We start from the raw sequence: 72,089 nt of genomic DNA on the forward strand, positions 1-72,089 counted from the left end.
TAATTTATAAATATTAAATTAAAATTTATATTTAGAATTTTTATTCTAAATTGGAAATTTTAATTAAATAAATATATATTTAAAATAAATTTCAGAAGAAAATACAACTTTCTTTAAATAATGAGCTTTATTATTATTAGGACATTCGATCTCCATTGTTGGTTTTACATAGCTTTTGTTTTAGTGAGTAATCCTCCCTAATGGAGGAACGTTCATTAGCAAGTTAGCACCGTTTAATCTCGAAAGATAAGTATATTTGTAAGTGTTTTATATGGTATTGATCACCCTAATGGTGGCGACTGTATTTGACTTACAAAATATGAAACAATGGTGGAAGCTCATAAGATAGAATAGCCTTGAGTCTCGCCTAAACGGGACAACGCTGGATTCCAATCTTGATCGAATAAAAGGTTGCTAGAATGTTTATCATTTTAGATGAGTTGACAACTCTATTCAATGGATGGTATCACTGACTCTCGCCTAAACGGGACACTGATATCAGTTTGTTGAAGACCTTTGAAATTATTTAGGATTGTATGTTTTAGTATTTTCACTTGTCATTCCTACTTGCTATATGTTTAATAATTTCTGAATTGTGTATGAATTTATATTGAACCATGTTATTTTCTGTTATTAAATTGTAGTTTAATTTCGAATCTTCATTGTTGGTCTAACTTGGTTTGTTTTTCTAATGAAATAAATCCCTAATGGATTTTCACCATTAGACAAACATAATAGTGTTAGATCTCGAAAGATAAATATTGTATATACAACATCTAGCTGTTCATAAATTGATGACACCTTAGACTAGTATTTTACAATATGAAACAAGAAGATTGTATAAATAAGATTACTTTGACTCTCGCTAATCGGAGCATCGTTGGATTCTTATTTAAAACGAAATTATCCTAATTCCTCTTAGCTTATTCATTTCGAATTAGCTCAATGACATATCATTGGATGAATGGTCTATAAATCATATAAAGTCATTCTATATTTTCTCTTAAGAAATTAAATGACGAATATGATTATATTCCCAAAATTCTATCCCGAAATGATATAAATTCTTGATCTTAAAATCTCCTACTTGTTTGGGCAAATCAACTTAGAGTTAAATTAGTAGTGGTGTTCCAAGAAAGAATTACTCATTATACAGTTACACTTTCACAATTGTTTCATAACCATTTTCTATCAATGGATTCAAACTGTATGAGTTTAGTATTCTGTGACTAGAATCCACTTGCACTATTCTAAGAACTCTTTGATGTAACTAAACTTAAGTCATCAAAAGATACAACCACATATTTTATAAATCTATGGCATTTGTATCTTGTTCATAGTGGTTTTAACAAGATCATTCTCTACAAAGAGTTAATATGCCTATATCCACTGAAATTAAGTTCATCTCATTCGCAGATGGATGTACATTGAGGGGTGGATATGAGTTTTCGTTGTATTCTTAAAACAATCACTCTAGATTTTACCTTATGCAAAAAGAAATTTGAAATGTTTGAAAAATTTCATGAATTTCTAGCAATGGTGATAAACCATTAAGGTATGTGGTTAAAGATCTAGCGAACTGATAGGGGTGGAGAAATAGTTAGTAGATATGCAGTTCAAAGATCATTAATTTGATTTTTGAATTATATCCAAACTTACCTCCCTAGAAATTCGAGTTGCATATTGATGATTAGTTACTAGTCGTTGCCTAAATCCTTCTATGGTAATATAATTTCAGAATGATGCACTGGTTGTATACTTAATGTAAATCATTACTAGATTCATGGATGACCTAATCAAAATCTTAAGAAAAGCTAGAACTACTAACCCTGGTTTGCATGTTTGTTAGCTATTCTAACTGATTAGGGGTGGAACATCCCATAGTCAATAGATAAGAAAGTGTTTGTTTAAACAAATACTACTTTTCTAAGAAAATGACTAAGTCTGAAAATAAAGTAGCAAATAAAGGAGATATTTTTTCTTGATTCCAAAAGTGTTCTATCATCTTATTATGATAATCCCACTACCTCTGTTGTCTTGTCACAACTGAAGAGGTCAATACCATTTAGTTTTCTTAGACACAATTCACGGTACCTTGTCGTAGTTGGAGAGTTTCTAGGAACTCGCCTTCTTATGACTTGGAAGACACTTTACTAAGATGTTGAAGCATTTTTTTGTAATGGCAATCTATAGAAGCCTCTCGACTTCTAAGCCTAGATTTTATTTATCTAAGGAAAAGTCTCAACTCTTCCAGAAAAGATAAAGTCATGAAAGAATTTCTTAAATCAACAGTGAGAGGTCTCAAATATGCTTTAGTATGCCTTAGACCAGACACCTGCTGTTGAGTGGGAGTAATGAGTAGGTATCAGATTAATCTAGGAGAAGAACATTGGAAGACAATCAAGTAAATCTTAAGATTAAGAAGAGGAACTATATGTTAGTCATAAGGGTGTGTTTAAAACTCTTAGACTACACCACATCAGATTTCGAGACTTGCCTTTGTGCTAGAAAGTGTAAAAACCTATCTGAAATCTCTTAGTCTACCAGAAAGAGACTGAATGTTAAAGTTGCAGGAAAGGTACTTATTCAGTCTAAGGAAAGTTCTATACATTTGTGGCACTGTTCCAACTTGCCTTAACTACTAGTGTTACTTCCTGAATAACCAAGAAGTAGTTGCCAAAAGTATAGAATCCAGTATCCCAAGAGAGTAGACATATAGAGAGGAATTTCAGATTATCAAGGATTTTGTGATTAAGGAAGAGTAATGGTGGAGAAGAGGTTGTGTTTAATTCAACCTGTCAGATCCTATTACGAGGAGTTTACTACTATTACACTTGATTTGTATAAGGTGTTGAGATTATTTGAAATGCACATTTTATGTTGCATGGTTCACATGATTTATTTCATGATTATATATATAATGTATGAATTCCATTTAAGTCCAGAACATATGAATTTGTTAATTATTATAGTGTTGTCAGCACAGTGGAATATAATCTTAATTATATGTTCGAAAGTTTAATCCCTGATTTGTCAGAACACTGGATTTAGACTGACATGGTATAATCAGCGATAGGTATTCTTACACCTTAGAAAAGTGTTATGTCCTTTCGAGGACATTGGCAAAGTTTACCAGTATCGGATGTATGGAGTATACATCGGACGGGACCGATATTGAACTTTGATTAGATATATTAGAATTTACCGTAATATCTATTCAATTCAATATCACCTGTTGATCCTAGATCAAATGATCTTAATCTTGATATGATTAGGTTTAATCTCAAGATTGTTATTCGTGTTCTTTGATTTGTTAGTTAAGCCTACTTTTGGGTCAGGGTGATACGTACATTTTGGGAACACAGTAGTGCAATTGAGTGGGAGCGCTAACATAAATATGGAATCTATAGCTTCTATCTAGCGAATAGAAAGTAAAGGATGATTTCCTTCGAGCTTAACCAAACGAAAATAAATGATGGAGTACTCATTTCACTTAGCTAAAATATTATTTATACAGGGTTAAGTGTTTTAAGGATAAAATACATTGTAGGGTGTTACGGTAATTTAATCCCTTTACAGTGTAAATCATCTATATAGAGGATCATTGATCAAATTAGGATTATAACGATGGATAACTAATGACATATACATATCGTGGAACATATAGAGCGCTCTATATGACTGAGAGTGCAATTCCAAGTTCTAAGAGTGGATTCAATAAGGAATTAATAAGTTAGGGAATTTACTTGGTGAATTCAGTTCGACTTATTGGAAGCTTGGTTATATAGACCCATGGTCCCCATACTAGTTGAGACCATACTGCTTGTAAGACTCAGTTAATTGATTTTAATTAATCAATTATAATTCTAAAGTTAAACTATGTCTACTTTATGAATTTTCACTAAGCAAGGGTGGGATTGTAAAGAAAAGAGATTCTAGGTTTATTTATTAATTAAGATACTTTATATGTCTAAATTAATAAATATATTAAATGACAATATTATTTAATAATTATTTTTAAGTTATTAAATAATTAGAATTTGCATTTAAAAGGTTAAATTGGAAAATTGGCATTTTTGAGAAAATGGGAATGAAAAATAACAAAATGAGAAAGTTGCAAAGTGAGGCCCAATTTCCTCATATGGGCCGCCCACTATGCAAGAGGTTTACCATTTTATTTTTTCCATTATTTTAATGCCACACAATTCTAACCTAAACCTAGAGGGCATTCTATAAATAGAAAGTAATGCCTTCAGGAAACAACACACAATTGCATCTCATTCTTTTCAGAGAGAATTCCTGAGCGCCACTTTCCTCTCTCTTTTCTTCTCTAAATTTCGAAATACCTTGAGTGAATGAGTAGTGCCCACACACATCAAGTGGTACCTCAATCATAGTATGTAAGACTATGGAAAATCAGCATCAAAGAAGGAGAGAAAGAGATCGAGGTTCAGATCTTGATAATGCTCTGCTACAGAAAGGAATCAAGGGCTAGAGATCTGAATGGAAGGAGTCATAATGTTCCGCTGCACCCAATGTAAGGTTTTCTTAAACTCTTTGTTGGGTTTTGTGCCCTAAATAAAACCCATTACAATCTGATTAGTTATCAATTTAGAATTTTGAAGTGATTTATGTTTACATGTATTTTACATGTTTATGGTTTAATATACATATTTAATATATGCACAAAATCAGTTAAATCCAGAACATATATTCATTCACAATTACAGGATTGTCAATACAGTGGAATGTGATTGTGATTATATGATTCAAAAGACTTAGTCCCTGTTCATCAGTGTTTTGGATTTACACAGATGTGATAATCAGCGATGAAGTATACTTACTCTTGGAGTAAGTGTTATGTTCTTTCCAGGACATTGGTAAAGTATACAAGTTTCGAATGTATGGAGTATACATTGGACTGGACCGATATTGAACTTGGTCAAAGATATTATAAACTTACCGTTGTATCTTTCCAAGTCAATATCAGAAGTTGATCTTAGATTAAAAGAATCTAAATCCCGATATTCTTAGGCTCAATCTCAGGAGTGCTATTCATGTTCATGTTCAGATCTTGATTATGCTCTGCTACAGAAAGGAATCAAGGGCTAGAGATCTGAATGGAAGGAGTCATAATATTCTGCTGCACCCAATGTAAGGTTTTCTTAAACTCATGTGTTTATTTCATTGTTTTAGAATTCATATTAGGATGTTAATCAAACATACTTCGTAGTAAATCTAGATCCTGGTAAATATTTCCAACAGGTGATACGTACATTTTGGGAACATGGTAGTGCAATTGAGTGGGAGCGCTAATCATAGATATGGAATCTATAGCTTCTATAGGTATTCAGAAGTGAAACGATGATTTCCTTCGAGCTTGCTGAATAGAGATAAATGATTGAGATATCATTTTAGTGATTATATTATTTCACTAAAATATCATTTATAGGTGGCAAGTGTTTTAAGGATAAAATACATTGAAAGGGTGTAACGGTAATTTTATCCCTATGCAATGTAGATCATCTATAGAGGATCATTGATTATTGGGATTATAACAATGGATAATTAATAGCGTATCTATATCGTGGAACATATAGAGTGTTCTATGTAGCTGAGAGTGCAATTCCAAGTTCTATGCGTGGATGCAACAAGGAATTAATAAGTTAGTGGATTTACTTTGTAAATTCTAGTTCGGCTTATTGGAAGCTCGGTTATATAGGCCCATGGTCCCCGTACTAGTTGAGACAAACTGCTTGTAAGACTTAGTTAATTGATTTTAGTTAATCAATTATAATTCTAAAATTAGACTATGTCTAGTTTATGAATTTTTCACTATGTTATGGCTTGATTGTGAAGAAATAGTGTTTTTGGGTTTACTTGTTAATTAAGAGACTTTATGGAGTCTAATTAATAAATATTATAAAGGACAATTTTATTTGATAATATTTTAATTATTAAATAAATAGTTTTGGCATTTATAGGTTTGAATTGAAAAATATGGTATTATTGAAAAGAAGAATAAGTGGTTGAAATAAAGTGGCAAAATTGTAACTAGAGATTGGTCCACTATCTTGTACGGCCAAGGTTGAATTTTTGTCCAATATTTTATTCTTTTTTAATCCATATAATTCAACCCTAACCCTATTTAAGAATAGTATAAAAGGAAGGCTATGGTCTCATTATCCAACTAATGCCTCCAAAGCTAAAAACCTAGATGAGACCTCTTCCTTCTTCTTTCTTCTTCAATTCGAAATACTAAGCCTTTCTTCACACTAAATAATTTCAGCCATTAGTGATAGAGTGAGTGCCCACACACATCAAGTGGTATCTCAATCATAGTGTGGAAGACTGTGAAGAATCCAATCAACAAGAAAGAGAATCGGGCTCAAGTAGGAAAGAAAGAGATCCAGGTTCAGATCTTGATAATGCTCTGCTACAAAAAGGAATCAAGGGCTAGAGATCTAAACGGAAGGAGTCATTATATTCCGCTGCACCCAATGTAAGGTTTTCTTAAACCCTTATGTGTTTATTTCATTGTTTTAGAAATTCATATTAGGATGTTAACGAAACATACTTGTTAGTAAATCTAGATCCTGGTAAAATATTTCCAACACCTTGACTATTAGGATTATAACAATGGCTAATCATAACGTATCTATATCGTGGTACATATAGAGCGTTCTATATAACTGAGAGTGTATTCAATTCCAAGTTCTATAGTGGTTCAATAAGGAATTAATAAGTTGAGAATTCACTTGGTGAATTCTAGATCCACTTATTGAAAGCTCGGTTATATAGGCCCATGGTCCCCTCACTAGTTGAGATAATACTGCTTGCAGACTCAGTTTATTGATTTTAATTAACCAATTATAATTCTAAAATTAGACTATGTCTTATTTATGAATTTTCACTAAGCAAGGGCTTAATTGTGAAGAAAAGAGATTTTGGGGTCAATTTGTTAATTAAGAGATTTTGTATGGTCTAATTAATAAATTACATAAATGAAAATTTTATTTAGTAATTAATTATAATTATTAAATAAATAGTTTTAGCATTTATAAGATTGAATTAGAAAATATAGTATTATTGAAAAGAAGAATAAGTGGTTGGAAAAAGTGGTAAAATTGTAACTAGTAATTGGCTCACTAAAGTGTACAGCCAAGTGTGGAATTTTGCCCAATATTTTATTCTTATTTAATCCATATAATTCAAACCTAAGCCCTAGTTGAAACACTATAAAAGGAACATGATGCTCTCATCTCATAAAAAGCTTTTGACACTTTGTCAAATTAATGCTTCAACCAAACCTAGATGAGAGAGTTCCTTCTATAGAGATTTCACCTCCTTCATTGTTCTTCACCATTCGAACCTATAGTGAGTGAGTGACATGCCACACATAGCAAGTCAAATACTCAATCATAGTGAGTAAGACGGTGGTAACCAAACCCAAAGGAGAGAAATAGATCCAAGTTCAAATCTTGATAATGCTCTGCTACAGAAAGGAATCGAGGGCTAGAGATCTTGAACGGAAGGAGTCATTATATTCCGTTGCAATCAATGTAAGGTTTTCTAAAACCCTTACGTGTTTAATTTCATTGTTTTAGAGAATTCATATTTAGGATGTTAATTCAACATACTTGTTAGTAAATCTAGATCCTGGTAAAATATTCCCAGCAATCATCTATAGATGATCCTTGACTATTAGGATTGTAACAATGGATAATCATAACGTATCTATATCGTGGTACATATAGAGCATTCTATATAATTGAGAGTGCTATTCAATTCTAAATCTATAGTGGTGCAAGGCGGAAATAATAAGTTAGAGAATTTACTTGGTGAATTCTAGATCTACTTATTGAAAGCTCGGTTATATAGGCCCATGGTCCCCTCACTAGTTGAGATAATACTGCCTGCAGACTCAATTAATTAATTTTAATTAATCAGTTATAATTCTAAAATTAGACTATGTCTTATTTAAAAATTTTCACTAAGCAAGGGATTAATTGTGAAGAAAAGAGTTTTTGGGGTCGATTTGTTAATTAAGAGACTTTGCATGGTCTAATTAATAAATTACATAAATGAAAATTTTATTTGATAATTAATTATAATTATTAAATAAATATTTTTGGCATTTATAAGATTGAACTGGAAAATATGGTATATTATTGAAAGAAGAATAAGTGATTGAAATAAACTGGCGAAATTGTAACTAGAGAATGGTCCATTATTGTGTACGACCATGAAGTTATTTTTACCCAATATTTTATTCTTTTTTAATCCATATAATTCAGCCCTAAGCTCTAGTTGAAACACTATAAAGGAACATGATGCTCTCATTCATCCACTTTTTTAACTCTTGTCAACTTGACTATTCAACAAAACTAGCAGATGAGAGAGTTCATTCCTTAGTGATTTCAGCCTCCTTTATTGTTCTTCACCATTCAAACCCATAGTGAAAGAGTCCCATGCCCACACATAGCAAGTCAAGTACTCATTCATAGTGAGTAAGAGGGTGGTAACCAAACCTGAAGGAGAGAAAGAGATCCATGTTCAGATCTTGATAATGCTATGCGACAGAAAGGAATCAAGGGCTAGAGATCTTGCACGGAAGGAGTCATTGTATTCCGTTGCAATCAATATAAGGTTTTCTAAAACCCTTATTTTTTTATTTTCATGGTTTTAGAGAATTCATATTTAGGATGTTAATTCAACATACTTGTTAGTAAATCTAGATCCTGGTAAAATATTCCCAGCAATCATCTATAGATGATCCTTGACTATTAGGATTGTAACAATGGATAATCATAACGTATCTATATCGTGGTACATATAGAGCATTCTATATAATTGAGAGTGCTATTCAATTCTAAATCTATAGTGGTGCAAGGCGGAAATAATAAGTTAGAGAATTTACTTGGTGAATTCTAGATCTACTTATTGAAAGCTCGGTTATATAGGCCCATGGTCCCCTCACTAGTTGAGATAATACTGCCTGCAGACTCAATTAATTAATTTTAATTAATCAGTTATAATTCTAAAATTAGACTATGTCTTATTTAAAAATTTTCACTAAGCAAGGGATTAATTGTGAAGAAAAGAGTTTTTGGGGTCGATTTGTTAATTAAGAGACTTTGCATGGTCTAATTAATAAATTACATAAATGAAAATTTTATTTGATAATTAATTATAATTATTAAATAAATATTTTTGGCATTTATAAGATTGAACTGGAAAATATGGTATATTATTGAAAGAAGAATAAGTGATTGAAATAAACTGGCGAAATTGTAACTAGAGAATGGTCCATTATTGTGTACGACCATGAAGTTATTTTTACCCAATATTTTATTCTTTTTTAATCCATATAATTCAGCCCTAAGCTCTAGTTGAAACACTATAAAGGAACATGATGCTCTCATTCATCCACTTTTTTAACTCTTGTCAACTTGACTATTCAACAAAACTAGCAGATGAGAGAGTTCATTCCTTAGTGATTTCAGCCTCCTTTATTGTTCTTCACCATTCAAACCCATAGTGAAAGAGTCCCATGCCCACACATAGCAAGTCAAATACTCAATCATAGTGAGTAAGACGGTGGTAACCAAACCCAAAGGAGAGAAATAGATCCAAGTTCAAATCTTGATAATGCTCTGCTACATAAAGGAATCGAGGGCTAGAGATCTTGAACGGAAGGAGTCATTATATTCCGTTGCAATCAATGTAAGGTTTTCTAAAACCCTTACGTGTTTAATTTCATTGTTTTAGAGAATTCATATTTAGGATGTTAATTCAACATACTTGTTAGTAAATCTAGATCCTGGTAAAATATTCCCAGCAATCATCTATAGATGATCCTTGACTATTAGGATTGTAACAATGGATAATCATAACGTATCTATATCGTGGTACATATAGAGCATTCTATATAATTGAGAGTGCTATTCAATTCTAAATCTATAGTGGTGCAAGGCGAAAATAATAAGTTAGAGAATTTACTTGGTGAATTCTAGATCTACTTATTGAAAGCTCGGTTATATAGGCCCATGGTCCCCTCACTAGTTGAGATAATACACGCCGTACTCAATTAATTAATTTTAATTAATCGCTATAATTCTAAAATTAGACTATGTCTTATTTAAAAATTTTCACTAAGCAAGGGATTAATTGTGAAGAAAAGAGTTTTTGGGGTCGATTTGTTAATTAAGAGACTTTGCATGGTCTAATTAATAAATTACATAAATGAGAATTTTATTTGATAATTAATTATAATTATTAAATAAATATTTTTGGCATTTATAAGATTGAACTGGAAAATATGGTATATTATTGAAAGAAGAATAAGTGATTGAAATAAACTGGCGAAATTGTAACTAGAGAATGGTCCATTATTGTGTACGACCATGAAGTTATTTTTACCCAATATTTTATTCTTTTTTAATCCATATAATTCAGCCCTAAGCTCTAGTTGAAACACTATAAAGGAACATGATGCTCTCATTCATCCACTTTTTTAACTCTTGTCAACTTGACTATTCAACAAAACTAGCAGATGAGAGAGTTCATTCCTTAGTGATTTCAGCCTCCTTTATTGTTCTTCACCATTCAAACCCATAGTGAAAGAGTCCCATGCCCACACATAGCAAGTCAAGTACTCATTCATAGTGAGTAAGAGGGTGGTAACCAAACCTGAAGGAGAGAAAGAGATCCATGTTCAGATCTTAATAATGCTATGCGACAGAAAGGAATCAAGGGCTAGAGATCTTGCACGGAAGGAGTCATTGTATTCCGCTGCAATCAATATAAGATTTTCTTAAACCCTTATTTGTTTATTTTCATGGTTTTAGAGAATTCATATTTAGGATGTTAATTCAACATACTTGTTAGTAAATCTAGATCCTGGTAAAATATTCCCAGCAATCATCTATAGATGATCCTTGACTATTAGGATTGTAACAATGGATAATCATAACGTATCTATATCGTGGTACATATAGAGCATTCTATATAATTGAGAGTGCTATTCAATTCTAAATCTATAGTGGTGCAAGGCGGAAATAATAAGTTAGAGAATTTACTTGGTGAATTCTAGATCTACTTATTGAAAGCTCGGTTATATAGGCCCATGGTCCCCTCACTAGTTGAGATAATACCGCTCGTTGCATCAATTAATTAATTTTAATTAATCAGTTATAATTCTAAAATTAGACTATGTCTTATTTAAAAATTTTCACTAAGCAAGGGATTAATTGTGAAGAAAAGAGTTTTTGGGGTCGATTTGTTAATTAAGAGACTTTGCATGGTCTAATTAATAAATTACATAAATGAAAATTTTATTTGATAATTAATTATAATTATTAAATAAATATTTTTGGCATTTATAAGATTGAACTGGAAAATATGGTATATTATTGAAAGAAGAATAAGTGATTGAAATAAACTGGCGAAATTGTAACTAGAGAATGGTCCATTATTGTGTACGACCATGAAGTTATTTTTACCCAATATTTTATTCTTTTTTAATCCATATAATTCAGCCCTAAGCTCTAGTTGAAACACTATAAAGGAACATGATGCTCTCATTCATCCACTTTTTTAACTCTTGTCAACTTGACTATTCAACAAAACTAGCAGATGAGAGAGTTCATTCCTTAGTGATTTCAGCCTCCTTTATTGTTCTTCACCATTCAAACCCATAGTGAAAGAGTCCCATGCCCACACATAGCAAGTCAAGTACTCATTCATAGTGAGTAAGAGGGTGGTAACCAAACCTGAAGGAGAGAAAGAGATCCATGTTCAGATCTTAATAATGCTATGCGACAGAAAGGAATCAAGGGCTAGAGATCTTGCACGGAAGGAGTCATTGTATTCCGCTGCAATCAATATAAGATTTTCTTAAACCCTTATTTGTTTATTTTCATGGTTTTAGAGAATTCATATTTAGGATGTTAATCAACATACTTGTTAGTAAATCTAGATCCTAGTAAAATATTCTCAACATGTATGTCACGAGAAGATCCAATTGTTCGACTTTAATCAACAAATTGAAGAACGTAAATAATACAACTAAGTTGAACCTAACCATAGCACGATTAAGATCCATAGACCTAAGATCAACTATTGATATTGATTCAGAAAGATATAACGGTAAGTTTAGGATATCTTATCGAAGATTAATATTGGTCCCTTCCAATGTATACTCCATACATCCAATACTGGTAAACTTTGCCAATGTGCTAGAAATGACATAACACTTATCCAAGGTGTAAGTATACCTTATTGTTGATTATCATGCCAGTCTAAATTCAGTGAACTGACAAATCATGGGACTTAAACTATAGTCATGATTATATTCCATTGTGCTGACGATATTATAATCATGAACAGATATATGTTCTGGACTTAATAGAATATGTACATTAAACATAATCATGATTTACTAAACCCAACATAGCAATCTATAAGTGTTTTATTTAGGGCACAAAACCCAACATAGACTGCTACTAGATAATTATTCAGCCTGTGGAAAAATTTATACAGTTTTTGGCGTTATCCCAGTAATGGATTAACTACTAGTGTTACTACCTGACTAACACAGATATAGTTTCCAAATAATAAAGAATCTAGTACCCCAAGTGGAGTAAACATATAGAAAGGAATTTCACAATATCAAAGATTTTGTAATTAAGGAGATGTAATGGTGGAGAAAGTTTGTATTGAATACAACCTGTCAGATTTATTACAAAGATAATACTACATACTGCACTTGATTTGAACATCAAAGTGTTGAGATTAGTTGAAATGCACTTTTGGTTTTATATTAGTGCAAGTGAGAGTTTTTTTGGGATTTTATACCCTAAATTAAACTCTAATATAATCAGATTTGCTAATTAATAAAAGATCAAAAATCATTTTATCTTGCATGGTTCACATAATTTTTTTCATGATTAAATGTTTAATGTATAAATTCTATTAAATCCAGAACATATAATTATTCATGATTATAGTGTTGTCAACACAGTAGAATATAATTATGATTATATGTTTCAAAGTTTATGACCCATGATTTGTCTGTACACTTGATTACATGATAATCAGTGATAAAGTTTACTTACACCTTGGATAAGTGTTATGTCCTTTCTAGGGCATTGGTAAAGTATGCTAGTATTGGATGTATGGAGTATACATCGGACTGGACCAATATTGAACTTGATAAAGATATCATAAACTTATTGTTGTATCTTTCTAAGTCAATATCACTTAGTTGATCTTAGATCAAAAGATCTTAATCCTCAGATGGTTAGGTTCAATCTCAATTGTGTTATCTATGTTCTTAGACTTGTTCGTTAAAGCTAACCAATTAGATCGGCTCAATACTTACATTTTAGAAACATGGTAGTACAATTGAGTGGGAGTGTTAATCACAGATACGGAATCTCTTCTATCTAGACATAAAAGTGAAATGATGATTTTCTTTGAGCTTGGCTTAATAGAGATAAATGGAAGAGCTCTCATTTAAGTAATTATATTAGTTTATTGAAATATCATTTATAGAAAGCTAAGTGTTTTAAGGATAAAGTATATTGAGGGGTAGAACGGTAAATTTGTCCATACTCGATGTAAATCATCTATGGAGGATCTTTCATTATTTGGATTATAACAATGGATAATTAATAGCATATCTAAATCTTGGAACATATAGAGCGTTCTATATAATTAAGAGTGCAATTCCGAATCTATAGTGGAGTCAGGAGGAATTTATAAGTTAAAGAATTCACTCGGTAAATTCTAGATCTACTTATTGAAAGCTTGATTATATAGGCTCATGGTCCCCACACTAGTTGAGATAATACTGCTTGTAGACTTAGTTAATTAGTTTTAATTAATCAATTATAATTCTAAAATTAAACTATGTCTTATTCATGAATTTTCACTAAGCAAGGACTTAATTGTGAGAAAAAGAGGTTTTGGGATTTATTTGTTAATTGAGAGACTTTGTTGTTGGGTTTTATGCCCTAAATAAAACTCATTTCAATATAATCACATTTACTTGTTAATATAGATCAGAAATAACATTTAATGTTGCATGGTTCACATGATTTATTTCATGATTATATGTACATAATGTATAAATTCATCTGAAACCCTTTTCACATACCTGATCCTGTTTATTGTGCTGTCAACACATTGGAAAGTAAACATGACTATGTGAATAAAGTTTTCTAGATTTATCAGACATAGGGTTTTACTGATATGATAATCTACAACAGAGTTTACTTGCATTTGGAGAAGTGCTATGTTCTTTCCAGAGCATTGGTTAAAGTAAAGCTCAGGTTGGATGCATGGAGTATACATCGGAAGGGACCGATATTGAACTTTGACTTAGATTTATTAAACTTACCGTAATATCTATTCAAGTCAATATCGCCTAGTTGATCCTAGATCAAATGATCTTAATCCTGTTATGATTAGGCTCAATCTCAAGAGGCTATTCGTGTTCTTTGATTTGTTAGTTAAGCCTACTTTTAGGTCAGGGTCATACGTACATTTTGGGAACACGGTAGTGCAATTGAGTGGGAGCGCTATCATAAACATGGAATCTATAGCTTCTATCTGGCGAATAGTAAGTAAAGGATGATCTCCTTCGAGCTTGACCAAACGAAAATAAATGGTGGAGATCTCATTTCACATAAGCTGAAATATCATTTATACGGGGTTAAGTGTTTTAAGGATTAAATACATTGTAGGGTGTAACGGTAATCTAATCCCTTTACAGTGTAGATCATTCATATAGAGGATCATTGATCAAATTAGGATTATAACAATGGATAACTAATGATGTGTCTATATGGTGGAACATATAGAGCATTCTATATACTGAGAGTGCAATTCTAAGTTCTATGCATGGATTCAACGAAGAATTAATAAGTTAGTGAATTTTAGTAATAAATTCTTGATCTACTTATTGGAAACTCGGTTATATAGACCCATGGTCCCCGCACTAGTTGAGATAATATTGCTTGTAAGACTCATGTAATTGGTTTTGATTAATCAATTATAATTCTCAAATTAGACTATGTCTATTTGTGAATTTTTCACTAAGTAAGGGCGAAATTGTAAAGAAAGAGTTTTAGGGGCATATTTGTTAATTATGATACTTTGTATGGTTCAATTAATAAATATGATAAATGACAATATTATTTAATAATTATTTATAGTTATTAAATAGTTAGAATTGGCATTTAAATGGTTGAATTAAAAAATTGGCGTTTTTGAGAAAATCAGATGTAGAAAGGATAAAACTACAAAATTGCAATAAGTGAGGCCCAAATCCACTATGCATGGCCAGCCACTTTTGTAAGGAATTTAAACTGATATTTTCATTATTTTAATGCCAAATAATTCAAACCTAACCCTAGTGGAATGCTATAAATAGATAGTGAAGGCTTCAGGAAAATTACACTTCTGATTTAGAAAAAACTGAGCCTCTCTCTCTCCCTATTTTTGGCCGACCTCTTCTCCTCTTTCTTCTTCATTGAAATTTCGAAATTCTTAGTGTGAGAATAGTGCCCACACACAGCAAGTGATACCTCAATCATAGTGAGGAAGATCGTGAAGAAACATTTTCAGCACGAAGGAGTTTTAGCACCAAAGAATCAAAGAAAGAGATCCAGGTTCAGATATTGATAATGCTCTGCTACAGAAAGGAATCAAGGGCTAGATATCTGAACGGAAGGAGTCATATTATTCCGCTGCACCCAATGTAAGGTTTCCTAAACTTTATATGTGTTTATTTCATCGTTTCAGAAAGTTCATATTTAGGGTGTTAATCAACATACTTGTGAGTAGATCTATGATCCTGGTAAAATAATTTCCAACATTTGTAAGGTCTAATTAATAAATAAGTTAAATAGCAATTTTATTTTATAATTAATTTTGATTATTAAATAAATAGATTTGGTATTTAAAAGGTTTAAAGTTAAAATAAGACATTTGTGAAAGAAAAGGATGAATTATGAAATAAAATAACAAAATTATAACTAGTGGGGTCCACACTAAGTGGCTGGCCACTTAAGGTGATTTTAGCCATTTAATTTTTTTAATTCATATAATTTAAACCTAGCCCTAGATGAAAGTTTAAATAGAACATGACAGACTCGTAACGTGATAACTCATCATTAGTCTATTTTGTTAGAAAATTGAAAAGAGAGGCTCTTCTCTCTAATTTTTGAGTTCTCTTCTTTTTCTTCATCAAAATTTCATCCCTATAGTGATAGAGTACATGCCCACTCATATCAAGTCAAGTACTCAATCATAGTGTAGAAGATTGTGAAGAATCCAACACTTGAAGGAGATCCAAGCTCAGATCTTGTTATTACTCTGTGACAGAAAAGAACAAGGATTAGAGATCTTAGTGGAAGGAGCCATATTATTTTTCTGCCACCAATTTAAGGTTTTCTACAACCTTATATGTGTTTAATTCATTGTTTTAGGAATTCATGTTTAGGGTGTTAGATTATAGATTATAATCAACATACTTGTTAGTAAATCTGAATCCTAGTAAAATAACTTCCAACAAGGTTAAACCCACTCGGCCAAACCTTAGAATGAAGGCCACTCGACCATAAAATTGATCATGTCACTCGTCATGCACTTGGTGAAATGTCACTCGGCTCACGCCATGAGTTACTTGACATGCTCTTCTCAACAACATAACGATAGTTAGAGAATATTTTCCTAAGTATTAAAGAGGAAAACAACGGGGATACGACCACAAAGACAAGGCATGCATGTAGGGTGAGTACAACCACGTCTCCTACAAATTTTGAGGGCAAAAAGGTACAAGTAGCGAAGTCACCACACTTGCAAGGCCTGACATCCCAACCAAGGATGTACAAGAACCACTACTCCTACAATTCGGGACCACCTAAAACGAGACACAGGTACAAGGCACTAGACCACTATTTGCAACCCACCGCCTTCAAAACATTGATGTCACCATGTCCCTTGGGACCACCAATGCATCCTAGACCATTAGAGTCTATAAATATCCCTTTCTCAAATGTGACAAGAGATTGGAAAATCATACACTTGACTTAAAGAAATATACACTTCTATCTTTCTCCATAGCTACTCTACATTTTTCTTTAAGTTTTCATACTTCCATATCTCCATCTTAATCCTAGGTGTAGCATCTAAGTGTTGATTTTCCGGTAATAATGTGGTTGATGAGTTTTCATCGTCCACAGATACAACCACTACCTTTATATCTAACAAAAAAAAATCACTACCCTGACACTTGATTTTTAAGGTGATATGGTGGAGACCATGTTGTACATAGTGCTATTAAAGCTCACCTATATTTACCCCTTCTATTTGGAAAAGGGTTCAAATTTTGGTGTAATCATGCATTAAGAAATAGAAATACAAGGCTCGTTCTTCATTTTTGCTCCAAAAGGTTTTCATTCTAGTTCATCATCTTCTATCTTTTATACTTTTGCACAATTTTCGGCTATTAACTTGGTTGATGAATGCTTACTGTAAAGACCGCTTAGTTTAATTTGGAAATTAGCAGTTAATCACGTTTAATTATGAAATTATTTATAGCTATTTAAATAATTATTTATACTGTTAATATTGAATTCAGAGATGCATTTCTATGTCATTCAATAGTTTTCATATTTTTGCATTTCCGGTGCCCGGTATTTTGGAACTCGGTGTTTGGCTCAGTAGAAATCACAACTTAGTATGTTAGTAGTTTGGGGCGGTTTATTAGACATTGGGAATGTCGGGAATGGCCAGGAATTTAGAATTTCCCAAAAATACCGCTTTAGTATTATTTATGTTATTTTAGTGTGGAGGGGCAAATTGGTCTTTTTGCCCCAATGATATTTTGTCTTCTAGTGACTTTATTAATTGAAAAAAAAATAAATGTTAATTGTTTATTGTTGGCTAAAATAGATTATTGTTTAAAGTATTCCTTTTATTCATTTTTCATTCTCAACACTTAGAAAAAATTAGAAAAAATTGCAAAAAAAACACTCTCTCTTTTCCTCTCTTTCTCTCTCGGCTGGAAGGGTGTTCCAAGGGCTGGGATTTCTGATTTCTAGCTATTTTTCCTTCATTCTAAGTGTTCTTCTAGCCTTGGTAAAGTTTCTAACCCTTTCTTTTTTGTAATTTTTAGAAAATGTTTGTAAAGAGGATGATGCATGCATGATTAATTGAGGTTGTTGCTGCTGTGATCTTGTTGTTGTTTTCTGTGATTTAAACTTGCTGATTAGGGTTTAATTAAGCTTCTTGTAGTGCTTGATAGTTAAGTTAGTTAAAGTTATGAATTTTCTATGCTAAAACTATGATTTTTCAAAGAAATGTCTTGAATCTGTTGCTGTGATGTTGTTGATGTTTTTAGTTGTTTTCAGAGGCTATATTATGCATGTTTAAGTAGATTTATGTTGGTTTGATTGCATGTTAGCTAGGTTTACTCAAGTTTGAGTTTAGAACTCAAAGCTTGAGCTTTAATGGTGATTTTTGATTATGTGCAATCTGGGTGGTTTTGAAGCTTTAGAAATGTTCTAGGGGATATATAGAATAGGTCTGGAAGGTTTCATGTGAATTGGAGTTGATTTGAGCAAGTTATGAATTTTTTATGTTGCTGCCTGCGAGGAACCGGAATTCCGGTTGTGCATCCGGAATTCCGGATGGGATTCTGAAATTTCCCACCGAAGTTGGGCAACCTGGCCTACCTGGGGAAAATTCAGGAACCCTAGTTTTCCTCGTTTTTATGTTTTTGGGGGTATTGCCATGCTTTTTATCGATAGGGAAACTTTTAGTTCCTAGTTTAAGTCCCCGGGAAGTGATTTAGCGTATCACTTATAGTGTTGTGATTTTTATGGTTTAGGAGCCTGTAATCCGCCGCGCAGATAAGTTCCAGTCGACCGCACACCGAATTCTAATCCCGGTAAGATTAGTATAACAAGAGTGCATATGTAGATTACATGTTTAGCGTGCATGTAGGAAGCCTGTTAGATTACATTAGTTATGTATGTTGGCTCGAACCATCCAACCCCGTCACGTCGAGACAGCCGGAGTATGACCCGGCGGCCGGAGTATGACCGGTTCGATCGATCGGTGCCGACACTTAGGTTGGTGGTTCCGTACTATTGACGTATCCCGCCTCGGTACGAGTTGGAGTATGACCGATGAGTATGACCTGCTCGACCGATCGGGCGGATATCGTAACACGTCGAGTACGAGTGCCGGAGTATGACCGACGGCGAGTATGACCGGTTCGACCGATCAGGGTGTTACTTGTCAATAGTACCGTCCCTATGAACGTTCGGGGACCCGCATCGTGTTGGACACGGCGATTAGGGGACTCGGTATCGTGTTGGACACGGCGAGCTAGGGTTATGATCGGGGGTATGGGCGTCCGATCATGACCGGTTTTATGTATGAATATTATTATGTTTTTCTTGCGAGTCCGTCGACTCACGCGCTCTACGTTTATGTGTAGGTAAAGGCAAGGCTAAAGCTGATGGACCGTGAACGAGCTTATGAAGATTGTACATGTCGGGGCGGTTAGGCCTGGAGCGTACGATCCTCGGGACAGCAAGGCTAATTTTTGTAACTAGTCGCTAGGCGACAATTATTTTGTATGAACAGTAAACTTTTGTAAATGATTTTGTAATCGGGATCCCGAGTCTTTTGTATAAATATTTTATAATTTTAATTAAAAGGGAAAAATTTTAATTAATCACGTTTTCCATAAACCTCGTTGATTAGCAACGAGCTGCACAGCATGTTTAAAAATCACGTAATACGCCTATGTTAGTTAGGGTGTTACACTTACAATCAACAAATACATACATGGGTTTGTGCAAAAATAGGTGACCAACTAATTACGTACGACCAACTTTATTTAGAATATCCCATTACCCTTTAAGTTGTCAATAACTATTAACTAATTAATACAACTTATTATACCAAAACAGGGTCGATTTTCCTTAAAAATAATAATATATAACCCAATATTCAGCTCAACTTCCTCTACATTATCTTATCTGGTAGACTAGTACCCTCCACAACTACTCCTCTATTTAATTTTTGTATTTAATATGGTTTTTTTTCTTTCATTTAATTTGTTGATATCGTATGGTAATAATAACCCATTTTCCCGATTTTCCTTTTCTTGGGCAATTTTTTCACCTAATAAGGAGCAATTTTTTTAGCAGCATTTTTATTTTTTTTTTAAAAAAACAACGATTTGGCAGAGCATTATTAAGAGCAAAATTAAATCTTTATATATTAAAAGTGGCTATCCAACGACATTTGTTGGTTTAACAGTGTTTAAATTTTTTATTTTGTTAAATTTAATAGAGATTAAACCCTCCCGTTAACTTTAAAATAGTAAATATAATTATTAAACTCTTAAGCCGACTGTCAACTCTTGTCAACCCTCGACTCCTGTGATATCAATCACCTATTGGTGCTATACGATTGAATTTCCAATTTCAAAATTCAACAAATAAGTGAGAGAATAGAAGATTTTTAAGTCAATAGACCGATTCAATGGAACATTCAATTTTTTAATCAGAATTGATATAAAATTGTTGTTGATTGATAAGCTCCGGAATTGTCGATTGAGGCGAACAACAATTAGGTCGATACGATTTTACATACCCGCAGCACCGTTCATTCCTACTATCTTCCTATCTCCATCTTTTAGTCTTTGTTGGCCCCCCTACAAGAGAAAACAGTTGGTGAGAAAGTGCAACAGAAAAAAAAAAAAAAAGTATTGGTAGAGAAGATAGCAAATTACAAATCCTGATCGAGCATTGTGTCGCATTCGATCATCCTCCAAAAACTCACCATCTCCGCTATGGACGGTCCCCTTCCAAATGTCTAACCTTGACTTGTTAAGGTCAGACGAGATCAAGATCATCATCTTCATAATCATCATAGCCAAAGCTTTTTTTGAATCGGAAAAAATGTTGAAGCTTCCTGGTGGAGGTCGCTATGGACTGTCCCCTTCCAAACTCACCATTTTGTTTGCTTTATTATCTGTGTAATTTTCAAAATGTGTTCTTATATTTCAGGTATGATGTTATGAAAGTATCATCACTAATTTTGTTGCAGCTATTTTTTAATTCAGAAAAAACTAAAAGACGAACTGAAACTTCAGTGTTTAAATCGAAAACATTCTCTCTCTCATATTGACGGCAGAACATTTGATACCATTTTTAGATAATTGAAATCATAAACTAGCTCTGCATCATTTATTAAATTAACACTACAGTGTACGTATAAAGTTCATATATGCATACATATATTAATATATTTAATATGTTGTTCCCAAATTTAGCTTATGTTTACGTTTTGTAATATGTTATTCTGACATTATTTGGTCATACTTTTCGCATATTGGGAGAGATGCGGACTCTAAGAAGTTGATACATCTCGGGGAAGGCAACCCAAACTTTCTGAAGCGCCAGAGTATCAAAACTGCATAAGTAGTAATTGTTTGTTATATATTCTTTGCTCATTTACAATCACAGACAAGTAGTAAATCTCTCTCTCATTTTTTAGACTTCTATATATCCATCTGTCAATGTTATTAATGTTGCAAAATATCACTTTTTTTTTATTTATTTATTCTCTTATCTATTTTTCATTTTATGCAACTGTTATAAAACAGAGATCTTGGAGGGTTTTGATTTGCAGAGGACCTTTGGCTTGAGTGACACACTGAAGAAGTCCATCATTCATATTTCTTGTACAGTGGTAATATAAGTGAATATTAAATTTTTTATTTGATGTTAAGTTAATATTGTGAAAATTACTTGTCTATATTAATTTACTGATGTTTAATATTTTAATGTGCCACTGTTTAAGAAGGCCCTAGAAGTGATGGTAAAGCCATAATTTATGTATATATATATATAAACTAAAGTTTGGATGTGTTAGTGTCTTCTTCCAATACTTTGGTTCGAAAGAAGTCTGTGAATATCATGATTGTTGGATGAAATTTTTTTTTGTTCTTATTTGGTCTTGGTTGGCCTAAATTTTTAGTCTATTATTAAGTTTTTCATAGTCATAGATAACTTCTATAGCATGAAGATTTTTACTTGTATTACACTTTTTCTGAATCTGGTTCAACCTACAATCCCAACAGGTGCAGAGACCAATTGCATATGATTATTTATTGAATCAATTTCAATTTTAAGTTTTCCTTTAATGAGATATACAAACATACGTGCATTTACACGTAACTTCCACCTAGTATACATAAAAGAACAAAAAATTATAGTTAATAAAAAGATATTATTATATTTTATTTTATTGTCCATGTGTATATAGATGGGTGTAGTGTGTACATGTTGAATTAGTTTTGTTATGTGTAGGTGGTAGTAGTAGCCATGAGCCAATCAGGTATGAAACGACAAATAACGGTCAGATAATTACAAAGAAACCATCTCCATCTCAGAGATTTCTGCTGCTGACAACAAATTATTATAATAAAATAATAATTATCAATCAATATCAATCATCAATATATCAATATATCAATATATATAAATAAAGGAAAGCACAATAGTGATGACATGGCAATTTCTATGAAATTTCTTTCCCTTTCTTTGTTTTCTCATATTTTCACATTTTTTTTTTTATTTTTTTAGTTACTTTTCTTTAATAAATCCTTTCATTTTTTTCATCTCACCTTATCTAATAATAAGACCTTTCATTTTTTTATCTCACCTTATTTAATAATTTTATATAATTATATCATGATCTTTGATTTACAATCTTAACAGTTACACAATAATAATATAGTATCCAATATTCCTTTTTTACTTTCCCTACCAAATTAAACCAAATAGTTACTACAAAACCAATTTATATATCTATATATTTATATAATTGTGTTGTTAGGATAGGTGAGGTGGAGTTCTAACTTTTCAAGAAACCAATTTTTCTTTTTTCTCAGCATTTCACTATTTTATTTATTTTTCTAATTATTTTTCTCTATTAATTCATACTCACATTAATTCTTAGTGTCTTTTAATTGACATATGAAAAAACTATTATTATTAAAAAAAAAAAAAAAGTATTTTCAATTACCAAATGTAATTATTATCATGACTATTAATATTATTCAGTTACAAAATAATCATGACGAATAAATAATAGAAATATTATATACATATAAGTTTATCTATACATATAAGTTACAATTTATAAAGGAGAAAGTTGAAAAGACATAAACACATAGTAAATGAATGAATGTATATCTATTCTATATAAAGTGTGCCTATATAACCGAATTCTTGGTTTATGAGAAATTCGTGGGAGACTTTTTATTTATATTAAAAATAAAATGATTTATTATTAAAAATAAAATAGTTTATGAGAAATTCATGGGTCACTTTTTATTTATATTAAAAATAAAATAATTTATTATTAAAAATAAAATAGTTTATGAGAAATTCATGGGTCACTTTTTAGTTATATATAATAAAATAAATAAAATAAATCCCATTAAATCTAAAAAAAATACGATTGGGTTTTTGTTGTTGTACATTTATGATTTTTCTCTTCTTCGTCTCTTCTTCTCTTCTAGAATTACTATTTTCCTATAAAAACACTCATTAAAAGAAAAAGTTATATTTTAGCACATACAGTATAACTAAGAAGTCATAAAATTTATAATTTTGTCATCTGTTAAATAAAAATAATAGCAACTTGAAGCATTATTATAATTATGCTGCTTTGTACATGCTGCGACAAAAAAGAATGTCAATCTTATTAATTTCTCCATGTTCTAGCTATTAATGCAAACCAGAAAAAGAAAAATATTTACTAAAACCCACCAAAACTTATCATAATTAAACTTGAGGCATTAGATGCAAAAAAAAAAAAAAACAAATCAGAGAGTACATTACAACACTGTTTTTGATCACGTGCTCATAAATTAGAAGCACAATTAAATATATTAGCGAAATAGTGACTAACATCCAAATTTCAGAGTTGATGTAGAACTTTAGAAGCACAATTAAAGTTTTATATTTACTTTATAAAACTTTTGTTTCAATATCTTACTATTATTAACACCATTTAATTTGGATGTAGAAAAAATATTTTTGGATTGAGGCGGCAATAAAAATAATTGATACGCATCCCGCAGTTTTTAATACATGTTATGTGACGCATGTCATAAAAAAATAGATTTATACAATCGCAATGAAAAAATTATATGTGACAAGCCATCATGCAGCCAGGAAGGATTTCTTACACCACGGTATATTACAAAAAACATATGATGTTATTGAAATTAAGTTAAAATAATAATAAAAAAAAGATACTAACAATCTTATTATGCATTTTACGATTATATAGCATATGTTGAACTTGATGACAATACAAAGAGCCTATCTGCTGTCATGTTCGCAGATATTGTGGAAAAAATATTTTCGTGTACTGCTGCCCAACTAATGAAATATACTGCAAAGGTGTAATTTTAAAAAAATAAAATAGTTTTACATGCCTTTCATAAGTTGATTTTTTTAATTAAATAAGCTATGCACACCATGTCTAATCATTTTAAATGAAAATACATCACGATTTGTAGGAACACCGCCGCTTTGTCGACACTAATATATTTAATTTATCAATGAAAAAATGGACAATCCAGATATATGCGGACCCGGCTAGAATGAAAAGTGCAAAATACAAAAATTATACTATTGTCTCTATCGAAGCAAATGAAGATTGAAATCTACCAATGACTATCATTAGTTTTCTTATCTACAATTTTTAGACAAATGCTATCTTCAATTATCAACAATTTAGAGATTGATTTTTAATTTTCTTTCTATCTTACACCCATTTAAGTAATGTTTCTTTAAGTATTAGAACCAGTGACGGACCCAGAATTTGTACTTTGTGGGGGCTTATTTATCATAAAAAAATATTTATAGCTACATTATAATCACTCTTACTAAATTTATCTAATTTAGTGGGGATTTTTCTACTATTTTGGCCTATAATTATTAAATTAAAAAATTTACATTTAATTTTTTAAAAGACAATATTTTTATTCGTTCATCACTCTTAATGGGTCCGTCCTTGATTAGAACATCACCTTTTAATTTATTTTTGGATTAACTTAAGAACATATTTAAGTCATCAAGCTTTCTTAAACACTAAGGGCTCGTTTGGAACGTCGTATTAAGTCGTATTGTATTGTATTGTATTATATTGAATTGTATTTTATGCAATATTTTTATGTAAAACTATTTGTGGTATTAATTTTTATGGACACCTAAATATATAATATTTTAGTATAAATTAAAGTTTAACATAGTATTATATAAAAATATGATATATAATCCAATTCAATATAATACAATACAATACAATACGACCTAATACGGCGTTCCAAACGAGCCCTAAATATATTACATTCGGTATTCACTTTTAATTGACAACATTATAAACTATAATATTTAAATACACATAATAATAATCTCACCTAATAACTAATAATATTTTTTCTTTAATTTTTAATTGTATCATTTTCAAATAACATAGAAAAAAACTAGCTTAAAATTTAATATACGTGCCTCGCACGTAATTTTTTTCTAGTATATATATATATATATATTTATATATATTCCTATCATATACTACATCTGCCTACATGATCTAAAATTGTTAGCATTTCTATTCTTAAATTACAAAAAAGATTGTTATATCAATCACATCTAATTTACTTTCACTATTTCTTGCTCCCAAACATTTTTTATGTTTTTGTTCTTCACTCTCTCATCAAGACCTCACAACATCATATTTTTTAATTATATTATTACATATAGAATAAGATTATCACAACGATCTATTGTACATATCTCAGTTTTTTTTTTCAATAGACTTCTTTATTTTTATTCATATTTTAATACTATTTTTCTTATTTTATTCAGGATATATATTTTATATGATACACACAAGAATAAATTGTTGTTGTTTTTCGTTTACATAGTGATATGATTTTAGTTTTTTTATTTTTTTTAGAGTGCATTATTTTCTCATTTCTAATATTTTTGATTATTTTTTTTTCTCTTAAAAAAATAATTGTATTATAATTGAGATATATATTATTCAATATTTTAATTTTTTTTTTATTTAAAAGAATTAAAATTTTTTAAAAATAATGTATACTGTTTTTGAAAAAAAATATATTAATGTTTCTTAGATATGTACTTTTATTAACTTAAATCTTTTACATATTTTTAGGTAATCTCTTTTTTTTTTTTTTTCTGAAAGAAAGAAATTAAACAATGTAAAATTAATATTCTCTATAATTTTTAACAATTTTTTTTGTTAGAATGCATTATTTTCTCATCTCTAAATTTGATTATTTTTTTTCTCTTTCAAAAAAAGAAAAATTGTATTATAATTATAGCTTCTAAAAGTGTAATGGACTATTATTAAACTCATTAGACAGACAAATATATTATTCAATATTTTATATTTTTTTTAATTTAAAAGAATTAAGAAATTTTAAAAATTATGAAGAAAAAAAAACTATTAATGTTTCTTAGATATGTACATTCATTAAATTAAATCTTTTACATATTTTTAGATAATCGTTTTTTTTTTCTTAACAAAAAAAAAATTAAACAATGTAAAATTAATATTCTCTATAATTTTTAATAATTTATATATATTTATATATATGTTTAATATCATATAAATGCATGATTCACGAGGAGATAAAGAAAGAGAAATGTGCATGACTGACTAGCAAAACTAATTAAATCTTAGAAAAGATAAAGTGTTGGTTTTTTGTTTTTAAATTAAAAATGGTTTGTAACCACTAATAGCAATAATAATTCAACTTAATTATAGTAAATGAGTAAAAACTAATTTAAGAATACCATTATTTATTTGTTTTTTTTCTTAAACATATACCAAAAATTTATTATCATCATTAATTATAATAATTATCTGTGACAGTTAGTAGTCCCGTGATCCGTAAGGGGAAATACCGGGTAAGCTGTACAATCTCACACTGCCTGGGGAAGGTCAAGTGGGATGATTCTAAGACTATGTAGGTATGGGACTACACAGTTGAATAGAGCTTAAATGGATTGATTGGTACTACCTATATCAACAAGGTGCATCTTGTTTTTCGGTAGCCCATCTCGAAAGAACTCCACAGTTAAGCGTGCTTGGCCTGGGGCAATTTTAGGATGGGTGACCTCCTGAAAAGTTTTCCCAGGAAGCATGCGAGTGAGGACAAAGCATGCTGGAAACACTCGTGTTGGTCTGTAGAGCCAGTCATCAGTCCATGAAGCGACCAGAGTGACGCACTCGTGTATAAGAGTCATTCATTTCGTGGGTGTAAGGACTCAATGGAGGCTTGAAGCGGGGACGTTACATTATCATCATTACAAACTTATTAATTTTGCAAATAGTTTAGCAAACTATTGATTTTACAATCTTTTTCTCCACCAACTCTAATAAAAAGAAATTCTTCTATACTCTCCTATATTTATTGAATAATAATAATAACAATAGTAATTATATGATATATAAAATTTATAGTAACTATTTGACTGCAGCATCTTTAATAAAAAAATAAATAAGAGATGTATTGTTAAAATATAGTTCATTTTGTAAAAAATTAACTCTAATACTATGTTAAAGTTGTTGAATTATGTTCCTCGAATACAAAGTAGAATACTACATACAATTATAATACTTAAATTAAATTTCATTAATCAACTTTTTTCTATTTTGTAAAATTTTAATATTTTTATATCTTTTGTATTCATAAAAAAAAATTCTAATTTTTATACAAATATATATATACAAGTGATAAAGTGTGATAAGTAATAAAATTTATCAATTATAACTAATCATAAATGGTAATATTTTCTAATTAAACAAAAAATTAAAGACAAATAATGTTTGTAAAAAGTAAATACAAATTATTTTACTATTTATTCAGTTACAATATTATAATTTATTATTATAAAAGTAAGAGATAATAATTAGTCATAATAAAGATTCATTAACTTACATATTTGTAGTAATTTATATGTGATGTTTTAATGTGTGTATATACATTTACTTATATACCGTCTTTTTTTTTTTTTTTTTTTTTTTTTGTAAAAGCACATTATGGTTAATTGTTCTAATTTTTATTAGTGTTCTATCCTTATCTCTTAAAATTTGACAAATCACAAACTATTTAATGATTGTTCTATTTTTCATTCAAAAAAATATGATTGTTCTATTTATATTTTTTTTTCTACATAATCTTATACCTTTGTAACTATATAAAAAAAATAATATCATTATAATATTGGACTCATTTAAAGGAAGTTTATATTTTTAATGATTAAATATTTAACTCTTTTTTTTTTTGAATAACATTGTAATAGACAAGAATATTAGATTTCAAATTATTCATAATTAAAGAAAATATTAAATTTATTACACATATAATTTTACAAAATTATGAAAACCGCGCAAAGTGCGGTATCGTTTCCTAGTATCTATATAATTCTCTTGCTAAGCAAGATGACTTGGCATCCTAATTGAGCTTTGTTTGTCCTTCTTTAATTTTCTAATTTTTTCACATTTTTATAATTTTCTTTGATTTTTGGTTTCCATTACCATTTAAGTAGAAAGATTTAACTGAAAAAATTAGTGACTTCTCATTTATTAGTATTTATTATTAAACGGCTTATTCTTTCTTAATCTTCTCACTCTCTGGGCCACTCTTCTTTTCTTTTCTTTTTTTCTTAAAGAAATGTAGAACTATATATATATATATATATATATATATATATGGCGGTAGAGAAGAACAAATATTTCATTGCCACAACAAAATATATGAGTGGGTTGACTATTTTGAGAAGGGAAACCACACCAAAAAAAACTAAAATAATATATGTTTTATATATTAGTATCATATATATTCAAATGCATACGTTTTGATGAAAAAAATTGTTCTCTTTCTTCAGACAAATAGTGTATCAACATCAAATGAAGCTATTGAGAATTCATCTTCTTCAAAAAATCATGAATGGATCAACTCATATGGGAGTATCCAACAACAACTATTCCTCAACATCATCATAAAAGTAACAATGATGAAAAATAAGCTTAAGGTCATAGTGGCGGTGATCAAATAGTAGCACAGTGTTATATATGGTGGGATCGTCTTCAACACTTCATGGTAATAATATTTGACTATGCTACCTCGATCGAGTAACCGATTTATATATTATGTATTACTATTATATATTGCTATTAAGGGATATATAAGTGTAGGGTCATATATATAATTTATATATATACAGATATATTTAGTTTTTATGCTTAGTGTTTTGTGTCCTTCTTTACTTTCTCCAAATAAAGTGAAATGTGTTTATTATTATCCCCCATTTATGTGTGTTCATGGTTTCTTTCTCTCTCATATATGGTTTCTTTCTCTCTCATATGAATATTTTTTTTCTTCTAAATATTTGTATATAAATATATTTTATATATATGATCGATCAATTAAATTTTGATATTTTATATGAATAAATAAACAAAACCCAATAGTTAACTATGCTATTTTGCCAATTTTGAACAAAAAACTGCTATTTTTTCCTTTCATTCAAAAAATATATATTTATATTAATGTATAGAAGTAAAACACTAACGTTCATTTCTAGAGTAATGAAGTAATTGCAAAAAATTATTTAAAAAAAAGTCATCTAACCCTAAATAAAGGAAAAAAAAACCTATTACCAAATACATTTTTCTTATAAATTTTGTTTTAAATGCTATATTATTATTAAATGATAAATGATAATGGGAGTTAAGAGAATGAAAAGACACTTTTCATTTAAATAAAAATATTATTATTAAATCATGATAAATGATAAAAGATTATTAAATTATTAATAAAAAAATAAACATTAAGAAAAATGAGAAAGCGAAGAAAATAGAAAATCTTTTAAGAACAATGTATATTTATTTTTAAAAAAATTGATATGTTTCTTGGATATACACAGTCATTAAAGTAAGTTCTTTTGTACATATTTTTAAATAGTCCTCTTTTTTTCTTAACTGTAGACACAAAATAATCTATCAATTAAAATAATTTATATTAATAATTAGGAGCGGACCCACATTGTAGCAAGTGAGGACAGTAAAAAAATATAGGAAAAAAATGTATATATATTTTATTTAGTTACAACATATATTTGTAATAAAAGATTATATTTATAAACATAATAGTAGGCTTGGTGTAATGGTTAAGATAAGTTACATATTTGTTAGAGGTAAAGGTTCAAATTCCACTAACAATTTTTTTTTTAAGTTTACTTTTCCTCCTATTAAAAAAAAAATTACACTCCCTCACTTTAAATTCTGAGTCTGTCATTATTAATAATAAGTTAACTTATTATTAAAAAACAATTATAAATATTAAAAATAATAATAATAAGTAATTTAATTTGTACAGAAAACTAATGTACATAACACTAAAAAAGAATGATGTGCCTATCATTTAATAAAAATGTTCATAATCTTCCTTTTAGGAAAAATTATGAAATTAATTATTACATATAAATTTCTAACACACTTTTTCAAAAAAAAAAAAAAAGAAAAGAAAAAATCTTACACTCAAATTAATATTTTCTTATACAATTAATATCCAAACAAATTATAAAAATTATTTATATATACAGTTTTCAGTTATTATAAAAGGCTTCAAATAATGAAATCATGTTGAAAATGTATATTTTACTATATTAAAGTTTGAATTTTATTATAATAATGAATAAAAAATGATGCTTCTTAATTATGTAAAAAATTATATCATTATAAGTCGTTTTTATTTTTATTGTATTATAATTTATTTGTGTTTTCATTATAGAGAGACATTTTTTTATACATATATATTATGTATAATTCTTCATATTATTCATAAAAAAAATATTAGAGGTGATTTTTTTTTTTTAATTAAAGAAAACATTAAAGCTATTGTATATTAATTTTACAAAACTATTTAAACTGCGCAAAGCGCAGTAAATCTATAATGCTATTGTTAGGCCTGATGAGGTGGCAACCTCTATGAACTTTCTTATATTTTTCTTGCTCTCTCTTTTTTTCTAATTTTTAGATTTTTATTAATATTTTTTTTTATTTTATAGTAATTATTAATCAATATTAATGACAAAGAATTAAAAAAAATAATAACATCTATGTCTTTTCATTTTAATTGATTTAATGGATATAGCAACGGTTATCATGAGTTTTAAAAATAATAATAGTCAAACTAATTACAATAAAATTTAATTTTTACCGTTTCAATCATTGCAAAAGCCTCTATGGCTCATTCTCTTTTCACTACAATATATCTTATCTTATCTCATATAAGATCCATACCTCTTATATGGCATTTATATTGCCAATTGCAAATTTATATATATATTTATATAGGCTTTGGATGTGGTCACGCATTGTATCAATTGCGTGACTAGTGACTCACAAAAATAATATATATATATTATATCAATAAACATAGTACAATCTAAAAAAGTGACATGTGTTCCTTTAATTTTTTTTTCTGACAACTATTATTTTAAGCCAATAAATAATAAATAAAGGACAATATTAACCTAATATAACCGGTTATACTCACCTGTTGAGTTGACACAAATATTTTATATGTGCTAGGTAGGGATATAAGTGTAATTTCACATTAAATTTTCATGCATAAGTAATCTATTACGTTTTTGAGTGAATATCAACCACACCTAAATAATATAGATGTTACTGGGTAAATATAGACCATGTATGAAAAATATTAGTTTATCAGAATTTTCTTTAGGAGTACAAGTAACATGGTAATTAAACTGGGTGATTTCTTTTTTTTTTTTTTTGAAAAAAGAATAATATTAATTGGCATATTAATTAAAAATTTAAAATAATTAAACTTAATAATTTTTTTATTTTTTAAATTATACTTAATTATAATATTTTCTTTAGTTTCTCTAAAATTATTTTTTTAAAATATAACTAAAACTAATAAAACTATTGCTAAAATATATATATATGGAAAATATATGTCATAAACTAAACTATAACGTTAATGGTATGATTTATTCAATTTTATACTTCATTCATAATTAAAGGGGTATGATAAACACGTGTAATTTAACATTAGGTTTTATGCATAAGTAATCTAGCTATCTCAAACTATTCACTATAATAAAGCCACAATACCATGACATATATGTTGAATTGAAGTAGTCTTACATATAAGTTGGTTGAATGACAACTAATGGTCTCACATAATTAAATTACAATAACAATATAAAATAAGAATTAGATGTTTCATTGAAGGCTTAAGAATGGGGACTAGTCTTTTTTACTGTGGAATGTATTTAACATGCATGGGTGGAAGATGATCATGGTCTTGTATGAGTTTTAGACCCCTGTCCTTCTCATACAAGTTCGTTTATTATGATCTCGACCTCCACAAAGTGTGCATTGCCTACCTCCTTGTACTCCATCATTTGTTCCTTTTCTAGAATTCGTTGAGGCAATGCCCTTCGTCCTCACTCTTACAGGATCTTGGATTATGTTTGGATTATCACGATATGTTGTGGTTGGTTGTGAGTTTTGGCTATTCTGTCCCTCCTCGTAAGACGCCCTAAAGATGGTATTAAGTTTTTCCAACTCCATCTTTGCCATTTGGAATGTTGCTTCTGAGTGTGATGCAAAGAAATTCATTGAGTTTGAATAAGCATTGAGCGCTCCAAACCTGAACAATCATATGAATCATAATTAAAACACTAATAGAATAAGAATAAAAGAATTTTATTTGCTAATTTAATTTTAATTTACCTTGACAATTGGGTCATCTTTTGATGCTCAGATGAGTGTTCACCAACTTGTGTAGAGGAAGAAGTCTTGACATCCTTTCGCCAACGAGTTAATATTAAGGATTCTGGTATAACTCGAATGTCAAGACTTTTCATTACACACCATATATGCTTGCATGGAATACCATCGGACTCAAACAACAAACACGAACAATTTAACTCATTCTTCTCTTTGTTATATAAGACTCGGTGTCTTATCTCACCGTATTGGAATCTAGCTAAAGAGAAGAGGTATGAATCCCCTTGATCTTCCCGATGAGAAATTGAATAGGGTTCCTCTTCCTCAATCTGTTCTTTTACTTTATAATATATGTTTCTGGTGAAAATTGCGGCAGCCTGTTTGTAATATGTTTGCAAGAAATCTGTCTTACCAGCGGGAATATGAGGGATGGTATGCATGCTTTTGAAATCTTTAGCGGCTTCATTATGGCGCATTGTGCCAATAGCATGGGTAATTTGTGAAACAAACTCTCGTAAACTGTAATTAGCAAGTAAGAATCTCTTGAGTACATTATTCATAGACTCACATCTTTGGGTTGTTCGCATGCCTCCATAGAAAACCCCTCTTAAGAACGTCTCTGCCCATTGACCACGTGTGTTATATTTAGTACGACACCAAGAATTTTCTTCAAGGCCGAACTGTGCCAACAAAGCGGCCCATTTTTCTTCAAACTCTTCCACTGTGTAGTAGTTGTATATTAAGTCAAAGAAGCCTTTGTTGAAATCTGGAATCTTAATATTCTTTGCGGCATTGTTCCCTAGATGCCATGCACAAAGTCGATGGGTGGAGTCTCGTAACAAATGTCTGATTGCGAATCCCATCCTTTCATCATTATCAGTGAGGAGTACTTTTGGTTTTTTGTTGCCCATGCAATCAAGGAACACCCTCAAGAACCAAATATAAGCGTCTTCCGTCTCATCAAGTAAAACTGCGCAACCGAACACACAAGTTTCAAAATGGTGATTGACGCCAACAACTACAGTCAATGGCTTATTATACTTATTGGTGCGGTATGTTGTATCAAAAGCAATAGCTTCCCCGAATAACATGTAGTCTCTTCTACTCATACCATCAGCCCAAAAAAGGAATGCTAATTGATTTTCGTCATCAATCTTGTACTCGACGTAAAATTCAGGATCCATTGATGATAAGCCGTCTAAGAAACCCAATGTACCTTCTGCATCACTTGATATGTTCTCTTGCTTTCTTAAACTAGCCACTTTGTTGTACACATCTCTTAGTTGGAAAGGAAGATTGTCATACCCTCCAGATTGTAGGGCAATATGTGCTACAACGGAAGAAGTTTTTATACCACATCTATTCATGCTAATTACTTGTGCAGCTACTACTTCAGGAACCTCGCGGTTTGCCCGAGTGAATTGCATTTGTGATGGTATTACCAAATCATGATTATGAAATGGTACAAATTCTTGACACCGCCAAAGATTTGTTTTTTGTAACCGAAGGATTCGTAACGCAGCTTGACACCCACAACGTGTTATTTCTTTTGGTCGCTTCTTCCTGTCTGGCATGTTCAAAAATTTCTCCTTCCGAAAACCTTCTTTGTTACAAACCCATCGTCGAATGTATATTTCTCCATCACTTTTCCTGGATTTTGTATCGTCAATTCTAGGACTGAAACCTTTCCATCTTGCATAAGTATAATAGAATGCCTCCCACATTTTTAGACTTACCATCTCTTTCCCTTCAATATCATGAGTATCTATTTCTGCAACTGATTTGGATAGTTGAAGTGTGTCCAAAATTTCTTGCCAGTGAGAGTTGGAGGCAATATCTACGTCCGTCATACTTTTCCTAATAATTCAATAAAATGAATATTAGTCATTCAAGTGTATGATGAAAACACATTAACTTACATATTAAAGTTAATGAAGTTGATGACTTTCCTTAAATATTTGACACATAATTTAAGCTTTTCTGTTTTGACTACTAACAGTAATCTTTATTGTTGTACTAACTCTCATAGTCAATGGTATTGCAAATAGTGAAGAACAAATTTACCTAAAAAAACATACTATTTTCATATACGTTCTATTGTAATTTCATGCACTTTCATTAATTAACCAATTGAAATATTAAAAAAATACTCTCATATGTACAAAAAAAAAATAAATAATGCTCTTACCTAAAAAAAAATCTTACATTTATAAAAATATATATTATGTAATAACCATAGAATGAACATGCTTTGAATCCATGACTCAATATAGTTGGACTCCATTTATGTGGTAAGTAAAAGATTTATTGTTTTCAAGGCCCAATATCAAGGCCCAATACCAAGATTTATTGTTCTCTTTTACAGCAACATCTATGTTTACATAAATGAAACATGGTTTTGTAATAGTCTCTAGTGAACTCAAACATAGTATCACATCTTATTGGTCATAAAGATTTTATGAAAAATAAATTTTATATTAGTTAACACGTTCAACTATTGTGACGGTAATTAAATATTCATCAGTAAATATTCTATCTATTTTCATGAATTAGATAAATAATGCAATCTTTTAATATCTTGTGATGTTATCAATGTTTTTTTAGTATTATAGTTTTTTTTTTTTTTTTTAGAAACAACACAATCATTTCTTTTAGTTTAACACTTCTTTTGTTATGAAGATTGTCTCTTGGATAATATATACTTATCTATGTTATTGTATCATATGTAATAACCATAGAATGAACATGCTTTGAATCCATGACTCAATATTAGACTCTATTTATATGGTAAGTAAAAGATAAGCACATGCTGTCAAAATAAGATATTGTGTTAATAAGACATACCTTTATAATTGTAATAGGAGACTTACAAGACTATCCAAGTGAGTGAGAGTGAGATTTATTCATCCACCAAAACTCTACCAAATGACACTATAGAAAGAAGTTGAATGAAAGTGAGATCAATAACTTCTTATAAGTACTTACTTTTAGTTGTTTAATTTTGCCATTGTGAGGTCCTCATATTTGTACACTTGTAGGTGGTGTGGTTGGTGTAGTTATTTATGAAACTAACACAAGAATTTAATTTAATATATAGGCTATAGTTAAATATAAATGTATATAGGCTAGTCAATTGCTTGGCCTATTTTGGGCCATAATCTAACTATGTATCTAGGCCCAATATCAAGATTTATTGTTTTCTTTTAAAGCAACATCTATGTTTACCATAAATCAAACATAGTTTTGTAATAGTCTTTAGTGAACTCAAACATAGTATCATATCTTATTAGTCATAAAGATTTTAGATAAATAAATAGTGTTATGGTAATTAGATAAATAACGTAAATTTTTTAATCTTGTGATGTTGTCAATTTTTTTTTTAGTATTATAGGTTTTTTTTTTTTTTGGAAACAACACAATTAATCACAGGAATAATTAATGTTTAATTTTCTTCTCTTTTTTCATTTTGAGAGCATATATTTTTTATGATCGCCCAGATTTTATTACCACATAAGAAATCTCCAGATAAAGATGATTTAGTCCCATACGTCATTGTATTAATTCCCTTCCAAAATAGTAATAATAATAATAATAATAATAATAATAATAATAATAATAATGTCATTTTCTCTTTTCCCTTTTGAATCAGAAATAATGTCATTTTCCATACCCATGAATGTATATAGTGTAATCTCACATATTTTTCATGCAAAAGTAATATACTCACGTTAGAGAGTGAATATACACCATGCATAAGTAATATAGATATTATTGGATAAATATAGTCTATATAGTCTCCAAATTAAATGATCTGATGTGTAATATTACTTTTTTTTTTTAAAAAAAAAAAAAAGTGTATTGAAGAAAATATAATAATACAGTAGTTCAAAAGCATAGTGATTTAAAAAAGAAAGAGCACAGTACATTTCTTCAACATAATTGATAGATTAATCTCTAAAGTTTTAAATTGCACTTAGATATATATATATATAAGATCATCATTAATAATATTAATAAAAAAAGAGATTACATGATACTAGGGATAGAGAATACCCTTTTACAACATGCATGCATGCATGCTTTTAAGAGTACTGTAGAGGACATGACTCAATACTAACTAAAGTTACTAATAAACACGTGAACACAAACTAAAACACAACATACTCTTAGAAAAACAATATAAAGCATACCATAATAAGAAAACACAACAAAATATCATAACATAATTTAGAGAAATGTAAGACCATTCATAGGTTTGGAGAGGATGGGGCCAGTGAATGGTGCACAAAAGGCGAGTTCCCAAGACCTCAATCGAGATGAATCACCTCAGGGACTCTCGCTTCACCTCTGAGGTAGTCATTGGCAGCTTCCAAAAATGCTTCCACCGTCTTCACTTGGTCACTTCCTTGACCCTGGAGCTTGTTTTGTTGGTACATGGTCGAAGCAAGCTCGATAATCCTCTTTCGAGCCTCATCTAACAGCTCAGCACATTTGTTTTTTGAAGCATTCACTGAGTTAAGAGTGCTCTGCAACATGACACAATTGGAGCAAGGTTCTGTCGCCTGAGACCGGTATCTCCTTGACCGAGAGGAAGATGGAGGAGATTTCTTGCAAATTGATGAAGGAGTCCCTAAGTTCATTGGACATACATGGGCGTCCGGGCTGTAATTCTTAGCTGAGTCGTAACAAGAGTTAGTGGTAGGGAATAGGTTTTTGGAAATGGATTTGGTCTTAGTCATTTTTTGGTGATAAAACAAATACTGTAGTTATGGGCTTATAAATTTGATTTAGTGGTGAGGCAATTACAAATGATAAATATCTATATTTATATACACACACAATGTCACTCTCAATTGTCGAGCAAAACAATTGTATAGACAATGGAAGACCCATTGTGATTTCAAGAAAAACCCTTAATACCCAATAGTTTTATATCTTTATTTAGCAAATTCAACCTACAACTTTATGTACTATTCTTCCTTTACCTAATTTTAAAAGGAATAAAAATAAAATTACATGCATGAAGTGATTAAAATACAAATAAAATATAATATAATAATGGTGATCTAGCAAAAAAAAAAAAACATAGGTCATATTATATAGTTATTGTATAGGTTACCTCTGGACAAAAGCTTGTATTTATCACTAACACAAAATAAGAAAGCTTACAAAAACAATAATAAAACCATGCGTGTACTTCAAACCATGCAAAGTAATAAAAGACAAAACAAATGAAAAGTAATAAAAAACAAAACAAATGAAGAAACAAAATTAATATATTATTAATTTTAAGTTTGTCATTGAAGAGAACAAATGTGTAGTCTTATCACAACAATAAATGTGTAGTCTTCATCAATAGTACTACATATTAGTAGGTACTTTGCTTTACTTTAAACACAATAAAAAATTAAAATACAATAAATAATATATATAAAAATGGACTCAAGTTACTTAAGAAATTTGTGTTATTCCTAATTTGTGTTGAACTAATAAAATTATTGTAGTATTTAAAATGTATAACTAATCCATGATATCAGTATTTTTTTATTAAACTTATGTAATCAGTAGTTTGAGTTAATATGTTGTAATGTATAATTAATATCATGATCCCTATTATAATATTAATGTGTTATGTTGTTTATTATTATTAGGTTAGTACGTTTCACCTAATGGATCATTAGTGTGTGGTCTTATTTTTTTTTTTGAAACAATGTGTGGTCTTATCAAGAGTACTATATATTCTCATTTTAGCTAATATAACCTATAACTTTATGTACTATATAACTTTTTGCTTTACTTTGAACACAATAAGAACAAAGTGACATGCATGAATTGAATAGCCTTTGAATGACATTAAAATATAAATAAAAAATAAAATAAAAACGGTCATATTCTTTGCAGAAACAAAATCACTTTATATAATTTATTGTTTTGGTAAACCCTTGCGTCTTGGACAAAGAATTAATTTCTTAACATGGGCATCCCTCTCTCTCCTCTAATAAATTTGTCATACATAGCAAACATTGAGTCATGCATCACATACTTATTATTTTTTTTTTTTTGAACATGCATCACATACTTTTAATACATAAGTAATATACTCACGTGAGGGAGTGAATATATACTATGAATAAGTAATATAAATATTATTAAATAAATATAGTATACATCTTAGCAAATATTAAATTATCTGATATAATATTACTTTAAACACAATAAGAAAATTAAAATATAAATAAAAAAAAAAAGAGGACGTTGGCTCTTAGTTGGAGACAATGTTATTATAAATATATCAATGTATTGGTCAAACTTTGAGCATTGGAAAAAGACTTGTCATTGAGCAAAACAATGATAAGTGTTTAGTCTTATCCAATGGTACCACATTCTCATTTTAGCAAATATATCCTACAACTTTATGTATTATATATCTCTTTTTTTACTTTATACACAAATAAACAATAATATGCATACAAAAATTAATTTCTTGGTATGTAGGAAATTAAAATATATTACAAAATAAAAAAAATGGTCACTATCATAAAATTGGAAAGTTTACCAAGCTACACCAAATACCATGGGTGTACTTCAAACCATTTATAAGAAATAATAATCATAAATATGAATAATGTAAATGCATGCAAAGAGATTTCTAAAAAAAAAAGAAAAAGAAAACAAATAAATGCAAAGCAATACAAGACAAAACCCTCAACGCCTCAAACACAATAAGACTTGATAAAAAAAAAATTACTTTTACAATAATTTTTCTAGAAATTATATACTATCACAGCAAGAAATTTCAAAGTATATATATATATAGTTATATATATATATATTCAATGACTAATTTGTAACCAATAAGTAAATTTAGTGCTTTGATTAATAATATTAGTAATTTAATAATTTGATTTGTCTTAAATTTATGGAAATGACAAAGGTGATTACTGTTTTAGAAATGAGCAAGCCACAATTTTTAGTGGGGGATTTTTTTTTTTAATTGAAAGAATATTAGTGAAATATATATATTTTTATAGTGATAAAATAAAATTATTTGAAAATATGATGAAAAATAAAAATATAGAGAAATAAGTAAAATTATTACGTGGTATAATATGAAAATTATAAAATTTATAGGAATAGAAATAAAAATATGTAAGGATATAAATAAACAAGTATAAATTTTATGTATAAAAGTTTAATTTATAGAAAATTGAGAGCCAGGTAAATGATTCCTAAAGTCCTTTTTGTCGTTGCTTCTGTTGCCTAGTACTCTTATGAAGTATCTTTATTAGTTTAATTTAATATTAAATCCCACTTTGTCCAAGATCGGTTCTAGTCAACTATAGTGAATCCACTAATAGTCTTGCTGGGATGATTGGGGTTTAATAACGGATCGTACGTGCCTTCCTAAAACGCCTCCAGTCATTATGGAAACGGACTTTCAATGACGTGTGATACCTGATAGTGATGATTTGCAAGCACCGAGTAACTTTGACCAAGATCGGTTCTAGTCAACTATAGTGAATCCACTAGTAGTCACGCTGGGATGATCGAGGAATGCATAACGGATTGTACATGCCTTCCTAAAATGCCCCCAATCATTATGGAAACAGACTTTCAATGGCGATTGATTCACTACTAGTGATGATTTGCAAGCAACGAGTAATTTTGACCAAGATCGTTTTCAGTTAACTATAGTGAATCCACTAATAGTCTTGTTGGGATGATCGGGGTTTAACAACGGATCGCACGTGCCTTCCTAAAACGCCCCCAATCATTATGGAAACGGAATTTCAATGACGATTGATACCTGATAGTGATGATTTGCAAGCAACGAGTAACTTTGACCAAGATCGGTTCTAGTCAACTATAGTGAATCCACTAGTAGTCACGCTGGGATGATCGAGGAATGCATAACAGATCGTACATGCCTTCCTAAAACGCCAGCAGTCATTATGAAAACGGACTTTCAATGATGATTGATACCTGATAGTGATGATTTGCAAGCAACGAGTAACTTTGACCAAGATCGGTTCTAGTCAACTATAGTGAATCCACTAGTAGTCACGCTGGGATGATCGGGGAATGCATAACAGATCGTACATGCCTTCCTAAAACGCCAGCAGTCATTATGTAAACGAACTTTCAATGATGATTGATACCTGATAGTGATGATTTGCAAGCAACGAGTAACTTTGACCAATATCGGTTCTAGTCAACTATAGTGAATCCACTAGTAGTCACGCTGGGATGATCGAGGAATTCATAACGGATTGTACATGCCTCCTAAAATGCCCCCAGTCATTATGGAAACGGACTTTCAATGATGATTGATACCTGATAGTAATGATTTGCAAGCAACGAGTAACTTTGACCAAGATCGGTTCTAGTCAACTATAGTGAATCCACTAGTAGTCACGCTGGGATGATCGGGGAATGCATAACAGATCGTACATGCCTTTCTAAAACGCCAGCAGTCATTATGAAAACGGACTTTCAATGATGATTGATACCTGATAGTGATGATTTGCAAGCAACGAGTAACTTTGACCAAGATCGGTTCTAGTCAACTATAGTGAATCCACTAGTAGTCACGCTGGGATGATCGAGGAATGCATAACGGATGGTACATGCCTTCCTAAAATGCCCCCAGTCATTATGGAAACAGACTTTCAATGGCGATTGATCCACTACTAGTGATGATTTCCAAGCAACGAGTAACTTTGATCAAGATCGTTTCTAGTTAACTATAGTGAATCCACTAATAGTCTTGCTGGGATGATTGGGGTTTAAGAACGGATTGTACATGCCTTCCTAAAACGCCCCCAGTCATTATGGAAATCGAATTTTAATGACGATTGATACCCGATAGTGATGATTTGCAAGCAACGAGTAACTTTGACCAAGATCGGTTCTAGTCAACTATAGTGATTCCACTAGTAGTCATGTCAGGATGATCGGGGATGCATAACGGATGTTTAATGTTATTTTATTTTTTGAAAAATGTTGTTTAATACTTTAATGTTTATTCAATTTATATTTATTTTTTAACATTAATTTAAACTATAACTATTTTAATCTTGAAAGACATATGCTATACATTTATTTTTTAAAATTATTTATTTGAAAACCCAAAACTAACAACAATAAAAAATTAAAAAATTAAGATTGGTTTAAATTAGATATTTGCAACCCGACATTTATATTGGGTTGGTAAAAATATACTATATCCCGACCAAACTGATCGATGTACACCCGTAGATATTAATATTTGGTCTAACATTTGTCATTGAGCAACACAATGACAAGTGTGTAGTCTTATCAATGGTACTACATCCTTATTAATAATCAAATAAGCAAAATAAATAAATAAATAAAGACAAAACAAAAAAAGACAAAAGAGTTAGGTATATAATAATCATCCATCTCCATATATATATGTATATATCTCACTACTCAATAAACAAAGATTACCATTTACCAAACTTATCTCACCTCCTAACTTTAACTCAATCCTTATTTTTTCAATACCCTCTACTAGTTCACTATAACTTGCATACTTATTGCGAATGGAAAATCATGAAGCAATACCCTCTACAGGTTCACTTAATAAATCTTCTCATGAAAATAGCGATTCTGGATTCGTGCACCATTTGTCACTACCTCCATCTCCTTTACGCTATCTTAATCACATTGAGAAGAGGCTATGGGATGCCGAGCAAAAAATATTGCTAGCCGATGAACAGAAAAAGCTTTTGGTATCACAAGTTTCTTATTACAAAACAAAAATCTCAAATCTACAGCATGATTTAAAAATCCGTCGACAAATATCTTCTAGGGATGCGAATGACGTTGATAGACTAAAAAGGGCCTTGGTACATATGAAGCACGAAGCATGTACTCAATACAAAAGAAACCTTGAAATGATGATTGGTGGTGACAGTGGATCTGAAAAAACAGCAGGTCCCTAGTCAACTCTAATTTACTATGATGAGGTGTTAGTGATGTTGAATTATGTAGTGTGAAGAATGTTTGATTTAAGTAGTTACTACCATATTCATGTTTTGAATGTATTATTTTCGTATTTCTATGTCTAATGTATTTTGAGTTGTCATCTATTTTAATATACATTAACAACTATTTCTTAATATTTATTTGCCTTTGAAAAAAACCTTACAAATAATAATAAAAAAATCAAAAAGCATCTAGTTAACTGTATAAAATAATATACCACATAATGTCAAAAGGACACTTATATAATAATATATTTTTAAAACACATTTGGTATAGTGATATGTCTTATATAAATACCCCTAAATAGAGAATGCTTAGAATAACACTTACTATTATATTGCACTTACATATAGAAACTCTTTAAGTTAACTATGTCTTCCTCTCTTGTGACTTCTATCAATACTCGTCCAAAGTGCCATTGTGGCACATATTCGGTGTGCCGAACTTCAAGGAGTGAAGAGAACCCTGGTAGAAGATTTTGGGGGTGTGGAAACTATGTAAGTTTTCCTTACACTTATTTTTTTTAAAAAAAATATATATATAAAATAGATTTTCTTGACAAGTTTAAGCTATGGGTTATCATCATGTTTTTGTTTTTCTAAATTTTTTATTTTAGGATCGAGATTCTTGTAAGGTATGTCATTTTTTCGAGTGAATGGATCCATATGTTCTGGTTGGAGCTAATGTAGTATTGCAGAGGTTGGAAAGAAAAATTGAGGACCAAAGTAAAGAGATCAAGTTACTTAAGAAATTTGTGTTATTCCTAATTTGTGTTGAACTAATAAAATTATTGTTGTATTGAAAATGTATAACTAATCCATGATATGAGTGTTTTTCTTATTAAACTTATGTAATCAGTAGTTTGAGTTAATATGTTGTAATGTATAATTAATATCATGGATTCTTATTATAATATTAATGTATTATGTTGTTGGTTACAAAAAAAAATGTCATAAATTATTATTATTATTATCCTTATTATTATTATATTTATTATAATTATTATTATATTAGTTTAGTATGTTTCACCTAATGGATCACTAGTGTGTGGTCTTATCAAGAGTACTATATATTCTCATTTTAGCTAATATAACCTACAACTTTATGTACTATATAATTTTTTGCTTTACTTTAAACACAATAAGAACAAAGTGATGCATGCAAGAATTGAATAGCCTTTGAATGACATTAAAATATAAATAAAAAATAAACTAAAAATTTGTCATGCATAGTAAACATTGGGTCATGCATCACATACTTTTTATACATAATTAATATACTCACGTCAGTGAGTGAATATATATTATGAATAAGTAATATAGATATTATTAGACAAATATAGTCTATATCTTAGCAAATATTACATTATCTGATATAATATTACTTAAAAAAAACTGAAATAAACTACAACTTTATCTGATATAATATATGAGTTATGAGCTAGGGGGCCTATGAGTTATTACTATTTGGTGTACCCTGGTTAAGTTTATTATTGAGCAACACAATAATTAGTGTGTAGTCTTATCAATGGTACTATATCCTAATTTTAGCAAATATAACCTACAACTTTATGTACTATATATCATTTTGTTTTACTTTAAACACAACAAAAGCAAAGTGACGTGCATGTAAGAGTTAATTGCTTTACTTTGGGTTTTGATACCAAGACAATCACTAATGTATAATAGTCTTATCTAATGGTAAAAAAGTTTGAAAGAGATTAATATAAATAGGTGTGTTTTACTTTAAGAAAGCCACATTTTTCTTCATCCACTAGCTTGAATAGAACTCCTTCAACACACAAAAAAAAAATGGTGAGTGAAGCTTCATCCTCTAATGATACTTTCAATCCCATGCTTAAACAAAATAATAGTATTGATGATATTATTCTTAGAGAGGTATATACACCCAAAGTTCATTCCCGACTTCCTGAAGATGCCCTAAAGTATCTCAATGGTCTTGAGGTTAAGTATTTTGACAATGATTTAGAACTGTTGAGAAAATCAAGTGAGCTCCGAGAAGTTAAAGAAGAGATGGATACTTTGAGGAAAAAAATCATTGAGCTGGAAAGAAGAGCTATGGATACCGAAGCCAAATGTTGCAATATTAATGAAGAATGGTTGCTAAAAGAGAAGGCTTGGGACATGGGACTTGCTGCACTGGATGTTAAGTTTATCACCCTCAAACGTGAAGTTGTGAGCCAATACACAAAGCGTTTGGAGATGCGACTTGATGAATTATGTTCGAAGGGGAAGAAAAAAAGAACTTAAATTTGATAGTTATTTAGTTGTGATTTCTTTATATCTAGTTGCTTTTTTTTCTTAATGGCTGTCATTTCAAAATATTAAACAAAGTTGGTTTCAGTTTTCTTGTAAAAGTTTATTTTATCTTTTTTAGTAATATTTATCATGAAGAGTTGAAAGGACAATGAGTTAAACTTTTTCTTTTTAATTAATATAAAATTTTTTACTATGCATATTTATAATATAGTTTTTGAAAATGTGAATAAAATTAAATTATTACAAGCAAACAATTTTTGTATAGTTGCAAAATAGCAAGTTGTATTGTGTAAAAAATCTTAAGTTGAGGTAAGAACTAAACCCTAAATATTTATTTAAATAAGAAAAATTATTTCTAACTTATACAGATAATATCTAAGATCATAACTAAACATGCATATCATATATTGTAACACAATATTTGGTTACAATTGGTTAAAGTCTTGCATATACAAGACCCACAAGGTAGTTACATATACAAATTATATAATTGCTTAACAATGCATATTCTAAAAGGCATATCAAAGCATAAACATCTAATGCAAATAGTTCCATAATAAACATCTACAGACAAAATAACCAAGTATTCTTCCAATTAAAAAGTACTCGAATGCTACTCATTGTCTCCGACCAAGTCTCTCATAGTCAGATTACTGCCGCTGGACATTCTCTTCCTGGACTTAGTTGACGACGAAGGCACCATGTTTTTCGCTCGCGACTTCTTACTTTTAAACCTTGGATCAACAGGGGATTTCTCAGGAGACTTGATAACCAATTCCTTGTCAGTATGTACAGGAGTAGATGGGGGAACATCTAAGACATTGTTACTGAATACATCTCAGCAACATCTGCCAAAACAGTAGCCCTACACTCATTTTTTGGATGCTGAATTAGATTCATCATGATATTAAACCTGTCTTGACTGGTTACATGCTGAAAGTTGGAAGACAAAACAAATATTAGTTAATTATTGCTTATCCACTATATGAAATTTTCAATTTAAGTCTAATTTCAATCACTTGTACTTGAAAAAATACCTCAACATCAATTTCAGCAACATTGCCTCTATTGAAGAAATGTTCCATGAATTTCATTACATATACTCCACAATCTACCCCATTATCTTGCTGCGGCACTCGTCTCGCGTAATCTAGGGGAAGTGATGCAAAGTTAAATTTCTCTCCTAATTCCAGAGCCATATCCACTTGGAGAAGATCATCAAGTGTTCTTAACTGCAAGGTATAAGAGATGAAGATCTTTAAATTACTTAATAATTTCGTTATTCAACTTGGATTCTAGTTGTCATCTAAAAAAAACTTGGAACCTAGAATGTGAAATGAAACAATCGAAAGTAAGTACCATTTTAGAAGCAGCTCGTACACGGAAATCTTTCACATCCTTCCCGCGTGGTGTTTTCAGGCCGTCCCAAATGAATGCCTTACTCGCCAACATGTCTATGTCACACATGAACCAGTGGGGAGTTTTAGTTTTGCATATGAGCAGGACACACATCTGCATATGAAAGGGACAGAAATTAATTATTACCATAACATCATTATAATTAACTAAATGATTAAAAAAAAAAACTGAAGGGTCATTACATGTTCAGTTTTTGCCAACTTGCCGTAAAATAGATCCCTCCAATTTTGTTGTCTTGCCCAAGTGCTAACAGAGCATGACAACCCAAGATTTTCATGCTATTTAAACAAAAATCATAACCATTATTATTGTTATGCAGATATCAAGTAATGGAATATTCAAGAGCTTAGAATGCAGAGTAGTGAAAAACTCCGAGAAGAAGCAGATTTCTTTTGTTTTATTCTATATCAAAAGATAACATATTTTGGTAAAAAAATAATAAAACACTTTGGTATATAAAACAAATGACAGGAAAAAAGCATTCTTTAAGTGTTTTAGACATAAATAAGTAAAGGGTATAAATAAAAACTAATGTAGAATTGTATAAACATAAATGATCAACAACACAAAACCCCCTTAGCTTAGTTTCATACTAGAGTTCTATTAAAACTTGGAACTAGGGTAAAAATTATGGGATTTAATTTCTAGAAAGTTTGAACTTCTTTCCATGCTTCAATAGCTGAAACCAATCCAATATTTGGGAATAAAACTACAACCATCAACAGAGAAAACATGTAATAATTAATTATTCATTTGATGCTATAGATTAAATAATTCTTATTGTTGTAGATCTGTATTGGTTTATTATTCTGTTTAAGAAAATATGTTGGATTATTTATTTCTATTTGAGAGGAACCCTTTTCTTTAATTTTTGGTTGAATTAAACCATGTAATAAGATGCAAAAGTTAAGCATATACAGTGATTAGTTGTGTTGGATCCCCAGCTTGGGAGAAAAGGTTTTGGCTCTATTATTATTACTATTATATTATTCAAGGGATAAAGAGTAAGGAACTATGTAGATGTGACAGTTAAACTTGAAAAATATTTATCTAATAAATAAAATAAAGTTTATAAAACAAATCACACAGTTTGAATAGAAAATATAAATACACGTGCTCATATTAATACTAATGAGACTTACAGAGACCCGACAAGGCATAAACCAATATTTCGGTACTCCATCTGGGGCTGCTTCACGTTCTTTCAGCATCAATAAGTGTGCGTAGCAACTAATAACCTGCACAAATCAACATGCCACTAAGCATAATCTCTTCGTAGTATTTTTTTTTCCTTCTAATAATGCTTAGAACAGATAAATATTAATGAAGACATTTACTGAATCAGTTATTTCCATTCCAGGCTTCAAGCACAGTAGTTATTGCCGAAAAAGTTCAAGTTTTTGAAATTTCACAAAAGGGTACCTGCCAATGAGACAATGGAATTAGGTACAATATATGGTAATACTAATACACAGTCTTACTCAACTACCAATCTACTAATTAAAGACTTACCCTTTATCAAAATTTTTTCCGAAAATGAACATTGACAGCTTAAATTCAATCTCGCTTGCTGGCTCCTTCAACTGGAAAGTGTCCACATACAATTCCTTGCTTGAGTGGAATCTTTTTTCGGTCTTTTGATACGCGTTTGAAGCAAGGAGAACTTTGATGGCCGAGGTGCATTGACCTTCATGACCGATGTCTTCTACCATTGTCAAATCCACAGGGCCAACCTCATATTGATTGTTGGTAGGCGGGTTGTCAAACTCCAAATTTCTCGTGTTTTCATTTTCAAACTGATCCTCATTTGAAGTGCTCATCGAGCTAGTTTCTTTGTCGGCCTCCTCATCATCTCTCTCCCCGTCCTTATCACTAACTTCCATCATTTCTTTGTCGGCCTCCTCATCATTTCTCTCCCCGTCCTTATCAATAACTTCCATCAGTTCTTTTAGTAGAGATTGCCTCAACTCCATTAACACGGACTGCCTCAACTCTTTCATCACTGTTTGATGCAACTCGGCTGTCACAGATTTTCTCACCTCAGGTAATATAGCTTCACGAAGCTCTGGAATAAAAGATTCCTTAACCTCGTCAATGATAGATTGCTTCATAGTGACAAAGCCCTTTCCGATGTCCTTAGAGATGTCGGCTTTGAAAGAGTCAAATAATCTTAGTAGTTCTTGACAAGTAGTGTCTAACTTTTTATCCCTCTCCTTCATTTCATCTCTTAAGATGCAGTTGCAGCATGTAGAGGATGAGGTTCCTCCCTGGTTGGATAATGGAATGGAAGTGTCTTCTGTATGGCCATATGTCTTCCTGAACATAGGCGGGTGTAGAATTATGTGCCCCAAAATGAGAAAAATTTCAAGATCACTTTACAAAAAAAAAAAGTAGCAATTAACAAAATTGTATTGGCCTATTCCTAATAACAAGTAACTTTGAAGAGTTGTAAACCAAAAATGTACCTTCCCATTCACAAATCCCCCACTCTTGGAGATGAACGAGGATATTCCTTTCACTCGGTCCTCATTCCAGTAAGCCATGGGAAGGCCGAGGCGAGGAGAAGTGTACAACTTCCTTTTTATATGGCTCCAATAATATATCTGCAAAAAAAAAGTTATTTGAAATTAAAACTACAGTGAAAGGGATGCATAATTAATTAAAAGATGGTTTAATCCTTACTTGAAGGTAAATAGTGCAACCCGGGAGATAATGAACCTTGCCCTTATCTTTCGAATTATTGAGTCGTTTTTGATGTGCTTTCAGATTCTCGTGTAAAAACTTAAAGATGAACGAAGCCCAGTTCAACTTCTTTATTCGCCCAACATCTAAGAGTGTATTTATGTACTCCTTTCTTACGTACGTTCCAGATGTGGGAACCAAGAAGGATCCCAATGCTACCAACATAAAACGTGCAACGAACAAAACATCAGCTTCTTCAGAGTTGGTTATAAGCTCCACCAAGTCAGTGCACTTAATGGATTTTTTGAGGTTGCCCACTTCATTTCGAACTTTGTTGTCAATGTCAATATAATCTTCAAAGTTGATGTCCTCACCACCATCTTCGATTTTCATAATTTCCTTAAACGATTGAATAGTGAAAGGATAAATTACCCCATGTTGGACTAGTTCAAATTTTTCAAGATCCATATGGTTGTACAAGTACCATATGAGAGAACTACGCACTGACGAAATTTCAGGATTAAGGAGGGACCCGAAGCCTATATCTAAAATAACTTTCTTTTGTGCTTCGTTCAAACCGATCACAATTTCTCTTAATCGTTCTGGACTGCATCTACATTGGACCCTACAACGATCATCGTCATTGTCACTCTCTACTATTTGCTCCTTAATCTTTTCTTTTGCAGTGATCTTCCCTGCAATTATTGATGCTTTTTTTTTTCTAGTAGACGTTGCAGTGCACGTTCAAGTGAGTTGTTTATACTTTGTTCCTGCAATAATGTAAAAGATCAAATTATTTATACCTTTTACACATAGATCAAGTATATCTAGCAATACAATACAATAATAATAATTATGTGACAGCACACATTTACGTATACATGTTAAATTTACCTCATTGGTAACTACTTTTTTCCCTTTGTCGGAGGCCTTTGTGCGCTCAGCAACTGACTTGTCATCTTCATCTACATTGTGCTTTCCCGATGACATCTACAACAAACATTTAAATCAATAAAACTAAATATCAACAAAGATTTCAAGCCCATCATTCTTATTGTTGTAGATCTGTATTGGTTTATTATTCTGTTTAAGAAAATATGTTGGATTATTTATTTATATTTGGGAGGAACCATTTTCTTTAATTTTTGGTTGAATTAAAACCATGTAATAAGATGCAAAAGTTATTTTCAAAAAAAAAAAAGATGCAAATGTTAAGCATATACAGTGATTAGTTGTGTTGGATTCCCAGCTTGAGAGTAAAGGTTTTGGCTCTATTATTATTACTATTATATTATTCAAGGGATAAAGAGTAAGGAACTATGTAGATGTGACAGTTAAACTTGAAAAATATTTATCTAATAAATAAAATAAAGTTTAGTATGCTATTGTTTGGTTCTTTGGATTCTACCTTAAATAATATTTATAGAATATCCAACAAGATAGTACCTTCTCCTTAAAGATCTATTATTTCATCCTTCTTAATAAGTAAGTTTTGTAAATTATACTGTCCCAGTCTGGTATAGCGTCTACTAATCTAAGTCATCCCTACTTCCTATATGTTGGGCTTCAATTCATGGCTAGGTGTAGAGACTGCTTCTTCAACCATTCATAGATAGGTGAAAATATATGCGTCGGTACTTAGTTGGCTATTGGTACATTTCATTATGTGCTTCAAGTTCCACTACTAGTGTTGGTGATATTTTGCTGAGCCTGTGAAAACTCTTCAACAAATTGTCTTAGTCATGCTCGTAGTCCTTCCAATACCTCTATTAGATCGTTAGCCTTAACTATTATTGGGTTCTCTGGAACATCAACCATTTGTGGGTCAGCGGAACACACATCCTTAGCCCCCACCTCTATTGGTCGTTCCTTTCACATTGATTCTAACTGATCTTCTAGTTTCATGTTTACAAGAAAGGTTGATTTAAAAGAAACAAAAGAGTTCAATTATTGGAAGAGAAGATTCTATGTACATATCTAAACTTAATGTTGTCAAGCTTAACTAGTAATATTCTATTTATCAAATAAAGTCTTATGAACTCCTATTATAATTTATTTTAAATTTTCAAGAAAGGAACACTGTCCTTCCTAGTTCAATTCAAGACAATAAAGAAATATAAACCTATACATCTTCTTCCTAAAAAGTGTAATCAATCATAAGAGATAGAGGGTACTATTGATGTCTCTAAGCACCACCTAAGATGAGGCTCTAATTATATGTATCACATATAAGACTATTAATGGCAATACCAAGAAAATTAAAACTAACACTTACATAATAGTGAGAGGAATCTTTTTCAGTCTTCTGTATGTATACCGTGAGTATCCTTCGGGCTAACGGACGATCGGCTCTGATACCAACTGTAACGCCCCAGTATTTTGCCTTATTTTACAAAAATACTATTTTCATGCATAATTTGAAAAGATAAAAAAAATAATTTAAATACAAAAGTGGATTTTTAAAAAAAATCAAAATGCAACAGAGAAGGATCCTTCATTTGTAAAACAAGATACAGTAAGTAAATAATTTTAAATAATGTATTTCCACTGTGTTAGATTTATCAACTGCTTAAAATAAAACTAAGGCACCACCGGCGTTCTAGATCGTTTGTCCGCCCGTAGCCGCTCACAGTATACGTACCAGAACTGACCCTGCTCACTATACATACTTCCCTGTCTAATACTGTAGGGAGAAAGTAAGGGGGTGAGCTAAAAGCTCAGTAAGGAAATGCTTATCAAACAATACCATATAATATCACACATACCATTAATGTATTTATTAAGTTTTAGCAATATCATACATGCTCTTTTATAACTATAACCAAATAACTGTACATATGGAAACCTTTATCATACAAGTCTATACTATTTGTTCACACCGTACACATATACAGAGATCATAACTCCAATATCATACTCATAACATAATCATATCAATACTATAAATAATAATAACATTATCACAATATTGGCATATCATAGCCATTACTTACATAACCCGGGCCTAGCCTGACCCTACAATATCCTGGGCCTAATCTGCCCATATAATAACATGGGCCTATGCAGCCCTACCATTGTTATAGGATAGGGTATCTCTATATTCAACAGTAACATCACTGTATCATACCCACCATAACAATCTCATACACGACTCAGTAAAATGCAGGGTAGGGTATCTCTACATTCAACGGCCTTATCCCGTATCATACCCCACGATGGTCCCCCACTTTACCTGAGACGTTAGCATACAACATACAACATACAACATGCAACATACAAATACAACATACAATATATACAACATACAAATACATCATACAACATACAACCTGAAACATACAAATACAACATACAACATATACAAGTCATACAACCATAATCTATGTATCAATTCACAAACTCATATTGTGTCCATACCACACATTCTCAGTACCATATACATATTCATAATAACAAATCATAAATCATATTTCAATACATAAGGAATTTAAATTTATGCAGATAAACACATACAAAACTATCTAATTTCCTTACCTCAAATCCCGCTGCTTAAGAGTTGTTATCTCGTCACTACTACCTATAATAAGACATGGGTCAAGGCCCTAATATTAAAATTCGTACTCTTACAGTACAGCAGAAAGATTACTATTTTTGACCAACAACTACACTAACTCAGTAAAAGTTGTCTTCATAAAAATTATAGGAAATTCCATTATCTTTCCAACGATATAAAGATCATAAAAATGGATTAAAACTGAGAGAGTTATGATTGTTTTACTGAAACTATTTCTGAGAAGGAATATGGAGTAACGAATTATACGACTTAGCAAAAATACAAACTTTTTGTATTGAAAGGTTCAAAACTAGAAGATAACATCTTCATGAAAGTTTTAGGAAATTAAATTCCCTTTCCAATGATACCAAAATCTCTGAAATTGGAATTATATTCAAAGAGATATTACAATTTTACCAAAACAGTTTTGGAAGAACAAGATTCAAGAAACGAATTACATGATACAGAAGGAAACTAACTTTTCGACATAGTATAACTCCGAATTCACGAAATATTTCTTCATGAAACTTATGGAAAATTGAATAAGCTTTGAAACCATATATAGATCATTAAAAATGGACAAGAATTGAGAGAGTTATGGTATTTTAAGTGAAAGTACTTTTTCTGGGAATATGAAAAAAAAAACGATTTACAACAACATCAGAAAGATGATAATTTTCGACATAGAATATCACCGAACTGCTGAATAGTTTCTTCACAAAAATTTTAGATCATCGAATAAGCTTTCTAACGATACAAAAATCGCTGGAAACGGATCAATATTGAGAGAGATATGACTATTTTACTAAGACAATAATTTTCAGAAAAAAATAAAAACGAGATTTCATAGTTTAACCTAAAAGTTCACAACAATAAGTGGAAGAACTCTCTTACCTCTTGATGACTCTTCTTAATCAGTGCTAGATCTTGAAATCTCAAATTATTAGAATGGTGATGATGATCTCAATGTTATGTTGATGAAAATCATGAGTGTTGTTTGGCGAAGAGAATGAAACAAGAAGGAAAATTATAAATCTTTGATAGGTAGCGAGATGGATAACTTGTAGGATATAGGATTTTATGAGTGTCCTCTCTAAGAATTGTATTCAGGCTGAAAGAAAGAGATTGAGATTGAGTTTTATTTTTCTTAGGGTTAGAGACTCTGCATATTACGTATCAAAATGTGATAGATTTAGGTTTTATAATCTAATTAAATCTATAAAAGAAAATAATAAAATAACCCCTATAATCTGATGCTAATTTAACTCTAAATAGAATAATTAAATAAAAAATCTTATTTGTTAGATATAAGTTTTAAATTTAAATTTTAAAACTTAGGGTTTCTATACTAAACTTAACAGGTCGTCACTTTGTAACCTAATTTTGACCCCAATAAAGTAAAAATTACGATAAACCTATTTCTACATAATTGATAGATCTTTGAATTATCTTTCCAACGCCACTGAAATCACCTCAATCCGAGCTCTAGAACTCCAGATATGATCGTTTTAGTAAAACAGTTTTTAATCCTGCGAATTTAACCAAACCTACGAATTTTTAACATTAATTAATTAAACTCACTAATTATATTATAAAACCCTAATGGACCTTCATATTGGGCTTTAATTAAACGATTACTTACTCTGTAAAAATACCATAATATTTTACTTTCGTAGTTAATACAACTTTAACTCTCTCTAAAAAAAATTGGTACAGCTACTCTAAGCAATAATATCAACTCACTAACAACACAAAGAAACAAGATAATTATCCTCGCTCAATTAATACCCAAAAAAAAAAATTAAATACTATTTTAATCTCGATATTACATTCTACCCTCCTTAAAAGAAATTTCGTCCTCGAAATTTAACTTACCAACACTCGGGGTGTTGAGTCGTCATGTCTTTCACCACTTACTGCATTACCTCATTATCTACCATATATATGGACCCAATAAACATGCATTTAACCTATGTCTTATCGGTCAATCCATAACACATAAAATATACACAACTTAATTAAGTATTATTATTTCTCTATACATTACTGAAATACCAAAATGTACTCCATCATAATAACTTACATATACATGCTTTAAATACTAAGTTTTGCAATCACATGCTCGTAATATATGAAAAGTTTTTCTTTCTCTTATGATCATCCTTACATGCCATTAAGAGTGAAACTATTTATTCTTCTATGAGCATCCTTACATGCCATTTAAAGTAACACTAATTATTCTCTAAATGAACATCCTTACATGTCACTTGAGAACACATTATACAATACAAAATAACAAACACAAAGAGTAGGGTAGAAGACCTTATGCAAACTTTTCTTTAATCATTCCCATTCTTTAGTTGAATGATATTACCTATAAAAATCTTACTTCTCTACTTGATTTTCTACTATAAGGCTACAATGTCATTCTTTCAATTTCATAGGTGTTACGCACTCATCGATAGACACTTGTTCCATGACACTTGGAAATAAACATTTAAGCTCTTTAAAAGGTCTTCTATATATAAATATTTAATGATCCATTTCAACCACCTTTTTGTCTAACATTCACCTCTTGATATCCTTTATCCATGTATTCATTGCACTTGTCACGCCTTCCCATTTTCCTAGGTAACCACTGTCGGTTCCTTTTGTAGTCTCTTTCTTGTATCACTATATTGTATTTTCTTTGCTAATCTCTCCTATGGTGTTTGGTCCTCCATTACCCCCTTCAATCAAGTTGACTTGATTATGAGATTAGCTAGTTTTCTATACTAACTTTTATCTACTTTGGTATTATCTTGCTATAGTGGTGAACTTTGAATCTGTAATGCCGATAGATTCTGATAGTTATGTTCAATGATTGCTTCTTCTAATATACTAGCCATCCAAGGTATCACATAATTTCATACTTATCATAGCATTGATTATTCCAGCCATATTCATGCCCTGTATATTGTAGCCTTCTTTAATTCACAAAAAAAAAAAAAAAATATATCTCAACTTCTTAATTGTACCTCTAAATCTTCCAAATCTCTTTAACATACATTCCAATACTGATTATTTACTTAAGACTATAACATATATGTATTAAAACATAGAAAGCACACTAATAACCCCTTTAAAATAAGTTCAATCCTACCATAGCTTATCGTAGCCCAACTATTTATTATTTGTTGACTTTTAACAATAAGTCAATCATACCAATCTCATAATGTATTGATCATCCAAGTTATCAGGGTAAGGATACTATATATATATATATAATTTTCAAACTATGCCGAACAGACCTTACTTTGTCCATCACTATTATACCTCCTATACCCCTACTTGTATTTGATTTATTACTGGAGACTCACTATTTATAATTCCTTAGTCAGGAATTTTTTATTCTTACTTCCCATACTACCTTTAAGCACAAGTCAATAATTCGTTCAAGCGTCTCATTTTACATCCAAACGCCACCAAATTATCAATACCTATCTTGTTTTTTTTTCTTCTTCTAACTTTTGCACTTTCAATTGGACAAGACTTAGTAGTGTGCAATAAGTTAGTTGTTGTCAGCTTGAGAGAGTCCTTCCAAAGATCTCTATTACTGGCTTTTTTAGATTGAGAAAAATATCTAATTTTTTTTTTTTTTTTTGCTCTTAACAATTTTAGCTTTTGACAAATCCATAGTCATTTTCTTCTCGGGCATTATAGGACCTAGAAACACCATCTCTTTTCAGCAGGGCTGAACTTTGTGAGTTTTCCTCTTAGTTTCTCATTAGATGACACTCCAACATACTTATACTATTGCCCATAATATAAGTCGTAATTGGATTGTAGTATCCCTTGCTTACGTTCTGCCTTGAATTCCTTTATGTTGCATGAGTGTATTTTCTAATCCCAACACTTATCAAAAACTTGTATAGTCCTTGACATGCCATGACATTCTTCAATATATGTTACTTTGGTCCTAATTGTGTCTCACTTTTCTCCTGTCTCTAAGTGAGGCTTTCCTAACATTTTCTCATTGAGCTATACTCCACACCATTGTTGTTGTATCAGTGAGTATTTAGAATCTAGGGATGTCACCCTTGAATGCTAATTCCTCCTCTTTCTCAAGTTTTGAATTTGCGATCTACTCCCTATAGTTGTTTGTTGTACACCTGCCACAAAGCTGCATCCACAATCTCTTAGTTGTGTAGTTGTGATCAATTCCGAGTAGTCACCCTCTTAGTTGTCTCTCATTCATGTTGTACCCAAATTGTTAGCCGTGCCTGGACTTTTTTTGTCTTTCTCCTTTGAAAATGTCTCTGTCGAAACCATACACATTTTTCTCTGTTATCTCCTCCACCAAGTAGATGACCTTGAGTTTAAAGTTTACAACTTTCCTTCGGTAATCTAATATTTGTTGATGCTCTGCTTATCTCTTAGTGTTTAAGATACCTTCATAAGTTATTACCTCTAGTAATTTTATCATGTCTCTTTCTAACTTCTTATTTTGGATTCTATTCAGCACACCGCACTCCTTTCTATATGATGGCATCGTCCTCTCCTGACTCATTTCTATAACATACTTATCTCCAATGTCTTTGCATACAGTACTCATACTTCTTACCATCTAACTTAAGAGTGTGTAACTTATAGAATATCCAACAAGATAGTACCTTCTCCTTAAAGATCTATTATTTCATCCTTCTTAATAAGTAAGTTTCGTAAATTATACTGTCCCAGTCTGGTATAGCGTCTACTATTCTAAGTCATCCCTACTTCCTATATGTTGGGCTTCCATTCATGGCTAGGTGTAGAGACTGCTTCTTCAACCATTCATAGATAGGTGAAAATATATGCGTCGGTACTTAGTTGGCTATTGGTACATTTCATTATGTGCTTCAAGTTCCACTACTAGTGTTGGTGATATTTTGCTGAGCCTGTGAAAACTCTTCAACAAATTGTCTTAGTCATGCTCGTAGTCCTTCCAATACCTCTATTAGATCGTTAGCCTTAACTATTATTGGGTTCTCTGGAACATCAACCATTTGTGGGTCAGCGGAACACACATCCTTAGCCCCCACCTCTATTGGTCGTTCCTTTCACATTGATTCTAACTGATCTTCTAGTTTCATGTTTACAAGAAAGGTTGATTTAAAAGAAACAAAAGAGTTCAATTATTGGAAGAGAAGATTCTATGTACATATCTAAACTTAATGTTGTCAAGCTTAACTAGTAATATTCTATTTATCAAATAAAGTCTTATGAACTCCTATTATAATTTATTCTAAATTTTCAAGAAAGGAACACGGTCCTTCCTAGTTCAATTCAAGACAATAAAGAAATATAAACCTATACATCTTCTTCCTAAAAAGTGTAATCAATCATAAGAGATAGAGGGTACTATTGATGTCTCTAAGCACCACCTAAGATGAGGCTCTAATTATATGTATCACATATAAGACTATTAATGGCAATACCAAGAAAATTAAAACTAACACTTACATAATAGTGAGAGGGATCTTTTTCAGTCTTCTGTATGTATACCGTGAGTATCCTTCGGGCTAACGGACGATCGGCTCTGATACCAACTGTAACGCCCCAGTATTTTGCCTTATTTTACAAAAATACTATTTTCATGCATAATTTGAAAAGATAAAAAAAATAATTTAAATACAACAGTGGATTTTAAAAAAAATCAAAATGCAACAGAGAAGGATCCTTCATTTGTAAAACAAGATACAGTAAGTAAATAATTTTAAATAATGTATTTCCACTGTGTTAGATTTATCAACTGCTTAAAATAAAACTAAGGCACCACCGGCGTTCTAGATCGTTTGTCCGCCCGTAGCCGCTCACAGTATACGTACCAGAACTGACCCTGCTCACTATACATACTTCCCTGTCTAATACCTGTAGGGGGAAAGTAAGGGGGTGAGCTAAAAGCTCAGTAAGGAAATGCTTATCAAACAATACCATATAATATCACACATACCATTAATGTATTTATTAAGTTTTAGCAATATCATACATGCTCTTTTATAACTATAACCAAATAACTGTACATATGGAAACCTTTATCATACAAGTCTATACTATTTGTTCACACCGTACACATATACAGAGATCATAACTCCAATATCATACTCATAACATAATCATATCAATACTATAAATAATAATAACATTATCACAATATTGGCATATCATAGCCATTACTTACATAACCCGGGCCTAGCCTGACCCTACAATATCCTGGGCCTAATCTGCCCATATAATAACATGGGCCTATGCAGCCCTACCATTGTTATAGGATAGGGTATCTCTATATTCAACAGTAACATCACTGTATCATACCCACCATAACAATCTCATACACGACTCAGTAAAATGCAGGGTAGGGTATCTCTACATTCAACGGCCTTATCCCGTATCATACCCCACGATGGTCCCCCACTTTACCTGAGACGTTAGCATACAACATACAACATACAACATGCAACATACAAATACAACATACAATATATACAACATACAAATACATCATACAACATACAACCTGAAACATACAAATACAACATACAACATATACAAGTCATACAACCATAATCTATGTATCAATTCACAAACTCATATTGTGTCCATACCACACATTCTCAGTACCATATACATATTCATAATAACAAATCATAAATCATATTTCAATACATAAGGAATTTAAATTTATGCAGATAAACACATACAAAACTATCTAATTTCCTTACCTCAAATCCCGCTGCTTAAGAGTTGTTATCTCGTCACTACTACCTATAATAAGACATGGGTCAAGGCCCTAATATTAAAATTCGTACTCTTACAGTACAGCAGAAAGATTACTATTTTTGACCAACAACTACACTAATTCAGTAAAAGTTGTCTTCATAAAAATTATAGGAAATTCCATTATCTTTCCAACGATATAAAGATCATAAAAATGGATTAAAACTGAGAGAGTTATGATTGTTTTACTGAAACTATTTCTGAGAAGGAATATGGAGTAACGAATTATACGACTTAGCAAAAATACAAACTTTTTGTATTGAAAGGTTCAGAACTAGAAGATAACATCTTCATGAAAGTTTTAGGAAATTAAATTCCCTTTCCAATGATACCAAAATCTCTGAAATTCGAATTATATTCAAAGAGATATTACAATTTTACCAAAACAGTTTTGGAAGAACAAGATTCAAGAAACGAATTACATGATACAGAAGGAAACTAACTTTTCGACATAGTATAACTCCGAATTCACGAAATATTTCTTCATGAAACTTATGGAAAATTGAATAAGCTTTGAAACCATATATAGATCATTAAAAATGGACAAGAATTGAGAGAGTTATGGTATTTTAAGTGAAAGTACTTTTTCTGGGAATATGAAAAAAAACGATTTACAACAACATCAGAAAGATGATAATTTTCGACATAGAATATCACCGAACTGCTGAATAGTTTCTTCACAAAAATTTTAGATCATCGAATAAGCTTTCTAACGATACAAAAATCGCTGGAAACGGATCAATATTGAGAGAGATATGACTATTTTACTAAGACAATAATTTTCAGAAAAAAATAAAAACGAGATTTCATAGTTTAACCTAAAAGTTCACAACAATAAGTGGAAGAACTCTCTTACCTCTTGATGACTCTTCTTAATCAGTGCTAGATCTTGAAATCTCAAATTATTAGAATGGTGATGATGATCTCAATGTTATGTTGATGAAAATCATGAGTGTTGTTTGGCGAAGATAATGAAACAAGAAGGAAAATTATAAATCTTTGATAGGTAGCGAGATGGATAACTTGTAGGATATAGGATTTTATGAGTGTCCTCTCTAAGAATTGTATTCAGGCTGAAAGAAAGAGATTGAGATTGAGTTTTATTTTTCTTAGGGTTAGAGACTCTGCATATTACGTATCAAAATGTGATGGATTTAGGTTTTATAATCTAATTAAATCTATAAAAGCTAATAATAAAATAACCCCTATAATCTGATGCTAATTTAACTCTAAATAGAATAATTAAATAAAAAATCTTATTTGTTAGATATAAGTTTTAAATTTAAATTTTAAAACTTAGGGTTTCTATACTAAACTTAACAGGTCGTCACTTTGTAATCTAATTTTGACCCCAATAAAGTTAAAATTACGATAAATCTATTTCTATATAATTGATAGATCTTTGAATTATCTTTCCAACGCCACTGAAATCACCTCAATCCGAGCTCTAGAACTCCAGATATGATCGTTTTAGTAAAACAGTTTTTAATCCTGCGAATTTAACCAAACCTACGAATTTTTAACATTAATTAATTAAACTCACTAATTATATTATAAAACCCTAATGGACCTTCATATTGAGCTTTAATTAAACGATTACTTACTCTGTAAAAATACCATAATATTTTACTTTCGTAGTTAATACAACTTTAACTCTCTCTAAAAAAATTGGTACAGCTACTCTAAGCAATAATATCAACTCACTAACAACACAAAGAAACAAGATAATTATCCTCGCTCAATTAATACCCAAAAAAAAAAATTAAATACTATTTTAATCTGGATATTACAGCCACGCCCAGAGAATGAAATCCATTAATAAAGTATCAAAATTACAAAGACAATTGACTTAAACAAGTTTAGACTCCCTCTAAAGTATTGCCGCAATCCTTTGTAATCCACTTTATGAATCTGACTTCTTGAAACACCTTCAAGCCCGAACTCCCTTCGTCTTTGAAGTGTGAGTGCTTACTTCCTCCTGTAGTAAGGCTTCAACAAGTCTTCTCCCGAAGACCAAGTGCTTACTTCCTCCCAAAGTAAGGCTTTATCAAGTTTTCTCCCGAAGACCAATCTCTTGTTCAGTCAAGTAGTTCTTCACAACCTCTAGGATAGAGTAAGAACAGAAATAGAACAACTAGAACCTAGATGAACAACTAGGCTCTCACAAAACAAAGAAAGACTCTCTTCTCTCAAAAGATAGATGTAGAAAATGAATAATGGAAGAGGTAATTCGAATGGTTGCTCTCTATGCTCTATTTATAGATCATAGAAACCAAAGAGGCAACCACAAGTTCGAATTAGCAGTTGTACAAAAACTTTCCAAAAACAAACACGATCTGCTACATCAGATTCGGTTGCTGACGCAGCAGATCTAACCAGAATCGGGAAACTTACTAAAATCGGGTCCGATCTTCTTTCAATGCTTGATTCCTGCCAAAAACAGATTAGATATTCTGATTGTATCAAGATACAATCGAAATCAATAAGGAAAAGGAAATAATCAAAGTTTCCCTAAAAAAGACAACTTTCCAAAAGAGAATTCCTTCTCTTTTGAGAAGATTTCAACAAAGGAAAGTTCAGCTGAAAGTGCAACTTTCCAAACAAGGAAAAGGGCAACTACAATCCGAATTTATAAGGTAAGAAATCGAATATGAATGCACAACAATCTTACCATAAATGGAAAAATTATTTTGTCAACTAACTTGCCAAACAAAGACTTTACAATCTCCCCCTTTGGCACTTTAGATGAACAAAATAATTTTTAACACAAAGTACATGCAAGATAAAGTTAGCCATAACAAATAACTACTCCCCCTGAGTAACACAATCGAAAACCAACAATAACTAAAGAAACATGCTAACTTTTAAACCAAATAGTTCACAGGTACCAAACATAACTCCCCCTGGAAAAAGGGTCTAGAGTTGATAAAAACAAATTGAATGCTCAATAAAATGCACATTAATTAAGAAATATTTTGACAACTAAATTGCCAAAAAAGGACCTAACAATCTCCCCCTTTGGCACTTTAGATAATCAAAATATTATTAATTAACAAACACCTACAAAACAAAGTTAGCAAAATAAACATAAAAACTCCCACTGAGAAGCACAACATTAAACCAAAATAAACAGCTAACTTTGACCAAAGATGAACACAAACACAAACCTCAACTTCCCCTAGACAGTTGAGTATACAATAACTCCCCCTTTTTGTTTATCTATAAGGGCCAAAGACAAAAAGAAATGAAAATATAGAAATATGTCCAACAAAAACAAAAAGAAAGAAAACTTATGCCCCATAAAGCTTAATCAATGAGGACAACTGCTTGGACATCTCTTGCTGAACCTCCTCCATGGCAGCAAGACGATTGGAGCAGCAAGAAGAGCATTTGAGGGGGCTTGTTTAGATTCCACCATTTTCCTTTTTGCGATGCCCTAGGTTCTTTGTTCTCACATTTTGATCTGAAAGAGACAATGAACAGCAAACAAGCAAGAGAGACAAAGAAATAGAATCGGGTAGGTGGTGAGAGTGAATGACAAAAATTGGTTGAAATAAACATGGGAGAGTTTAGCAAAAAGGAAACCAATTTCAACATATTTGAGAAACCACCAGCCCACGATTACAAAAGGAAACTGCCAACTCCTTGCAACTTTTTTCCCCTTTTTTTAAAAAAAAAATAAAAGGAAACTAGAATTACCAACAATATTTCCAAAAATAAGTCAATCTTTCAAGATTAAAGACACATTACCATATAAAAGATCAATCTTTAAATGGAAACATATCAAAAATAAATCAAAGAAGAATGAATGTTGATACTTACCATTTAGGCACAAGGTTTCCTTAACCCATGAAGCAAGTCACTCGCCTCCCTCTTTTTTTATTATTTTATTAATTTTTTATATATACTAAAACCGAAAATAAAATACAATGTGTACAATAGATATATGTGATTCGAATCAAGCAAAGAAATCAAATATCATTGACAATTGACAAAATACAATACATGTTATGCTTTTAAAGAAAATAACTAATCAGTATCTCAGGGACAAATCATACTTAATTGATGTTGAGGAAAAAGATATGCATGTTACTAAAAATTGTGAACCAGGATTATCAATGTAAAGCCCGCTTAGTTAATTTGGAAATCAGCAGTTGTTTATGTTTAATTATGAAATTATTTATAGCTATTTAAATAATTTATTACTGTTATTTATGTATTCAGTAGTTTTTATATTTCGCATTTCCGGTGTCCGGTATTTTGGAACTCGGCGTTTGGCTCAATAGAAATCACAACTTAGTATGTTGGTAATTTGGGGACGGGTTTAGACATTGGGAATGTCGGGAATGGCCGGGAATTTAGAATGTCCCAAAAATACCCCTTTAGTATGATTTATGTGGTTTTATGGTGGAGGGGCAAAATGGTCTTTTTGCCCCATTAATATTTTGTATTATATGATTTATTAAATGGAAATTAAATGTTATTTGTTTATTTTTAGTTGGCTGAAATAATATGGTAAATGCTTTATAAACTCTTTTTCTTTTAAAATCCACACTTAGTCAAATTAGAAAGAAAAATTTCAAAACTCACACACTCAAAGCTCTCTCTCTTTTTCGGCCAAGCTTGGGCTACTAGGGCTGGGATTTTTCTGCTCAAAGCTTGTAATTTTCAACTCATCTTTGTGTAATCTTAGTCAAGGTTTGATCACTTACAACTTTCCTTTGTGTTTTCTTGAATTTTAAGTAAAATTGATGTAATGCATGCATGATTTTTAGTTGCTGTTGCTGTTGTGATTTTGTGTTAATTTATGTGGTTTAAAGCATGTTAATTGTAGTTAAAATGAGCTGTGTTGAAGCATGTTAGATAGGTTATGCAAAGCTTTAAGTTTTCTATGTAAAAATATGTGATTTTTGAGAGAAAAGGTTATATTTTGTTGCTGTGATGTTGAGGATGTTTGCTTGAGTTTCCAGAGGTCATTCTAAGCTTGATTATGTAGAATTAAGTTGGTTTGATTGCTTGATAGGTGGATTTGCTCAAGTTTGAGTTTAGAACTCAAAGCTTGAGCTCCAATGGTGAAATTTGTTTATGTGTTTTCTGGGTGGTTTTGAGGCCTTAGATTTGTTCTTTGGGGTGTTTAGAGCAGGTCTGGAAAGTTTGGAACCATTTGGGGTTGATTTGGCCGAGTTATGGAAAATTTGGTTTGCTGCCTGCGAGGAACCGGAATTCCGGTTGTGCATCCGGAATTCCGGATGAGGGTTCTGAATTTTCCAGAACCGGAATTCCGGTTGGGCAACCGGTCTACCGGTTGGGGAAAATTCAGGGACCCTAGTTTTCCTCGTTTTTATGTTTTTAGGGGTATTGCCATGCTTTTTATCGATAGGGAAACTTTTAGTTCCTAGTTTTAGTCCCCGGGAAGTGATTTAGCGTGTCACTTATAGCGTTGTGATTTTTATGGTTTAGGAGCCGATGTCCGTAGCTCGGCTTCGGCCTCAGGTTGACCCAAGCACACACCGAATTCGGAATCCGGGTAAGATTAGTATAACGGTATGCATATGTAGATTACATGTTTAGCGTGCATGTAGGAAGCCTATTAGATTACATTAGTTGTATGTTGGCTTCGAACCATCCAACCCCGTCACGTCGGTACGAGTGGAGTATGACCAACGGCGGAGTATGACCAGGTTTGACCGATCAGTCGACACTTGGTTGGTGGTTCCGTGCTATTGACGTATCCCGTCGGTACGGTGGAGTATGACCAGCGGCCGAGTATGACCGGTTTGACCGATCGAGAGGATATAGTAACACGTCGGTACAGCCGGAGTATGACCGACGGCGGAGTATGACCGGTTCGGCCGATCGAGTTGTTACGTGTCAATAGTACCGTCCCTATGAACGTTCGTAACTCGGTACCATGTTGGACATGGCGGTAGTGGCTCGGTACCATGTTGGACATGGCGATGGCGGGACTCGGTATCGTGTTGGACACGGCAGTTAGTATTATGTATGAGTATTATTATGCTTTTCTTACTGAGTCTGTCGACTCACAGTTCTACGTTGATGTGTAGGTAAAGGCAAGGCTAGAGCTGATGGACCGTGAGCGAGCTTATGAAGGTTGTACATGTCGGGGCGGTTAGGCCTGGAGCGTACGATCATCGGGACAGCGAGGCTGATTTTATGGCGGTCGTTAGACGACTTTTATTTTATGTATCAGTTAAACAGTTAAAACTTTTTGTAAATATTTTTATAATCGGGATCCCGAGTCTTTTGTAATATTGTTTTATAAGTTTAATTAAAAAGCAAAATTTTAATTAATCACGTTTTTCCATAAACCTCGTTGATTAGCAACGAGCTGCACAGTATGTTTGAAAATCACGTAATACGCCTAAGTTAGTTAGGGTGTTACAATTTGGTATCGAGCCGCCGAGTTGTCTTAGAAGATCGTCACGACATGTACAATCATCATCAGCAGTTAGCTCGGTTCACGGTTCAGTAAGCCTTTATTGCTTTAGTAGTTTATTTTATTCAGTTAAGAAAAAGAAAAGCTTGTTAGGAAGCATGTTAGTAGCCTGATAGTAGAATAGGCGCATGTTTCGTTTTTAATTTCCAAATTAAGCGGCATTAGTAAGCTCTCGATGATCGTGACCTGAGTGCCAACTCGGGATTTCGAGGCGGTTCAGACTAGATGGACGCCAGACGAAATGTTAGGAGTCAGGGCATCTCAGTCGGGTCAGATCAAGGTCGAGGAGCTCAGTTTCCCTCAAGTGTTATGGGCCGAGGTAGAGGTCCCAGGGGCAGGGTTCGCGGTTGGAGTGATGTTAACTCGCCGCAGGCTGCCCAAGTCAATCAGGAAGCCCGGGGTGGGAAGTTACGGTTTGCGGAAATGCGAGCCCGGATAGAAGAACAAGATCTCGAGATTCAGAGGTTGAGACGGCGGGGTGCTCTTGCGGTCCCGGTGCCGTAGTTCCGGTGGCACACGCCCTGCGCCCGAGCCGAGATAGTGGTGGCGGCCATTAGATTGGAACCTTGGTACGAGCGGTTCGGAAGCGAGCACCTCCGGTTTTCTGGGAGGTCGGACGTGATGAAAGCCGAGCAGTGGCCGACGGTGATCACCAAGATCTTGAACTTTATGGATGTCACGGGAACGACGAGTGGTGAGTGCCACTTTTCAGTTTTAAGAAGACGCTCTGGTCTGGTGGGACATGGTGTCTTAGATCCATGACGTTATCACTATGACCTGGGAAAGGTTTTAGGAACTCTTCAGCGTTAAATGTTATAACGAGGCGGTCAGAAGCGCCAAGAGGAAAGAGTTCGCCCACGACCCCGGCGAGAGAATATGAGCATGACGGAATATATTACTCAGTTCAGCCGGTTGGCGAGGTTAGCCTCGGGATTTGCGCCAACCGATTTCAGTAAGAAAGAAAATATCTCGATGGACCTAAGGTGAAGATCAAGTATGACCTTATGATCACTACCGACGATAAGACCATCTAAGCTGAGATGGCGAAGAAAGCATGGTGAGCTGTGGGCGCATCTAGATGTATGTGGAATCAGTTAGGACTCCGAAATGTGGCGGGGCTCCTACCCCTTCTGCGTCAGGTTTCAGCAGGGGAGGTAGTGGTTCGGCCATGGACTGGAGGAGGAATCATCCACTGCATCAGGTGGCTCGAGGCAGAACAAGAGGTTCCGAGGGAACCAGAATCAAGACGATCATCAGGGTAGTGTTAAGACCCGTTATTCCTACTGGAGTGTCTTATTAGTAAGAGGCATTCTCCGGGTGAGTGCTTGGGTCAAGGTTGTTTTTGTGTGGCTGCTAGAATCTCTAGTAAATTGGGTAGACCCTATGATAGATATGAATCAGGGTTTGGAACCCTGTTACCTGGCGGAGAATTGGTTATCTCCAATAGGTGGATTAGGTCTATGCCGATCAGGATAGATGGTAGAGAGTTAAGCGCTGATCTGATAGAGATGAGTTTAGTCGAATTCGATATTATTTTAGGAATGGAGTTCCTATCTAAATATTCGGCGAGCATTGACTGTAAAAGGAAGATGGTGGTCTTCCAACCGGAAAGTGAAGAACCATTTGTATTTGTTGGTTCAGTTCAGGGATCTCGGATCCCGGTGATCTCGGCTATGTCAGCGAGAGAATTGTTGCACGGCGGTTGCTTAGGGTTTCTGGCCGTGGTGGTGGACACCACTCGGCCAGATACCATTCGGCCAGAGAACATTAGAGTGGTTCGGGAATTTTTGGACGTTTTTCCCGAAGAACTTCCAGGGTTACCACCTCAGTGGGAGATTGATTTTGTGATTGACTTGGCACCAGGGGTGGATCCGGTTTCCAAAGCCCCGTATAGGATGGCTCCAGCTGAACTTAAGGAATTAAAGATTCAGCTCCAAGGGTTGCTTGACATAGGGTTCATTCGGCCCAGTGTGTCACCCTGGGGAGCCCCGGTTTTTGTTCGTCAAGAAGAAGGATGGATTTATGAGGATGTGCATCGACTACAGGGAGTTGAACAAGCTGACGGTGAAGAATAAATATCCATTACCTAGGATCGATGACTTGTTCGATCAGCTTCAGGGGAAGACGGTCTTTTCTAAGATTGATCTCCGTTCGGGTTATCATCAGTTGAGAATCCGAGAGGAGGACATTCCAAAGACGGCTTTCCGCACTAGGTATGGACAATACGAATTTCTGGTTATGTCATTCGGACTAACCAATGCTCCTGCAGCATTCATGGACCTGATGAATAGAGTATTCAAGGATTTCCTCGATATCTGTGTGATTGTGTTTATCGACGACATCCTCGTGTACTCTCAATCAGAAGAGGAGCATGAGTTACATCTTCAAATGGTACTGCAACGGCTTCGAGAACATAAATTTTATGCCAAGTTCAAGAAATGTGAGTTCTGGCTATCTTAGGTGTCCTTCCTAGGGCACATTGTAAGCAAAGATGGGATCAAGGTGGATCCCGGGAGGATTGAATCCGTCAGGGATTGGCCGAGACCGAAGACAGTGACAGACATTAGAAGCTTCTTGGGTTTAGCTGGGTACTACCGTAGGTTCGTGGAAGGGTTCTCCAAAATTTCAATGCCCCTAACCGAGCTTACAAAGAAAAATCAGAGATTTATTTGGTCAGATAAGTGCGAAGCTAGCTTTCAGGAGCTAAAGCAGAGGTTGATTACTGCTCCGGTGCTAGCTTTGCCTTCGGACAAGGAGAAGTTCGTAGTCTACTGTGACGCATCCAAACAGGGTTTGGGGTGTGAATTGATGCAAGCCGATCGGGTCATCGCTTATGCCTCCTGTCAGTTAAAGGATTATGAACAGCGATACCCGACTCATGATCTAGAATTGGCCGCGGTGGTTTTTGCACTGAAGATTTGGCGGCATTACCTTTATGGAGAGAAGTGTGAGATCTATACCGATCATAAAAGTCTCAAGTATTTCTTTACTCAGAAAGATTTGAACATGAGACAAAGGCGTTGGTTGGAATTAGTGAAGGATTACGATTGCGAGATCCTCTATCATCCCGGAAAAGCCAATGTAGTGGCTGATGCCCTGAGCAGAAAGGGTCCGGGCAAGTAGCTAGTATGGTTCGGATCTCACCTCGGCTAGCAGAGGATATGGTTAGATCCAGCATTGAGTTTGTGGTAGGTCAGCTTCACAACTTAACGTTGCAATCTGATCTGTTGGAAAGAATAAAAGTCGCTCAGATGACAGATCCGGAGTTAGAGAAAATCCGAGATGAGGTGTTGGCTGGTCAAGCCAAGGACTTTTCAGTGTCAGACAGTGGGATGCTTTTGTATAAAGCCAGGGTTTGTGTTCCGAACAGTGTGGAACTTAGAAATGAGATCTTTGAGGAGGCTCATTCTACCCCGTATTCTCTGCATCCCGGCACCACTAAGATGTACCAAGATTTGAAACCGTACTTCTGGTGGAGCGGTATGAAGAAGAATTTGGTAGAATTCGTGATGAGATGCCTCACTTGTCAGCAGATTAAGGCTGAACATCAGAGACCAGCTGGGTTGTTGCAGCCTCTAACCCTACCAGAATGGAAATGGGAAGATATCACGATGGATTTTGTGGTCGGGTTACCTAGGACCACGGGTTTATTTGACTCCATCTGGGTAGTGGTGGACCGATTTACGAAATCTGCTCATTTTCTGCCGGTTAGAACAACATTTTCAGTGGATTAGTTGGCAGAACTGTACGTCAGAGAGATAGTAAGACTTCACGGGGTACCGAAGTCTATAGTTTCGGACAGGGATCCGAAGTTCACCTCCAAATTTTGGCAAAGTTTGCAACGGGCAATGGGTACAAAGCTAAAATTCAGTACAGCATTCCATCCTCAGACAGATGGTCAGTCCGAAAGGACAATTCAGATATTGGAGGACATGTTGAGAGCCTGTGTTATGGACTTTGAAGGCTCATGGAGTAAATATCTACCGTTAATAGAATTTTCATACAACAACAGTTATCAGAGTACGATAGGGATGGCTCCCTATGAACTATTGTACGGTAGGAAATGTAGATCCCCTATCCACTGGGATGAGACAGGGGAGAGGAAATACCTAGGTCCAGAGTCAGTTCAGCGGACCAATGAGGCAATAGAAAAGATAAAAGCTAGAATGCTTGCCTCACAGAGCAGACAGAAGAGTTACGCAGATCCGAAAGGTAGAGATGTTGAGTTCCAAGTAGGGGACCATGTGTTTTTGCGAGTATCTCCGATGAAGGGGATTAAACGTTTCGGGAAAAGAGGCAAGTTATGCCCTAGGTTTACAGGACCTTTCGAGATTCTCGAGAGGATAGGTCAAGTGGCATATCGGTTAGCATTGCCTCCAGCCTTATCAGCAGTGCACAACGTATTCCATGTCTCAATGTTGAGAAAATACGTTTCAGACCCCTCTCATATACTCAGTTATGAGAGTCTTCAGCTTCAGCCAGACATGTCATATGAGGAACAGCCAGTGCAGATCCTGGATAGAAAGGATAAAGTCCTTCGGAATAAGACCATAGCATTGGTCAAGGTTCTCTGGAGAAACAACAAGGTGGAGGAAGCCACCTGGGAGCTAGAGTCAGATATGAGAGCTCAATATCCAGAGTTATTCAGGTTAGATTTCGGGGACGAAATCCTTTTAAGGGGGGAATAGTTGTAAAGCCCGCTTAGTTAATTTGGAAATCAGCAGTTGTTTATGTTTAATTATGAAATTATTTATAGCTATTTAAATAATTTATTACTGTTATTTATGTATTCAGTAGTTTTTATATTTCGCATTTCCGGTGTCCGGTATTTTGGAACTCGGCGTTTGGCTCAGTAGAAATCACAACTTAGTATGTTGGTAATTTGGGGACGGGTTTAGACATTGGGAATGTCGGGAATGGCCGGGAATTTAGAATGTCCCAAAAATACCCCTTTAGTATGATTTATGTGGTTTTATGGTGGAGGGGCAAAATGGTCTTTTTGCCCCATTAGTATTTTGTCTTATATGATTTATTAAATGGAAATTAAATGTTATTTGTTTACTTTTAGTTGGCTGAAATAATATGGTAAATGCTTTATAAACTCTTTTTCTCTTAAAATCCACACTTAGTCAAATTAGAAAGAAAAATTTCAAAACTCACACACTCAAAGCTCTCTCTCTTTTTCGGCCAAGCTTGGGCTACTAGGGCTGGGATTTTTCTGCTCAAAGCTTGTAATTTTCAACTCATCTTTGTGTAATCTTAGTCAAGGTTTGATCACTTATAACTTTCCTTTGTGTTTTCTTGAATTTTAAGTAAAATTGATGTAATGCATGCATGATTTTTAGTTGTTGTTGCTGCTGTGATTTTGTGTTAATTTATGTGGTTTAAAGCATGTTAATTGTAGTTAAAATGAGCTGTGTTGAAGCATGTTAGATAGGTTATGCAAAGCTTTAAGTTTTCTATGTAAAAATATGTGATTTTTGAGAGAAAAGGTTATATTTTGTTGCTGTGATGTTGAGGATGTTTGCTTGAGTTTCCAGAGGTCATTCTAAGCTTGATTATGTAGAATTAAGTTGGTTTGATTGCTTGTTAGGTGGATTTGCTCAAGTTTGAGTTTAGAACTCAAAGCTTGAGCTCCAATGGTGAAATTTATTTATGTGTTTTCTGGGTGGTTTTGAGGCCTTAGATTTGTTCTTTGGGGTGTTTAGAGCAGGTCTGGAAAGTTTGGAACCATTTGGGGTTGATTTGGCCGAGTTATGGAAAATTTGGTTTCTTCGGTGAGGAACCGGATTCGGTTGTGCATCCGGAATTCGGATGAGGGTTACGAATTTTCCGGAACCGGAATTCGATTGGGCAACCGGTCTGCGGTTGGGGAAAATTCGGGGACCACTAGTTTTCCTCGTTTTTATGTTTTTAGGGGTATTGCCATGCTTTTTATCGATAGGGAAACTTTTAGTTCCTAGTTTTAGTCCCGGGAAGT

At 32.2% G+C, this 72,089-nt stretch overlaps 1 protein-coding gene across 1 annotated transcript; it reads right to left on the reverse strand.

The window, feature by feature from the left end:
* Window positions 1-32,496: 32,496 nt before the first annotated feature.
* LOC115699922 (protein FAR1-RELATED SEQUENCE 5-like) lies at window positions 32,497-34,763 on the reverse strand. The gene is made up of 2 exons (XM_030627469.2): window positions 32,917-34,763; window positions 32,497-32,833 (listed from the first exon to the last, which is right to left on the reverse strand). Exons 1-2 carry the CDS (start codon window positions 34,761-34,763, stop codon window positions 32,497-32,499), a joined length of 2,184 nt encoding a protein of 727 aa, XP_030483329.2.
* Window positions 34,764-72,089: the final 37,326 nt, after the last annotated feature.

Source organism: Cannabis sativa, chromosome 8 (assembly GCF_029168945.1).
Source record: "Cannabis sativa cultivar Pink pepper isolate KNU-18-1 chromosome 8, ASM2916894v1, whole genome shotgun sequence".
NCBI classification, from domain to species: Eukaryota; Viridiplantae; Streptophyta; class Magnoliopsida; order Rosales; family Cannabaceae; genus Cannabis; species Cannabis sativa.

Bases quoted from the DNA above. Each gene is read 5' to 3' on its own strand.
- LOC115699922 (XM_030627469.2), bottom strand. From the start codon at position 34,763: ATGACGGACGTAGATATTGCCTCCAACTCTCACTGGCAAGAAATTTTG. The intron at 32,834-32,916 runs GTAAATTAAAAT...ATGATTGTTCAG, and splicing joins AAGATGACCCAATTGTCAAG to GTTTGGAGCGCTCAATGCTT.